The 72,089-nt window shown below is 41.6% G+C and overlaps 1 protein-coding gene across 1 annotated transcript; it reads right to left on the bottom strand.

The window, feature by feature from the left end:
* Positions 1 to 12,253: 12,253 nt before the first annotated feature.
* Lrig3 (leucine rich repeats and immunoglobulin like domains 3) lies at positions 12,254 to 61,614 on the bottom strand. The gene is made up of 19 exons (XM_008846153.2): positions 61,131 to 61,614; positions 55,535 to 55,606; positions 55,256 to 55,330; positions 32,319 to 32,450; positions 31,210 to 31,353; positions 30,068 to 30,211; positions 29,613 to 29,756; positions 28,820 to 28,963; positions 27,832 to 27,912; positions 26,912 to 26,983; positions 24,658 to 24,729; positions 24,010 to 24,173; positions 20,386 to 20,706; positions 18,937 to 19,218; positions 17,092 to 17,544; positions 16,250 to 16,408; positions 14,499 to 14,642; positions 14,142 to 14,402; positions 12,254 to 12,911 (listed from the first exon to the last, which is right to left on the bottom strand). The coding sequence occupies exons 1-19, from the start codon at positions 61,346 to 61,348 to the stop codon at positions 12,667 to 12,669; spliced, it is 3,327 nt and encodes a 1,108-aa protein (XP_008844375.1). The 5' UTR covers positions 61,349 to 61,614; the 3' UTR covers positions 12,254 to 12,666.
* Positions 61,615 to 72,089: the final 10,475 nt, after the last annotated feature.

The following is a 72,089-nucleotide window of genomic DNA, read 5'->3' as shown; positions in this document are numbered from 1 at the left end:
AGGTTACTGAGTAATTCATGTTAGGTAACTAGGGTTGGAGCAGGCACCAGAGTCTAGCTACATCTGAAACCTAAATCTGGGGTCTCAGAAGTAATCTGGTAATGGTACCTCTCATTCAGTTGCAGACATTTATTCCATTTATACAACATTCTTGGTGATTGATTCCACAGGTAAGTGGAATGCATTAATGAGGCCTGATGTGCTTTATCCTAGGAAGTCCTCTGCCTTATTCTCTTCCCCTTAACATACTTCTTTCAGTGGCAAATGCCCCAGACACTTCCAAAAGTGTAGCTTCCCTAATATATTAGGTCAGTTTAATTGACATATTTCTTTCTAATTTTCTTCTCAGAAAATTGATATTTTCTGATTTTTAAAGAAAATTCTGTTTATTTTTACCTTATGTGTCTGCACCTGCAGGGCAGAATATGACTTTAGACACCACACTCAAGTGGGCCCCTAGGACAGACTAGACACCATGCTAAATGTTTTGTTAGCATAACTCCTCTGCTTAGACAGTGCCAAATATCTAACAACTCCTCTATCAGTTTAGTCTCTGTTGGTCATTGATCTGCTGAGAAATTAGAAGATAGCAGAAGAGGAGTCTTATAAGCTCTTATGAGCACAGGGACCCACCCTTGATGTATAGTCTATTTTCTCTCCTGATAGCAGCATGCAGCTTTCATTCATGTTCATTATGAAGGCTGTCCATGGGCATATTAGACTCTGGCTTTGTGTTTGAGTCAAGGTCTACAAAGGAACACAACCAATAAAATGTATAAAATTATAAGAAAGGATTTATTAGATTGGCTTTCATAATTGGAGGCTAGATGATCCAACGATGGCTGTCTGCATCCTTAAGAGACAAGGAATCCAGTAGTTGCTGAGTTCAAGAGGCTGGAATCCTCACAGCAAGGTGGCCAGTGATCCAGCTCCAGACTACAGCTGAAGGCCTGGAAACTTTCTGGAAGCTCTCATGGAGAGTCATGGGTTTAAGTCCACACTGAAAGGCTGAGGAGGCTGGAGTCTGCTGTCCATGGGCAGTGGCAGTGGAAGAGGTTTGCTCACTCAGAGGAGCTGGAGCTTGCACCCGCTGGCTAGCCTCCCCGTTTCACTGGGCTCCATCCAGGCTCTAGCTTATCAGACACTGCTGCCGGCATTGAGGCCAGGTCTTTCCCCCGCAGTTATTGTTCCACATGCCAATAGCCTCTGGAAATGCCTCACAGAGAGACCTGGAAATGGGCCTCCCTAATTTCCTAGGAATCTCTCAGACCAATGAAGTTGACAAGATGGACAGCAGTACTCCGCAATCCTCCGCCTCTATTTTTGTCTGTTCTTTTTTGTCTCAGTCTCTGCCTCTCTGTCTCTGCCTCTCTATGTCTGTCTCTGTCTCTGTCTCTGTTTCTCTCTGTCTCTGTCTCTGTCTCTCTCTCTCTCTCTCTTTCTCTCTCATCTGCGTGCACACACCAGCAGTTCAAGCAGTTATCAACCCTCCACTTTTATGTTTCATTTTACAAAATAAAGAAGCGAAACCCTCTTGCCCTCCTTTTCCTCCTCTGCTGCCGTCCTTGCTTTTCTTTTCATATGATAGAATGAATGCCTTGAGAAGATTGGTTTTACATCTCTGCGTCTGGCTTCTTTCCTTTCCTTTCTCTCTTGAACCCATTCCAATCACGTTTTACCCACGATGCTATCAAATTTATTATCACAGTCATTTAGGATCGCCACATGGCATAAATTCTCAGGCCTCAGTTTTCTTGCCCTCTTAGCAGACTGGACATGATCAGCTTTTCCCTTCTCTGACTTGGCTCCCAGGGATACTGCCTGCATTTTCCTGCCTCCCTATCTACCAGCTCCTTTACAATCAGCTTAGATGGACTCCTCATTTCCCAGACTGCTTTTTGTTTCAGAGCCCCAGAGCTCAACCTTGGACTTCTTTTCTATACTCTGTTTATTCCCTAAGTGAACAAGCTGGTCCAAAGTCTTTAAATATTATCTCTATTCTGATGATTCCTGAGTTCATAAATTCATTCCAGATTCATATATTTGACTGCCAACTTGAAATGTCCAATTTAAATATCACTCAGAATTCATGCATCTGTTTAAAACTGAATTGACATTCTCTACAATAAACCTGATCCTCCCACATTATTCCCCATCTGAGATTAGACATCCGAGAGCAATTCCTTCTTTGTTAGACAGCTCCTTGCTTCCAACTATGTCTTCTTTAGTCTGTTATCAACATAGCCATATGTACAAGGAACTGTGTTCATGCCCCACCACTACCCACACAAACAAACAAACAAATAAATAGACCTATTAACATGTTTTTGATTTAATTAAACTCTCCATGGTCTTTGCCTGTCCCATAAAGAAAAGATCAGAGCCCTTGACTTATGGCCCCATCACTTGATTCCTATGTTTTTCCGAATGCTTTCTGCCTTGGCTACCCTCTGTCAGCTAGAGAGTCCCACAACACATGTACACTTGCTGTTTGTCCTGAGTGTGGAGTTTCATCCCCAGACATGAACACATAGATAAAACAAGTGAATTTTCTCTGTTCAGCATATATAAATTTTTAATCCCTATCCCAATATTGTTAAATCCATTTCCACGCTTCATTTTTAATTTTAACATATGCCATTTTGTAACAAACTATGTAGCATTATTTGAATTATTAGCTTCGCTTACTATAAGTTGAATGATGGCAGTGACTTCTATTTATTTTATCACTGAATTTCTGTACGTGGTACTTGACATGTAAAAAGTGTCCAAATACACGTTGCTAAAAGATTAGACAGCTTAATACATTAAAGAATCATTTTTCTTGGAGAGATGACTCAGTGGTTAAGAGCACTGACTGTTCTAGCAGAGGACCAGGGTTAGAATCCCAGCACCAACATGGTTGCTAACAATCATCCATAACTGTAGTTGCAGGGGATCTGACTCCCTCGTCTGACTTCTGCAGGCGTTGCACTACCCCACACAGGGGTACTTAGACACATGCAGGCTATGCGCTCATACACATAGAAAATAAAAATAATAAAATATTTAAAAACAGTAAAAATAATTTTTCTTTTACCCCGTTGAACAGCCTTCACAGGCTCTCTGCTGGTTCCCCTTCATCTCTGCGCCTCTGCCTTTTCTTCTCTCAGCTACTCTGAGAGACACTCTGCAAATATACCATCTCTCCAGACTCACACTCAGTGTTCACCTACAGATTTCCAACTTTTCATGAACTTGGTATTATTTTCTGTCTACTAAAATTCCAGCTTATTATTCTAATAAATGCCTCAAATTGTACAAAATAAACTGCATAATTTTCCTTTCTCAAACTTACTACCTTCTGTACCTTGGTTAGTGACTGTATGACTATCCATCTAATCACAAAAGCTACAGCCTTGGCCTTCCTTCAGGCTGTAGTCACTCCCAGCTTCCAAGTAGGAGATCCTTCCCTGGTCAGCATGGCACTCTGAGTTCTTGCTTTTACCTGAGCCCAGCAGAGATAAACATGCATATATGTATGTTTGAGTGACTACTATAAAACATAGTGACATGCAAAAATGAGATGGACAAGGGTCAGAGAGAGGTCTCTGGAGGTAAAAGCGCCTGCTGCCAAGTCTGACTACTTGAGTTTGATCTGGGGGACTCACGTGATGGAAAGAGAGAACAGACTCCTTCAGGTTAACTTTTTACTTTCATTCATCCACTATGGCAAATACACATGTACACAGAATAAATAAATAAGAATGAACAAATTTTTTAATTACAAAAAATGAGATGGACATATCGATGGATCAGATCTTCAGCAATCAAAAACAACACACACAGTATGTGTGTGTACCCCCCCCCCCACATGCACGCATATATACACACTAAGCAGCAGTAATAGAGGCTAAAGTTTGGGTTATATGAAGCTCTAAGTAATGCAATTGGCACAGAGATCTAGAAGTTTCCATAGACATTGTAGGGAGTGGAGCCAGACTCCCTTCATGAAACTGAACATCTGGGCAGGGCTCTCCACCTGTGGAAAGTCGGGAAAAAGTACTGACTACTGACCAAGTCTAAGACATTTGCCATCCTGTACACTCCTGGTGTTTCAACGAGGCAGGTAGAAATTGAACCAAGCTGGCTGCCAGTTCTGTCATTAATGTGACATGTGCTCAAACCATCTTCAGGTGCTAATATAAAAACTGATTCTAAACCAAAGATCCAGTGGTACCATAATACAATCATTAAATCACTTTAAACAAAGTGAGCTAAAGGGAGGAAAAGGGAAACTTGCACACAAAAAAATCCCAACACATGTAAGGAAGACTAATGGTAAGAGAGACAGTCAAGGAGGTCAACAAATGGGACACTGAAATTGGTCTGATATAATCAATTCAGACATTTTTTATTGTGGCAAAAGGGAAACAATTTTTAATAGCTCAGGATTGTTAAGTATATATCCATACTGTAGGGGAACAGATCTCCAGAATGTTCTCATCTTGCAAGTTTGACTCTGTCCCCATTACACATCAGCTCCCATCCCATCCCCCACCAGTGCCTGGCTGCCACTGTTGCGCTCTGTTCCTATGACTTTTACTCTTTTAGACACCTCACACAAATGGAATCATTCTCCAAAGACAGCAGAGACTGAAAATAAGAAGAATGCAAAGATACAGCAAACAAATAACTAACTTGGTATAGGACACACTGACGTTAGACAATGTAAGCAAATTAAACCCTGACCTGCTGCTACTTCTAAAGGCGAAGGTCTTGATTACAGTTTGCATTTGAAATACCCTCCAAAGGCGCATATGTTTGAACACCTGGTACACAGCTGGTGGCCGGCTTTATACTAGGAGGTTGTAGGGCCTGGCTGGCAGAGGTGGGGCACTGGGGGTGGGCTTTTAAGAGTCGTGCCTGTATTTTGTCAGTGACAAGAAAAGTAACTAATATTGTTTTACATTATGGAAGAAGTATCAATGAAAGGGACAAAAGAGAAAAAAAATCATCTAGGGGCCAGAGAGATGGCTCAGCGGTTAAGAGCACTGGCTGCCCTTGCAGAAGACCTGGGTTCAGTTCCAAACACAGCACCCACATGGCAGCTAACAACCATCAGTAACTCCAGTTCCAGGGAATCCGACCCCTTCTTCTGGCCTCTGTGGGCATTGCATGACACAGGTGCAGTTACATACATGTAGGCAATACACTCATACACATGAAATAAAAATAATGAACATTTTTTAAAACCCTGAAATTCAGCTTTAAATAAATCAGTTATTGTGTGTGGTGGCATACCTTTTCATCCCAGTACTTGGGAAACTGAGGTAGGAGGATTATAAGCCGAGGCTAGCCCAGGTTAATAAAGACTGTAGAGGTTAATAAAGATATATGAATTTACATACAAGTCCAGGAAACCAAAGACTGTAAATATGTTACCAAGGTTTAAAGTTGAGAATTGATGATTGTGATAAAGCAGTTGTAACTGAATTTGAGCATATGTTCTTGGGTTAAAAAGAAACTATGCTTTCAAAAAGTTTGAATGAGAAAATTAGGAGCAGTAATGCAGAGGTGAGGCGGAGGAATGATAGATACTGTTGCAGAACATTCTGATACCTGTATTTATAGACTGAGGCTATTGGGGATCAGATAAGAGGCAGCAATCGCTCTTCCTTGTGACATCTGAGTCCCCCCACACACTGTACATCCTTTCATGGGGAAGCCACTCATTTTTCCTACATTACAAAAAGAATCCTTTGACACACCTGTTTACCTCTGATACACTGCAGGAATCAACTCTCCGGGTTATGCTAGACCATATCATCTAGAGACTGTTTAAAAAATCCAGGACTTTGACCTCTATGTTGTTTGGTTTCCGTTGCTGTACTGAAATACAGAGGCTGGGCCCTCATAAAGAAAAACAGTTTCTCTCACAGCTTTGATAAGTTCAAGGACTTGATGTTGGCCCTGGTGAAGGCCACGTGGCAGATGGAACATGATGGTGGTAGGAGAAAGTGCGGAAAAGATCACAAGGTAAGACAGAGAGCCAGAGTGTGGGGACAGCTAACTCGGCTCTGTCAAACAACGCTGTAGAAACTAACAGGTCCCATGGGAATGAGTTAATTCCTTCTGAGGATGTTGTCCCCTGTGACTCAGTGACCTTGTAGAAAAGGGCCTCACCTGTTATAGGTCCACCACCACCTCTTACCACATTCCAGACCAAGTTTCCAACACATGGACTTTCGGAGACCATATCACATTCAAATTATAATTTTTTTTTTGTAGAAACTGTCTTACTGGCATACAGGTTAACTATTTAGTGTTTGTCTGTCACACATCACAGCTGGCTTTGTGCTTTTTCTCATGCTAGCCCACAGAGATGGAGGAAAACCTACTGTGTTTGTGTTTGTGGTAAGACCACAGGCTGGGTCTAGGAAAGGCATATGAGGTAAGAGATAAGAAATAATTCAGGCAATAGTGCTTTTTTTCTAACTAGGAATTTGAGGACATTTGTACTTAAAGAATAAACATTACATGGCTGGCAAGACAGTTAAAGCACTTGCCACTGAGCCTGACAACTTGAGTTCAATCCTTAGGACTCACACAGTAGAAAGAAAGAATCAGCTTTCTCAAGTTGTCCTCTGAACTCCACTTGCATGCTGTGGTACATATATGAGCATGCAGGCACCCTCCCCACACATAACTGTATAAAAAATAAACATTATAGCTCTATATAAGACAGCTCCTAGGTACTCAATACATAGTTGCTGAGCCAAATGTGAGATAACACTATGCACACAGACATTGTGTGTTGGGGTTGTGTTTTAGTTACTTTTCTGTTGCTGTGATAGAAACACTGACCAAAGCAACTTTTAGAAGGCAGAGTTTATTTAAGATTAGGGTTCCAAAAGGACAACAGTCCATCATGGTGGGGAGACATGGAGGCAGAGGTTGCTAGAGGAGGAGCAGAAGCTAAGCTCTCACATCATCAAGCAGGCACAGGAAGCAAGAGAGCTACTCCAGCAAGGCTTATGAGCTCTCTAAGCCCACCCCCAGTGACGTGCTTTGTCCAGGATAACCACACCTTCTAAAGCCTCCCAAAACAGCATCACCAACTGGGGACAAAATGTTCAAGTACTTGGAGCCTATGGAGGCTCCACAGGTTGGTAAGGAAGACTAAGGTTGAAGGTTGGGAGTAGGTGGCAATAGGACAAGCGGATGGTGAAAGGGTAGCCTTGGGATCAGCTAGTTATGCTGAAAGTGGGGTGTAAAGTTAGCCACTTGAGGCTTTTAACAGGGAGTTCATCCATTCAGATGTATTCTAGAGAACCATTTCTAGTAATAGTGAAGACAGAGAATGGAGTTAAATGAGTGATGAGGCCAGTGAAGACACTGCTGCAAGATACAGATAAGAGTCTGAACTTCAGCTTCCATGGGAGATGATAGGGGAGGCATGGAAGACCTTAAGAAAACTTAGGTACAAGACCAAGGGGAATGGAGATGACTGATGATTAGATAAGCCAGAGCTGGGATTGTTCTGAAGTACAGGTGGAGAGCACAGAAAATCAGTTCAGCCACTGTGCTGATAGAAGCTGCTGTTGTATCTCCAGGCAGTTCAGTGAGAAAGCAAACATTCTGCATAGAAAAGCAGTGCCAGCCGCAGAGGCTGACTGAACTATCATACTCAACACACAGCCTTGTCAATCATCTAATTACAACGCTGCTTCCTGTCTGCTGATAATTAGCACAAGCGTTCTTTTACCCATTTTCACATTACCTGAGCAAAATACACTAGATATATAAAAGTTTTGACAACTGAGTGTGCTATCAAATTTCAACTCTGAATTGTCGATAGGTCAAAAGGACTATATGTAGAAGTTTCTAAAAGAACCAACCACTCAGTAATGGTCCTGGGAGTGTGGCTCAGTGGGGAAGCACTCATCACGCTCAATTTAGCACCTCAAAAAACCAAACAAAAACTCTACAAAAAACACAAAAAACAATAGCAAAGTAAGTAAATAATCAACTTCATTAAAGTAATAAATAATAGTAATCTTATAATGGTATTGGGTGCTGTGTTCAAGTCAGATTCAAGAAGAGTTAAGCTGGCTAAATAAAACTAGGTCCAGTGAACATGTATGAAAAGAAGAAAATAATTGTAGAAGAAATCCAAGGATTAAACTGTAGCAGTTGCGGGTTGCTTTTATTCTTAAAAACCTTTAATTAAATGATGTAATTTCAATGCAAAGCAACATATTCCTTGCCTTCATCGATATCTAATGTATGGGACAATATGGAATTTGGGATAAAAAATTCATAACCTTAGGTAGGGCAGGGGTATCTTCTTACTTTTCCAAATCTATGCTGGAACTGTCTGGTTTGAGCTTGCATAGGACCTGTGCATGCTATCACCATTGCTGTGAGTTCACATAAGGAACTGACTAGCTTGTCTGGAAATCTATTTCCTTGTGGTCATCAATTACCTCTGGTTCTAATAATCTTTCCCTCTGCTCCCCTTCTGAAACTCTACCTGAGGAAATACTGGCTATTAATAGATGGCTTCTGGGAGGGGGAAAACCAATCTTTCAAGGATATGACTCTTAGTAGACACCAGTGGATGGACCCACAGTAAAGGGCATTTGGGGACACAAATCAGACTTCATAGGCCTTCATATACATATATCTCTAACAGGCTACATTAAATTGAATGGGGGTAGTAAGGGGAGGTGTAGATGGGGGAGGGGATCTAAATATAATCAAAATATATTGTATGAAAATCACAATAAAATTTTCATGTCCTTGAAACTAAATGCAGTAGAAATGGAACCAATCGAAATGTTGCCACAGTAAGGACGGACTTGAGAAACTGTGTAAAAATCAAACATCTTTTTAAATTTTTATTGAATTTTTTTGTATTTCATACAGAACATCTTAACTTTATACCCCCTTTCCTATCCATACCCACCCATATCCACCCCCCACTGGATTTCATGCATTTTGTCATGTTAAGGCATATTGAGTCAAGTTAGTGTCCCCAGACGTCCCTTGGTGCAAGTTTGTCCACTAGGGTCTAGTCAGCCTATCTAGAATCGCCCCCTTAAAGAATCTCAGCTTCTCCTCACCCAGCAGTGATCAGCTGCCCAATAGTTCTTTGGCTAAGGTTAGGGCCTGATGCCGAGTTCCACAATTCTTTGCTGGGTTTTGGTTTGCTTGAGTTTGCATGGGTCTTCTGCATGCTGTTATCATTGCTGTAGGTTCATATGAGCAAGGTCTTTTTTCCTTTCTCCTTTTTTTTTTTTTTTTGAGACAGGAGTCCCTGTAGCCCCAACTTGCCTGGAAATAGCTTTGCAGACCATGCCTGCTGCCTTGATCTCTCAGAAATCTGCCTGCATCTGCCTTCTGAGTGCTAGGACTAAAGGCATGCACAATCACACCTGGCTAAAATCAAGTATCTTTATCAAAACATACTGTACATAAAGGACAAGTGGCTCCAAATATTGGGATCTTTTCACAAATGCATGCTCACAACCCCTCTAGTCTATTGAAAGAACATACCAACTAAAATACCTCTGGACAATTTTGGGTCAATTGAAACCTTTCAAGCCTCCTGCCACTCTTATACTACATTCACATCAGTTTAAGAAATGCTTCATGAAAAAGAGGAGTTCTGGTTACAAGGTGTTTCTGGAATATTGAAATTATGTAACTTGTGCGGAAATGTCCCATCTTTGAAGACTAATGGTTTTCTTGGCAGGGCACTGTGTTACTCAATGTGTTAATAGAATACTGTCTTAAAAAACAGAAGCTCAGGCCTAGAGAGATGGCTCTGCAGTTAAGAACACTGGTTGTTCTTACAGAAGACCAGGGTTCAAATCCCAGCACCTACACGGCAGCTAACAACTGTCTGTAACTCCAGTTCCAGGGGATCCAACAGCATTGCATGACACCGGTGCACTTACCTACATGCAGGCAATACACTCATACACATAATATAAAAATAATAAAATATTTTTTTAAAAAATACTAAGCTCCAACTTACTCTATTATAAGCCCAATCGTAGCAGATTCCAAGAAGGAGGACAAGGTGGACAGTCTGCAAAGACACTCAGTTCTTATTCTTCCTGAGCAGTGCCAGTGTGGCACAGCTACTGTAATATTGACCACAAACTGCCTTTATCACTTCATCACAAGTGTACAAAGACCAAAGCACTTCCCTGTTTTCTGTGAATATTCAAAAAATACTGACTGGCTGTGTTCTGAGTAGCAGTTTATGACTTCCTTTTGTAGGTAGGCTATAAAAACCATGTATGTTCTGAAGATAATTTCTTATGAAACGTTACAATTAAGGGATAGTCCAAGATCTTACACAGATTAAGATTACACATAATAAATAGGTTTAGTGTTGATAGTGGAATTAAGAAAACAATTACAAAAGTTGTATGAACATCGATCAACATACATTGTATATGAAGTGATCTTCTACCAGCAGACAGGAAAGTTAGGCTGAAAAGTTTTAACACGCTACCTTATAAGTAAAGCAAGTGAATATTAGGTTGGAAATGTAGCTCAGTAGTAGAGCGCTTGCCTAAGACCCTGGGTTCCATCCCTAGCGCTACAAAAACAAAATGAATAAACCAGATGATTTAATATTTATCTACCTTTTGCCTTTTCCCTTATTTGGGACTAACTTAATGCTATTCATAGTTAATTCGACAAGTGCCAGTATCATGTACATTCTCCTGCCGGTGTCAGGAAATTCCAGTTCATCTTTTTCTAGACAGCTAAGATTTACATCTGATTCACACTTTCACCACCCAAGCAGGTTTAGTAAAAGAGTAAAATCATCTTGATGAATCTAACTTTTCAATTTTAGGTGTTGACTTTTGCGCTTAGGTGTGAAAAAAAATTAAATCCTTTAAAAGAAGTTGATAATCACTGGAAAGAAACCCAGATCCGTGTTTGCAACACCTCTGCAGTAATATAAATTCACAAGAAGACTGAAAATATGGATGTACGATAAAGACAAAGCATGTGAAATCGCTTCTCTGTGCTTAGTCACTGGTGGTCCGGGGAAGGATCAATTTCCTGTCTTATTTAACTTCCTGTTTTACTTAAGACTCTAGTGGCTAAATGAAAAGGGGAAAGCTCCCTGGAACCTGGGTTCAAACTCTTGGTTCACAAGAAGGAGCAGCACCCATGGAGCGGGGAAGCCTTGCCCCCAACATGTCCTCGGGGATGATTCACTCCTCCAAGAGCTGCTTTCAGTTTACTTTGAAGAACTGAAAATGTCTGAAATTGTCTGAAATTTGCACCTTAATATGTTGCGCTAATCCCTTTCGTGCCAATTTATCTTGGGCAAAGAAATTTTCATTAAACCACTCATACAAACAAGGTTTCCTAAGGGGGGGGAAATTCAGTTTTATCACTTGAGTTTTCAGACTTAGTAAGTTTATTCCCTTCAAGTTCTTTGAGCAATGTCACCCATTTTGAAAATCATTTGCTCATATTTCTGTGCATATGGGCTTGAAATCTAATGTTCTTACCTAGTACTGTTTAAAACAAATGTCTTAAATGATTGTGGGTGTTTGAGTAATAGGTTCAATACTTTAAATTTCAACCAAGTAGAGCTGAGATGACAAAAAAGTTATGAAACTATTTTCACTAATGTTATAGGAAACCTTAGAAACAGTATTTACACTCAAACCGTGGCCCCCTCCCCCGCAAAAAAAATCAGTAAGAACGGGAGAGAGTACAATGGTATAACATCATAACCTGGAACAGCGGGTGAAAATTCCCCACTGCTATGGCCCTTTCTGCTGCAGACAGTAAACCACCCCCTTGTTATAACAGGAGGGATACTGAATGTTGTGGAGGGCTGTTGGACTCAACAGAAGGCATTAGCCCACTTAGGACAGAAGCATAATTAAAGAAGCCTGGGTTGAGGATTTATTTGAGCAATGGTTGTTGTGCTGTACCATACCAGACTATTACAACAAGTCTCTATTCATTTGTAAAGTTGGAAATACTAAGCCTCAGGCCATTGCAGCCCCTTCTCATGTTGAGTATTTTCACATATACCAATGTAATCAGAGTTGATATCACAGTAATCCCAGGAGGCAGGCTGAATGGTCACTTTTGCCAGCATTTTAATAAGCTCAATATAACTAATTCTGATTCATTTGGGATGTGATAATATTAATTAATTTAGTCTAAAAGGCATTGAAAACAGTAAAAAATATAGCTATTGTTGTATAAATGGGGCTTGGCATCAAAATGACACATTTTATTAAATGTAATGTGCAAAATAAAATGAAGTGACCTCTATTCAAAAAAGTACAAGACGGGAATTATTTAAAAGGCTTTAGTATTCATTTTCAATAAAAAGAAATCTGGCATTATAAAAATACATAAAATAGTCATGGCTTTATACCATTAATTTACATAAGATACTTCTTGTATAAAACAGATATAAAATACTTCTTTAAAAGGTATTTTTATATGAACATTACTCCCAGTATAAAATTTTTATAACTTTTTGTAAGTTTTGGTTCATCTGTATAAATAAGGCATGTTTTCCTTTTTGAAATTTGTAAGTCCATTTAAAAACATAGGATTGTCTCTTTTAAATAGAAGTCCACTTGAGGTAGTGTGTTAAAAAGTCTTTCTTTGGTTCCATTCAGTCTATGTGTCCAAGTCATAAGACTGAAGGTTTGGAGTCCTGGAGTTTATTAAGCTCTGTTTATAGGTACACATGAGATTTTCTTCCCGAAAATCTGTCCTTTCTTTCTCATCTTCCCCTGACTCAGAGTCCAACTCAGGAGAGGAAGGGTCTTTTGTGTGAAAGGGCCTTGGCTGACAATCTGGAGGTTGTGCAAAGCTTGAAAAGGCATCTAGGTGAGGTGTCCTTAGAGGCTTTCCAAACGTACCTGGAATAAAGAAAACGCTTGAGTACGTGGGTCCTTCTGCTAGTGTGCAAATTAATTCTTCAGAAGAACCAGAATCTTTCCATAAGCATAAATGAGCTATTATTCCCCAGGTCCCCACACTAGTGTATGTGTGTCCATGCTGTGCACAAACATTTACAAGATTCAGCAGAAAACATCTGCACACCCTCTTATTGATGTCCACTGGATGAATGTGCTCATTTTTATCACTTCTGACCATATAAAGTGCTGCACCAAGAAGTTGTTGAAGTACCAACTTCAATCCCCCACCCTCAAACTCTTGAGTTATGATCTGAGAGCCCAGGAATCTCCATGAAGGGTGATTGGATAATATGTAAATAATCGTGCCTGGATATGGCAAGCTTCTTTCAAAAGGTCCCTGTCTTTTGCCCTTTTTCCAACTGTAGCAAAATACCATACAATTAACTCAAATTCTTGCTGTAGTTCAACAAAACATACTTTCATTTTTTTCCAGGAAGGCATATACATAAGCATACTGTGACAAAAGGTAAAAATTTTTTAAAAGCTAAGTAAAGCCGGTTTGAAGTTCTATGTGACCAACAAAACCAAACACGAAAACAAAAACATGCTATGGCGAGTTGTGGTTCGCTCTCACAGATTGCTCCGCTCAGTAAGGAGAGCACCTCTGTTCCTTTCTCCCATCGTTCACATGCACTAGACCAAAACATCCACAATCTAATCTTGGTGCCAGCCAGTATCTAACTCCGAAAACTTGGGCCTACTTCGCTGACGGGAGTCCGGCATGTCTGACTATGCAGCAAAGGCTAGGCTAGGTAGGATGCTGCATTCTCCATTTCTACCGTGGGTTCAGTTAGAAGCCACCAGACATGCGAAACCACAACCACGCAGAGCATACAACTCCACCCCTTAAGGCTGCCGGAGCCCAAAACCACTTTTTCCACATGGCTGACAAGCTCAGCTCCTAAGTCATTCCCCAAATGTTGTCTCCAAGATGCCACACACGGTGTAACCCAGAAAGCTCCCGGGGCTTAGTTACAGATTAAATACATAATCAAGCACAATTCCCAGCCCTGAATGTATTTTAGAAAAATTTACAACTTAGGGGGAAACAACAGGAACACTAAGGATGAAATAATTTTCCCCCAGTGTGACATTCAGAACTCTCGCAGCTCTCCCACAACATGGAGTATGGTCTGAGAAGCAAGGTACCTCCCAGCTTGACAAACTTACCCAGGAAAGAATTATTTGAAGTAACTGCTGCTGGCTCTGGACTTGCACTAAAATCCAAGGAGGACTTGTCCAGACACAGAGTCTCGACATTTTGAGAGCACATGGAGTTAATGAACTTCCGCACATATGGTGGCCACGGGATGTTACTGAGGTTCTGCTCACAGGGCTCCTCTGAAGGATGAGCACACGGGAAGCACTCCTTCTTTATGTAGCTGGGCTCATAATGGTCCATTAAAGCTACCCTTGGGTCAGGACTGCAACCTTTTCAAGTTGGGACCCACATCAGAAGGAGATATGGTTAGCACATTTAGAAGTCTCTCTAGGAAACAGAATTGGATTCAGGCAAGAAAAATATACCTGGAAGATACGCTTCAAAAGGATCTGGGCCATACACATTGCCCTTCACGTACAGGGGGCCTGGGGATCCCACAAATGGGCAGAGGAATGGATCCGGGGCAGATTCCATGTCAGCTTCGCTGCTGTTGTCAATGTGGCAGGCACCTTTTAAACACAGATCACAGATTGGTTGTATCAGCTGTCAATTTCCCGCCAATTCTGCACTTTCCCTATGTAGAGAAGAAAGCTTGGCCAGGACGTGTTATTAAAGAAAAAGTGCACATATTCATAAGTTTTTTTCCAATTTCTCAAGGCCCATGCAGCTGGGTTTGTGGTAGTTCATTACAGATATCCTTGGGTCAGGACTGTGGCCTTTTCAAGTTGAGATCCACAAATGCAGGGCTGCCCATTAGAGACCTGATTAACCATTCAGCTGGGCATGCCAACCTTGCCACTGGCCCCGTTCACTTTCTAAGGAAAACTGATCTATGTGTACAGCCAGGCTTGGAAGTCTCTATTCCTTTCCTATAAAATGTCACAGATGGCCAGAAACAAGGATTGACATTTGACTGGTGTTCTTTTAGAGTTCTACCTCAAAGCTGAGTTCAGTCAAAAAAAAAAAAAAAATCATGCCACAGTACTTCAATTAAACAGCATGGAATGATACAGCAAGGATTGTCAATAGGGTCTTGGTTAAATCGAGTTGCCATGGTGAGCTATGCTTCTGGGAGGCAGAGGGTGGGTGCACCATGGTCTGAGACAAGCAGATTGTGACTAGGCAATGCTGGGCGCCTCTGGGAGTGGAGACATCTTTAAGCTCAGCCTGTGAGCATCTAAGCTCCCGTTCTATCCCTTTAGGGTTTCACGTGCATCTTAACCTCACCATACTTGACTGGGGTCAGGTCTCTGCTCTTTGCCAATTCATGCTCAGCTCTTCTCTTTATATATCCGTTCTCACTGCCTGGCCAATCCTTTTCTGTAATTATTTGCCTTACCAGTGACTAAAATCTGAAACTAAAGACAAGTCCTCTTCTCTCCCAGCTACAAAGCCAGGTGTAGAGAAAATTCATAACAACCATTTGCGGCAAGAACCCTAAAATGTTTGAAAATAGCTCTACCAGCTTTATACATGCAGAGTCCTTGGCATGTGCCAAGCACTGTGTATGGAGATTTCCTTTTTAATTTCAAACCATCTGTCTGAGAACTGCTACATCTACCTCTGTTCAGAGACTGGGTCTGGACTGAGCTGCTCCTACATCATGCCCCCTCCATTGTTAGCCTCAGATTGATACATAAGGCATCTATAGCAGGGGCAACACTAGCTTTCCTTAGAGGTTTTTAAACCACCTGGCCTCCGAGACTATGCAAGGAATTCTAACAGAGGACATTCAGGGCCAAAGGACATTTATAATGTAAAGGAAATAGTGTATTCCTTGGAGAAACTAAATGTGACTTGACCTGCCTGTTTTATTTTATTTTTTTTTAACCATCAAAAGCAAAGATGTTTTCAAGCATTTAAGAGAAAGACATAAAGCCAGGTGTGGTGGCACACACCTTTAATCTCAGCACTAGGGAGGCAGAGGCTGGAGGATCTCTGTGAGATGGAGGCCAGCCTGGTCTCCATAGCGAGTTTCAGGCCAGCTGTAGCTTTGTTAGAGATCTTGGGTCAAGTCTTCATTATCAGTTTATCAGTTTCTCCTGAACATTACTGTCACACCTGAGCCTTCCCCTGTGACTTCAAAACAGTAATCTATGGCATCTTAAACACTTACCAGCACCATCATGTTGTGGTAGGAAAAAGCTGCCTCCTGAAGAAGTAAGGAACTGGTGATGGCTTCCACTCTCTGAGGAGACGTACCCATCCTGTCTGTCAGCTAATGTTCCCTGAGATGACAAATAACTAGGAATATCGGCTGGTAAATTGGTCTCATCTGCAACCAAACAATAGTACTGCATCAACAGTTTGACCCACAGCTTCCAGGATGAATAGCATAGAGAACTGTTCTGGGGTACATAAACAGTAACACGGGAAGAGCTCATCTGGCCAAACCCAGAAAGGACACGAGAGCTTCGCAGCTCTGGGACATGAGTTCATTTTCTATGTTATCATTTACTGAAGGCACTCCGGCCCCAAATTCAAACTCCACTGTTCAAAATGTTAGGGCTTAAAAACATGAACGGTACCTAAGCCCTTGAAGTAGCCTCAATTTCATCAACGTCAGAATTTTCACATTTCAGTCCTCATAACTAAATTCTTACCTGTGTGTGCACGTATGAAACAGCACACTACACACAACTGCTGGAGTGAGCCAACTCAAAGGCTGCTTCTGGTTCCCCATCCCCATCCCCATCCTGGAAGAGAGCTGGACTACTTCACTCTATGATTTGGGCTTTATCTTGCAGCCATCCTCATATTCTGATTAATCTTAATGCATCGGTTTTATTTCAGGATAGGGCATTATTCTCAGCTAACCACATTCCTGCAGCTTGCAGCAAATGAGTCAACCCTCCCCGTAAGAGGGCTCAGACTGTGAGACACATTTTAGAAGAAACAACTACAGAACCACAAATATACATGACTACGGCATTCCGGGCCAAGCGTGTGTTTACACACCTGTGTTGGTAATGCTGCAATCTTCATTCCTCCGCCTCGTGTGGTATATGATGACCACCCACACAAGCGACGTGCCCACCACACAGCAAACCACGGCTATGATCACGACACCCACGGTGGCCCATCCGTCATCGTCCAAGGATGGGGCGGTCATGTGAGGGGAGTCGCAGGTAGGAGAAGGGATCACACTAAGGCGCACATTGCCTCGTTCGGTGCCAAGGGTATTGGACATTTCACACGTGTACTTCCCAGCATCGCTGACATCTGAGTCTACAATAATCAGTAGCTGGTTGCCTGCTGCAAAAAAGTGCCTCTCGGTCACCACCAAAGGGCTGTCATCTTTGGTCCAGTTGAGCTTGGGGGGTGGGCTCCCGCCAGCGATGCACTGCAGGACAGCCGTTTCTCCCTTGGTGACAGTTCGGTCTAACAGAGGTCGTAAAAACGATGGTGTCTCTGAAAGGACAAGTTTTAAATTTCCTAAATGAAATCTGGTTTCCCTGTAGCGGATAGGACTTGAATGTATTTAATTTGTACACTTCTACAGTTTACTGAATGTGTTTCCTACCAGTGATGGATAAAATGCACCCTTTTTTATCTCGGTCTCCTTCATTAGTGCCAATATTAGGAGATTGGTAGTGGGAAGATAAAACATTTAAAAATTAAAAAATGGATACAAATTATCTCAAGCACGAGAGTGTACTGATGGGTAGAAAAAGTCAAAATGTTTGTATCTTTTAAAGTTTTATTTTCATTGTTTTAAATTGTGGGTGTGTGTGTGGCAGGGTGTGTGTGTGTGTGTGGAATATGCATGTTGAGTACAGGTGCCCGTGGAGGCCAGGGGCATCGGATCCCCCTAGGACTTGAGTTACAGGTGGCCGGTGGCCGTGAGCTGCGCGTCTTGAGTGCTGGGAACTGAACTCTGGTCCTTTGGAAGCAGTGCTTGGTCCCAGCTCTTATCTGATGAGCCATCTCCCCAGCTCCATGCTTAATTTTTAAAATTAAGGTTCTGTGGCTAACAACCATCTGTAACTCCAGTTCCAGGAGATCTGATGATGACCTCTTCTGACCTCTGCAGGCAGTGCAAGCATGAGTGGACTTATATGCATGCAGGTAAACAACTCATAAACAGAAAACAAATACATAATTATTAAAAATTAAGTTTCTTATGCCAGATGCCTAGGTCTATATTAAAATCCTGAAAACCATCTTTTATTAACTGGCATTTGGGGTTATGTTAACTCTCTCAAAGATTGGATGGATGTTGGAAGTATTCCAAATCTGGCAAGTACGTGTTTAGTTAACAAGTGAGGACTCAGACTTCACAGTGACATGCCGGACTAACCAGAGAGAACAGGCTTTCCTCATCTGTTCATACACACATTTTCTTACATATTCTTTTAAAAAATTATTTATTTTTACTATGTGAATGTTCTCTCTACATGTATGCCAGTGTATCTGTGTCATGTGGCCAGAAGAGGAAGTTGGATCCCCTGGAACTGGAGTTACAGGCAGTTATTAGCCACAGTGTAGGTGCTAGGGTCCCAACAAGCTGTGCCACCTCTCCAGCCTTTCTTAACATATTCTTTTCAATGTTAAGACTATCAGAACTAGAGAATTACTCCTATACGAAGGGACAGCATCAGAGCTTGTACTTGGTTGGAGTCTTGGGGGCCGATTCAATATGCAACCCTGATTTTAGAGCTGCCAGGAAGCCATTTGTTCATTTTAGAAAAGGGCGGTGCTTTGCGGATCTTCATTTCTCTCCCTAACAGCTTCTAGCACAGAGGGTCTCTAGGTGAGCCAGGGCCTACACGAGGGGCTCAGAATCTTAAGAAACTGTCTCACCTAGCACAGTCAGCGTCGCATTGGCAGAAACACTCCCTGCGCTGTTCTGGGCTGTGCAGCTGTACACACCGATGTCCTCTATCTTCACGTCCACGATGAAGAAGACATCGTCCTCGGGCATCACATGCATGCGTCTCTCCCGGGCAGCAGGGAAGTCTGTGCCCCCATCCTTTTGCCAGGCTATCTGTGGGGCTGGGTGGCCCACAGCAGCGCACTCCAGGCGGGCCATGGCCCCAGCACGGATGGTGAGGTCCATGGGGGTCTTGGTGAACGAGGGAAGCACTGAAATCACAGAATGCAGGATGATTACACAGTGTTTCAAAGGCCCACCTGCACCTCCCCTAAGTCCATAAGCATCCCAGCAAAGGGCAGGCAGGCTTATATCTAATGTTGAGACAAGGAAACTAAATGAGGTAGAAAGATGAAGCAGCTTGCTCAGGCTTACACAGGTGCAGGTGTGACAGAGTCAGGATGACACAGGTCACAGGATCCTCAGCTTGAAGATGATCTTGCTATTTTCTGGCCACTTTTTAGTTTCCTCAATAACTAAGTGTGAGATCCTGGGCAAATCAGTAAATCTCTAGCCATTCTTTTTCCAGTCTTTCCCGCAGTCTCTAACATTCTGTGACTTTAGCTGTGCTCACAGTAAATATTCTATCCTGCACTCTAAACTGTTCTATGTGCCAGGCCTCAGCAATCCCTTGCTGAATAAATTTGTTAATGGATCATATTCAAAAATCTTCTACCAGGCAGACAGTAAAGTTAAAATGATAAAGATAAGCACTCATAATACAATTTCAGAATTGTAAAATTGTATCCCTGCCACACAAATGCTGATCTGATCCTATTGTTTATTAACAATGGCTACTGTAACTGCATTGAGTGAGCACTACCCAAACTCCAAGGCACTCTGCCAAGTCTTTTACATATGTTATTTTATTTAAGGATTATAACATTTCTGTGTGGTGGCACCATGCTCTCTAATTGGAAGGCAGAGGAAAGAAGTTGTCACTTGCTGAGAGTTACACAGATATAAATCAGGAGTGGCAGGATTCATACCCAGAACTCAATTAAAGGCAGTGTGCTTTAACAGTATACTTTAGGGTATCTCATATTACAGTAGCAGTTTGTCAGTTCCCATAGAGCACAGAAGATATCTGGTTTATCTTGACTCTGGTTCATCCCATCATATTACCATACCAGGTGAGGTGAATCTCACACAATAATTACTGCCTTAGATACCAATAATCACAAATGGTGATTATGTGTAGTGACAGGTGGGTGAGGAAGTGAGCTAGATGGGAAACTATGCAAAGAAAAGAAGGGGTTTGGAGAGAGAGAGAAAAAGAGACAGGCAGGGAGACAGAGACAGAGACAGGGAGAGACAGATGGACCATCAGTGCTGTTTCTAAAGGCTCTTTAAATGCAGGAGGAAAGTGGATCACATACTGTTGACTGTGAGCTTGGCTTTGATGGAGTAGGATGAACCAAAATGGTTGGAGATGACGCACTGGTATTTCCCTTCGCTGGAAAATTCCACATTGCGCAGCCACAGGATGGTGGTGTATTCCATCACTTCGCCTCCCTGGGCTCGGAGGTGTGCATAGTTCTCCATTTCAGCATCCTGCAGAAGTTCATTGTCTTTTTTCCAAGCAAAAGTCATTGGGGAATCACTGCTGCTGGCAGCTGAGCAGATAAAACTCAAGTTGGAGCCTTTTATTGCTGATTGTGTTTCTGGCTGAACCGTGATCTGGGGTTTGGGAAAATCATCTGTTCAAAATGGAGAGAAGGAAACAGAATGATGTGAAAACCTGAGTCCAATGCTGCTCAAATGCCAACTCCAAGAAACACAAGCTGACGGCAGCTCAGGGCTGACCCTTTGCCTGAGTTTTACAGGCACGGTGGCCTTCCCAGGGCTGAATGGCACCCTGGGAAAATGTTTGTATGAAACGCACTCAAGTTAGACAGAGGCAGCGGCTTGTTTATCCATCCTATTACCTGAGAGTAGACTGCTACCTTGAAATGATCAGGAAAGTTTATGCCACATGTCCGGTGTTTTGTATCAGCATAGGAGGAGAACAGTTAAGAAGTCACAAGGGGAATCGGACAATATTCAAAACAGGGATGCAGTGCACAGCACTGGCTGACAGCAATTAAGTGATTATTTCAAGGGACAGTGGAGAGAATCTGCCAATGTTCCCAGTCAAGGAAACGATAAATGTTTGAGGTGATGGGTCTGTGAGGTAGCCCCATCTGATCATGGCATGTCTTCACGTACAGAAGGTAACACTGCACGCTGTACACATGTAAAATTACCATGTGTCAATCAAACATAAAAAAGCAGCTAAGAAACTTCCAGGCTCCTGGGCCAATTTGAATATTATTCTTAGGAACTGCAATTTTTGGCCTAAGTTTTCCACCAAAAAGAAAGCATAAAACTCTTTAAATACCAAGGGCAAATAATCACAATATCATCAAAGCCAGCAATGAGAGGTCTGGAGAGATGGCTCAGTGGTTAAGAGGACTTGCAGCCCTTACAGAGGACCTGGGGTCAGTTCTTAGCACACAGACCAGACAGTTCACAAAGGCCTGTAACTCTAGTTCCTGGGGTTCTGACACTTTCTTCCAGCCTCCTAAGATCATCTGCATGTGTGTGCTGTTCAAACAGACAAGCACACATGCACATATACAATAATAATAATAGCAACAAAAATGAAAAGAGAAATTAATATCTCCCAGATCAGAACCAATATTTAGAGCTGACGACCCACACCCCACTGCGAAAAAAAAAAATCACAAAATGGAAAAGCATGTGCAAGCCAGTAAGACGCTGGTTAGGCCAGAGTGGAACAGCCCATCAATCACTCTGCTGTGCTACCCTGTCAGAGCTACATTATAATTAGAGCTCAGCAACTCTTTCATTCTAAGCCGTTATTTTTAGTTCCCTGTTACTTTTTGGAAGAGTTACCTTTTTTGAACTTCAGTTTCTCAGAGATGGTCTAAATAAACCCTGAAGGAAACTATCAGATCCCCCAACATAAGCCAATGGATAATGGCTCATGTGTCAAATGAACCTTTCAGGTATATGAACAGGAGGCACTGGGCTGCTCTCACTGCTCTAGACCTTCCAGCTTTCAACTCATGCCTTATCGACTGTCAAAACAGACAGCTTCTTCTGTGATTATTTGAAAGCGTGACCACATAAATCAGTGTTCTGATTCACAGTGAAGAAGAAGGAAAAAACCATGGATGATATATATGGATTTGTCTCATGGCACTAGGGAGTTCATATACTGGGACTAAAAGAGTGTGAAACAAAGACCATGGGAAAGGAGCAGCTCAGGCCCTTACAGATGAATGCCAAAAGCTTATTTGGATCCAAAAACTACATCAGAGGTTTTATTTCCAGAAACTGCTGGCACTGTTAAATGCTACAACCTAAAAAAAAAAAAAAGATTGTAGGCAAAACATGTTGAGTAAATTTTTAAATCCCAGCCTAAATAGGTCTGCACTATCTTCTCACACACAAGCATAAGCAAATTTTGATTTCATGTTTTCTACACACATTTACTTTTATGCAGGTTTTCCTGACAGTTAACAGTAAACACAAGTCTAGTGTATAAGAAAGAAAACTCAGTAAGAGATGGAAACTTTAATGTTTAAATAAGGTCTGCTTCTAACTAGCTAAGAGAATTCTGGGTAAGCAGGTTTCAAATGGTGAGATTCTTGGGAGTGAAAACAATGAATCTTTAAAGTATTTATAATAAGTTCAAACTTGACACTACTTATGTTTTACGCACCAAGTTAATTTCTCAATAGCCCATAAATCCTTAGCTACTTTATACTCTTTCCTATAAGCCTATCAACAAACCTCAGTTAAGAGCAAAAACCAAGTTGCACAAGATCTGCACAAGAATGGGCAATCAACATTCCATCATGGATAGGGCAGGGGCTCCTGAGGCCCCACCCCTCCCTAAGGAGCTAGAGGCAGTTAATGGTGGCTAAGGAGGGAGAGTCATGATCCTCAGTCATGTAGCCACAATGCATTGCCCTCACTCAGGCCACCCCCACCCACACTCAGGCAGGTAACCCTGATTAAATGAAGTGAACCACAAAGAAATGACAAACAAAAAGCCATTGAGCAGGAGTCAGATGGGAAGAAGAAAGAGTTTCAGTGGGAGGAGAAGAAGGATGAGAAAGACAAATGGGGAAACTATGATGAAAATTTTTAATATATACATATGTATATGTGTATAAATTTGTGAAAGAATACAAAAGAATACTGATTTAAAAAAAAAAAAAAAGAGCAAGAAGCAGTTAAGAAACTTCCAGGTCCACCTCATCGGTGACTGAGACCTATGATTCTACTTACTTAGGAAACTGAGGCAGGAGGATCATAAATTTAGGGCATGGCTGGGCTACAGAGTGAGTTCAAGGCTACCTGAGAAATTTAGTGAAATTCTGTCTCAAAATTTAAAAAGGAAATTAAAAAAATGTGTGTGAGTATGTGTGCGGGGGGCGATACAGTTTAGTGGCAGAGCTCTTGCCTAGCACATGCAAGGCCCTACGTTTGATCTCCAGTAATATGCACACAAAGAAACCCCCAAGCTCAAGGTCTATCTTTGAATGCTGCTAACTAGGAACTACAATTTTCTCCATATTCTCTAAAAATAATTAGCAGGAAACATCAACTGTAATATCACCAAGGCAGCTATTAATAGTCCATTTACAGAGCCAGTATCAAACATCAGTAAGAGCTTCCACAGCCTGCGTGCAGACTAAGATTTTGGGCATCGAAGTGAAGGGCAAGGTCTACCCTTCAGTCCCCTCAAGATCCCATTTCACCCTTTCCACCAAGCTGTCCTGATGCCAAAACAAATGCGAAGACATTTTAGTAAACTCTACCATCTGTAAAATTAGAATAATCAGCAAACTATAGATCTGTTTTCGTCTACCTCAGCAGAAATATAAAGCTTTATTAAGAGAACATAAATTTATTCAAAACCATTATTTGGACAAATGAGTGGAAAAAAGGAAGAATGAATAAAAATCAAGGACAGTACTTTTACTCACCACACACAAAGCCATCTGGGCTGACAGCAAAAATGCTTCTTCCTTTAAGCAGCTGAGGATGGGCACAACTGGCATTTACGTAGCTCTGAAAGTTGTTCTCTGCCACCCACTGTGGGAGCCATTTTAGTTGGCAGTCACACAAAAGGCTTGATGTGTTTAAATGCCTGAGGAGAAGAATTATATTCAATTTGTTTTCTATGAAATGCAGACTTCTACAAGTAAACCAAACTTAAGTAAATATTAACCAAGTGAGGAATTTGGAAATCAAATACATATATCCCATGCTATGAATATTCTGTAGTCTATCTTAAAATGCATGAACTGAACTGATAATCACTTTTTGCCTTTGTTGTTCTTATTGTCCTGCTGAGGCAGAAGGGCTGATCTATCAAAATTCCTAACTAATGAAAAATGGCTACTATGTTTAGACACCATACTGTATGTGGCCCCACAAAATTAAGTTGCAAATTCAAAACAGAGACAAAGAAACCCCTCACTGCAACCAAAGGAACCAGCTTGCCTTTTTTCCATGGTATAAAAATTAAGTGATGTTAAGAATCTAATGGGGACACATTTTGTAGGCACCTCATATGGCAGTTTCCCTTCTAGGCTGCATTTGAAACTCTGGGAAAGAAAAGTAAAGCTTACAGTTGTTGAAGTTTCTTCATTTGGGAGAATGCATTGCCTTGGAGAGACATGATTGCGTTGTCACTCAGGTCACTGAAAAACAGCAATTCAAACACATCAGACCAAACCCATTGCCATGGTGTATCTTCCAAGATTGGGCAATACTCCCTTATTATTATTCAAATTCACTATTGATTACCTTAAGCACATAACTTGATTTTTCATTAATTATGTACTTTAGGAAATGAAGCACACTTTCTAAGACATGTTTTGTGTGAAATGATTCACATATGCATTAACGCAGTCATTTCTAAAACACCCCACAGGAAGGTGGCGTTACCATGTAGCTTGGCATGAAGAGGAAGATGAAAGATGAACCAATTATTTTCCACTCCAACCTAATTCTGTCTCTCTCTCTCTCTCTCTCTCTCTCTCTCTCTCTCTCACACACACACACACACACACACACCCCTCACTAATACAAAGGCAGAAAGATATTCAGACAAGATGTACTTGCTAAAACAAACATTCCAGACAGGACATTTGTAAAATGAAAGAATATTCTGGGCTGATTTTATTTTTCACCAGTAAATCAAAGCAATTTGAATTAAACTACCAGCCAGGATGGCTACTTTTTTTTCCCAGAGTTCACAGCATACAGAGGGGGATTTTGAGTGAGACAAGTGACAACAGAAAACAAAGACTGAAGGTGCCAGACTTGGATGGGACGCAGTCTGGGAGAGTCAGGGAAGGTTAAAGAAAACTGAAGCAGAGGTTAATACTCTGCTGATCCACTAATTCCACTTTCCCAGAAACGGAATGGGCCAGCTGACAAACCCTTTGGCTAGTTTGCCTTTGAAAATAATCTGTTCCAATAAGTACAGCAATCCTGGCCCGACCTTGCAAAACACAGTTTTGCAGACTCATTCTCTTACAATTTCCACTGCGGCATTGTTGGGGGGTTGGCAAGCCAGAGTTCTCTTAGAACAACTGGTACAGTCTGAAGATGCCACAAGGCAGTTTACAGATAACACATCCATATCTCTTCACTTTCAATACACAGTCCCAGTGAGAGTATAAACCAAATCTATATCTTAAATTATACTTTGTCCACCCAAGTTAACAGACAGGAAAACTTCTCACTACCAGCTCTCCTCAACAGAGCAAGCACTTTATATTACACAAAATTTGCCCAAGTATGAAATGTATACCCACAGTTGGCTAGGTCAGCTGTTACAATACTTTCAGGTAGCTGAAAACTCTCCCCCCCTAAATCTCATTTCAGAAATGTATGCCAAAGATTCCCAAGAAGGAGCACAGACAGGGTAGGCAAGCACTAAAGGGACATACAGTCCTTATGAAGGCAGAGGCGGTCTTCACACACAACTTACATTCCTGCCAGTCCCCAACTGATGCGTCAGGAACAAAGGATGGTAACAGTAACGGCAGGTTGTACATGTGACATCAAACAACATCAACTACAGTCTCAGGACAGTGTTAGCCACCCTCCATCTCTATCACCATCTCTTAAGGACTGTGGGAAACTGTCCTTTTGATCTTTAAAATCCAAGACACCTTAACTGTTGAAAGGAATCAATGACTCTTCAGGCTCTCTACTTAAAAAAATGGTAATGTCGGGGCTGGAGATATGGTTCAGCAGTTAAGAGCACTGGCTGCTCTTTCAGAGGACCTGGATTTGATTCCCAGCACCCACATAGCCGCTAACAAATGTCAGTAACTCCAGTTCTAGGGGTTCCAACACCCTCTTCTGAACTCCTTGGGCATTGCAAGACATTGGGAGCACTTACACACATGCAGGCGATACACTCATACACATAAAATAAAAACAATAAATAAAGTATTTCTTAAAAACGGTAATGGCCATTGAATAGTATTCTTATAAGAATTGAATGAACACACACACACACACACACACACAAACATATCCTGGCACAATGACCAATGTGGAGTAAATATACAGTATGTGGCAGATTGTTTTAAACTCAACATATTACCTCCTAGAAAAAGAAATGAAACTGAATAATGGAGTAGAGTAGTGTTCTTAAATCCAGACGGAAACGTTGGTAAACTTCTCCAGGTAGGTGGGTAAATAAATAGGTAGCTAGACTGACAGATGTATAAATAGATGTACAGATGTGTTTTATGGCACTGGAAGAATATCAACAAAATTATATTCTAATTTGCTTCATTTTTCATGAATGTACAGATAACCATCTTAGACCTCCCTTAGGGGAACTAAGTTCCAGTTACTCACAGATGTTCCAGTGCATCCAAGCCAGCGAAGGCCTTTTTGGTAATAGATCGAATCCGGTTTCCCTGAAGTATTCTAGAGTGAAAAAAATCACAGCGGCAGTTAATTTTAAAAAGCCATTTTAGGAGTGGAACTCATAAAAAGAACTCTTCTCATTTGTGAACAATTCTATTTTTTCAATTAAACAATGTAACTCGAAAAGCTGCAGTCTTGCTATTTCAGTAACAGCTTAACACGAGAGGCAAAGCATTGCACAGAAAACTCAGCCAATATAGGGACTAGGTCCCTCTGCAGTCACACTGGAACACTGCTCTTCAGCCCTTTTAGTGAAGGTTTTGTCCTTCACCTCCTTCTCTGTGGATCCCTTCATCACCAACTGAAAACACAACGTGGCTATCTGCAAGACCATTTGACAGCTACACAGAAGGTGTCTCATCCTGTACTTCTGTTGTAGCACTACTAATGGACAATGGACCCCTTTGTTTGGGAACTCCTATGATCAAAGAGCAATGTTGGTAGCTTTGGCAGCTTCTAATGCTGGAATACGTACGCACACGTTCTTCCACACTGTGATGATTCCTAATGTATAACACTCAAAGCAATTTTTAAGTTCTTATCTAGATAGGTAAAACAGTTATACAAACTGAAGAGTTGCATTTTCTTCCCTTTATCCAAGGAAGAAAAGCTAATTAACACACATAGACACACACACAGACACACAGACACAGACACACACAGACACACACACACACACACACACACATACGTACAACAGCCCTCACTTGGGGGAATGAGCAGGGGAAATAACCAGATGACACACCTACTTCTAATTTCTTAATGATGACAGCTTATGGATCTGACTTCAATTAAGACAAAAATTTTAAGTCAAAGAAGAGTGAAATTATGAGGTGAATTATACTCACAGCCGTCTCAGCTTGTCAAGGCCAGAGAAAGCGCCATTCATGTCTTCGATGGTCCATGAAATTTCATTGTTCTTCAGATCCCTAATTAAAAATAAACATTCTCTTTAGAGACAAGCTTCAGAAATTGGATCACCACCCAGGTGTCCTGCCATTGGTGACAAAATCCTCCTAATCCCCATCATCTCCACCCATTTCAAAATAATAAACTCAGCTCTCCAATGTGCCTCTCACACCCTGAGCTCTGCCCTCATAAAATTTTAAAATTTGGTCCCAAATCAACACAGTCATCCTGGCCCTGTTAAATCTTCTATCAAGATGACTAAACTCTGAAGACTTGAACAACTTCTTGAAAACTGTATTAAGCTTTCAAACCAAGGTTCCCACCACACAAGCAGAAGTGTGCCGAAGCAGAGGACGCATCTTTCCACTCTGTCACACTTCCGAAAGGGACAGAACACTGTTTCTGACGGCAGTGCAAAAAAACCCAGGCTGTTGTACAACATTAAATTAACACTAGAGCGATTCTGCAAAAGGTTGATTCAGTCAACTCTTTTCTCTCTATTAGGATAGAAATCAGGTGATGGAAAACCAGCATGAGAAAAAGGCATCTGCCCTCACAGCCCTTCCTACAGTCTTATAGCCTTGTTGGCTCTGGGTTATTTTTAATCTGTATTTTAGGAAAAAAAAACAAAACAATTAGTGGATGTAAAACTGTTTCTCCCTTTAGCAGCTCTGAATTTCCTAGAGATCCCGAGAAGGGAAAACTGCAATCACCCAGAGAGTCTCATCAGTGGCCTGTCTAATCCCTTTAAGAAACACACATGTATGAAATGAATCTATTTTAATCAAACTGTTCTGGGAAAGATTAAGACCCTACTTTTGAGGCTGTACACATTTCCTTGACAACAACGGAAATCTGCTGGGAGAAAAGTGGGCACATTTGGGAACCAATTAGGTTCATGTACCAAGAGCAAAATGTGTAACTTACAAAGTCTTTAAACTGGAAAGGCCCCGGAAGGCACAATCAGCAATGTAGCTGACTTTGTTGTTCCCAATGTGCAAGGTATTTAGTAAGCTTAGGCCAAGGAAGCTGGAGTCATCTAATCTCGACAAGTGGTTGAAAGTTAGATCTCTGTAAGGAAAAGACATATTAAAAAATAGCTTTTATCATTCTATTCAACACAATGTTTTCCAAAAGATAGGTAAAAATGTAACTACAATCACTCTTTTTTTTTTTTACATTTTATTTATTATTTTTATGTATACGCATGTTGCCTGCATGTAGGTAAGTGCACCCGTGTTGTGCAATGCCTGTGTCATGCGATGCCTGCGGAGGACAGAAGAGGCTGTCAGATCCCCTGGAACTGGAGTTACGGACAGTTGTTAGCTGCCAGGTGGGTGCTGGGATTTGAACCCAGGTCTTCTGCAAGAACAGCCAGTGTTCTTAACCACTGAGCCATCTCTCCAGCCCCACAATCGTTCTATGTTTCTATTTTACCATTCTGTTTTAATACTGTCCAGGTAAACACTATTTTAATCTCAGTAATTAAAAAACAAAACAAAACATGAAACCATGACTACTTTTGCCCATGTGCCACAGACCTGAAAAGAGTAGAGTTGGCCTCAGTATATCACAACAGAAATACAATGACAACGTCGCATGTGAAAATAGCTGTCACCTTGGAAACTCTGTTATGAACATTTCACAGATCAGTGGTAAGGAACTCAGGCTCTGGCACGATCCCTGCTCTTGAACCTGAGGAGAACAAAAGGCAACTTACAGCTCACTGAGCTTCTGGCAGAACTCCCAGGCATCAGGACTGATCCTGTTGATGGCATTCTGGCTGAGATGAAGCTCCTGCAGCATCAGCAGCCCGTACAGCCAGCCCTTGGTAATCTCGGTCAGGTTGTTATGGTCCAGTTGCCTGTATTCACAGTAAGAACCAAAGGGAGGACCCAGAGTTCATTAGCCTCTTCGAAGAGGACATATAACTACAACCTATTACATATCCCTATTATTCCTAAGGTAATTAGCTTTGGGTACATAAAGCCAGCAGCAAGAGATTTATATACTTATAAATTCTCTGATTGTCTGAAACAAAACTGGGTAATAAATGATAACTTCAGTTATGCATTTTGAGGTTTTAACACAGGCTTTCCCATCAGAGCTACTGAGTGTTTACTAAATGCTTCAGGTTCATTTATCTGAGCGGGCACCACAATAACCCACACTTACAAGATTTCCATGTTGCTTAGCCCCCAGAAAGCTCCATCCATAAGCTTTGTTACGCCATTTCTTTGCATTTTCAGAGACTTGAGAGCACCAAGGCCTTGGAATGTCAGTCCATCTACATTTTTAATCTTGTTTCGGTTCAGTTCACTGCATTGGATATTACAATTTAAGTTAGTTCACAGGACAATTAAGTTCTGGAGGTAGTGATAAAACATATCATATGCCACAATATCTTTAACCCAGTCAGTGCTAAACTATACAGAATGCTTCCAATTTCTAAACCTTTCTGTTAAAAAAAAAATTCAATTTTTTACAGGGAGTGAATGTCTAAAATATGTGATATACATTTGGAATAATAAAGAAACTACATTACATTTTAATTTTTAAACTGCTGTCCACTCAGTGTAATAGTAAACAAATTGATATTCATTTTTAGATGATGCAGAATGAGAGTGTTGAACATTCCAGTAAATCAGGAGATCCACTCTGGAGCAGCAACGGCATCCTGCCCCACATACTTGCAAAGACGGTTACCATCTCTCCCAATTCTTTTTCCATCCGATGGTTTCCTGTAGGCAACAGTTCTCCACTTTGGCTGAACACTGGATTCATGTGAGGAGCTTTTAAAGTTCCTGAAGCCTGGATCCTAACCCCAAGGGGTTTTAATGCACTCAGTCTAGGGTGTGGCCTGGTACTGGGTTTTTTTTAAAAGCTCCCCAACTATCTGTAATGTGCAGCCAAGGCTGAAAAACACCACTGCAGAAGCCTGCTCACAGATCATTCTACCATTATTAACAAGACAGTTCTTCACAGCCACTTAAGCTATCAGAGCCTCATGGAGTTGTCGGTATTATTCTCATAAACTACAGCTCCAGGGCCACAAAAGCACCTTTGTACGGGGGCTGCTCAGTGTCATACCGCTTGTTCTTTCAGGAACCCTCTAACATGTCCTGTCAGACAGCAGCTAGCTGAGGTGACTGGAAGTCTCCTTCCAATTCACAGTTTCTACAACTGCAGCTATGAAAAGGAAGGCAGTAGTCACATGCTTCTGTCTAAGCTCTTTCTGCTACACTGTGGGCATCAGAACAGACACCAAGGTTTGGAGGAGGTGAGGACACAGTATCTAAAAGGCCACTTTGACTTACAGGTGTTGCAGCTGAGGCAGTTTAAACATCTTGGGGGGGATGACTGAGATTCGGTTCCTGTTCAACTTCAGCACCACAAGTGTGTTTGCCAAATTGTCAAAATACCCTGGTTCCATGGATGTAACTCGGTTGCTGTTGATATACCTGTTAAAAGTTTGAAGATGAACAGCTCATTCACGTTTCTTTGGGAAGTTGAGATGCGTGTCATCTCTACTACAGACTCTCCAGAGAATCTGACCATCAATGAACACTTAAAATAATTACTGTTTAGGTATCCATGGACAAATGTTGATTAGGTTCATACATATGAGACTGGGTACAGTTTAACAGTAGGGCACTTACTTGGCATGGGTGAAGCCCTGAGTTCCAGTCCCAGTACCAGAAAAATAATAAATAAAAATAAAAAGAATCACACATTATGGTTTGGATGTGAAATGCCCTACATAAGGCTTACATACTTGTTTTCTAATAGGTAGTACTCTTTTGGAAAGTCGCAGACTCTTTGGAAGGTGGGGGTCTAGCTAGAGGAAGTGAGTCACAGGGGGAGGTCCCTTAAGCTTTTATGCTCTGGCCCTACTTCCTGTCCACAATATGACCAGCCAACTCTCATTCCTTACACCACGCCTTCCCTGTCATGATGGATTGTCCCCTCAACATACAACTCAAAAAAAGTCCTTCTTCCCTTAAATTTCTTCTGGTAGGTAGGTATTCAGTGACAGCATCAAGGGAAGTAACTGTGCACATGCATTGCCAGGAAAGACAGATGGAGATATTTGAAGGTTACAAAAATTTATTATGAATATATATTCGCTTTGTGAAAAATTCATTATTAATAAACAGCAATGCTCTAGTTTAGATCATTTTAAAAAAAGAAGCGGTTTGTACCTCATATGGTTTCTTTTGGAGAAAGAGTATCTGATTGTGACCCAAAACTGTAAGACCAGAAAACACAGCATAGCTACTTAGGCTAATAATGAATTTTAAGTCAATAAGAAAGTTATATTTTGATCCAACAGCAATAAAATAGAATTTTCTCTACTTTAAAGTTTTTTTTTCCATTATAATAATAGTTTCATTGCAGGTGAAAGCCTTTGGCAATTTATACTTACAGATACTTGAGTTGTAAGGGTGGAAACGCAGTTTTAAGTTCTGAAATATTGTTGCTACTCAGGTCCAATGTTTCAAGGGACTGAAACCGCTTCAGGTGTTCAGGGAATATCTCAGTGATCCTGTTTCCAGCCCTACAATTAAGAGACACCCACATAGCGGGTTTAATAGTACAGCAAACTAAAAGGAGAAAAATGGTTCTTATTTATATCTTGTTCTTCAGAAATATGAAAAACAAATTGATCTAAACAGTACTGTTAGAAGTCAAACATCAGCTTCACAGCTACTGTAGTCACTGAGTTAGAAAAGATGAAAAACATTCGTATATCAGCTTGAGGTACTACTGAATATATCTGTCTAGCTGGTATACATTTAATGACAATGAGTTTGTTTTTTCTTCTAGGTTGATTTTTTCTGACTACTTCCTTGTTTTGTTAAATGGCAAATGAAGTGCTTAGCACCAAGTGGTTATATCAGGCCCTATAGATCTAATTCCTTCTTCTTTTAAAAAAATTATTGTACTTACTATTATAAATGCATGGGGGGATGTCCACATACCATGGCACATGTTTGGAGGTCAGAAGATAACTTTGCCCAATTAGTTTTCTACTTGAACTTTATGAGTTCACATGGGTTCTGTGGTTTGAACTCAGGTCTCCAGGTTTAGACAGCAAGCACCTTTGCTTACAATGCCATCTTACCAGCCCCACTCTTTGATTCATAATTTAATTCTTCTCTTAGCAAGCACCCTCACTCCACAGGTGCCCATGTCATCTCAGTACTCATCAGTCTGGAGCTGTGTAGAGCCTGGCTGAACAGATCACTTTCTCTTTCAGCAAAGTTTAGAGAATTGACAGAGGTTTCAATCCCAGTGGAAGTATCACAGGGCTTTCCATGTTACAAAGGTACCCCAGAAGAGCACACCAGTCTAAATAATCCCAGACCCAGATTAAAACATGCTAGACATCAAGAATCTCAACAATAGACCAGAACAGACCACAATGGCAGCCACTAGCATTTGAAATGTAAAGAAATGTTCATGGACCAGCATTCATGATCACACACACATACAACCTGCAATGCACATATGTATACATATAGTCACTAGTAAATATTACCAGGTATGGAAGCATACACTTATAATCCTAGTACTCTAGAGGCTAAAGTTTAAGTATTGCCAAGTTCTGGGTGAGCCTGGGCTATATAGTAAGACCATGACTCAAAACAAAACAAAAAAAGTTAGAATTCAGTTTCTTCATTACAGTGTCCACTTTTGCAGAGCTGGATAGCATCAAATGGGACAGAACACGTGGGACATTTCTACCTCTATTCTACTGGCGCTACTGCACTTCATATGGAAGCGGGGGGAGTCAAAGCTCTTAAATGGACATTGGTACCATATCTTCCAAGAGGAATTTGTTAGAAAACAGAAATCAACTAGACACACAGGCCATCTCAACTGCCATACCGGATAAGGTGGCATGGACTTTCTAGATCATCATTTAGAAGAGAAAGATAACATGTTCAAGTAGAAAAGCTAGAACAATCACAGGAAGATTTTCTCTTTACAAGCCCAAAATAGCAAGAGAATCTGAGCTCTGCATCTTATAAAAGCCTCATGGCAATACGTGTACAGTTTGCATTCAATCTTCCCAAAAAATTTAGAAAATCTATTTCATATGTGTATTTCTCTCAGTTAGAAAATATAGTTCATAAGAGTAAAGTCTCTTACCAAAAGCTGGATTTTACAGTGCTTTGAATTTATTAAGCTTTCTTGCATTGTTAATAACTCAGAGCCTCTCTCCAGTTTAGAGGTTATGTGCATCTGTCAAATACCTTCACATAATCCTACACCATATCTCAACAGATCACGCACACCAGTGGCCTCTGCCATATTGCAAATTTCTTTAAAGAAGTTTGTGTTAACTTAGCTTGGTAGGCCTAAATATATGTGACAGAGTACCTGAAAACTAGTGGGGGAGCTATAAGAGGGGTGCAGATAGGGGAGGGCGCTCTAAATATAATTAAAATACAGTGTATGAAACATAAAAATTCAATAATAAAGAAGATTGCGTTTATCCTGCTTTGAAGCAATGTGTTCATCTCACTGTGTTGGAATGTGTATGGAATTTGTGGTAAGCACAGATTAGGTGCCAAACCCTACCCTAAACACTTTACATAGATTATGCCATTCAGTCATAAAAGTTTCTCTCATATAGATAGAATAGATCATCTAAAGTTAGGACACCAGAGCTTTGCACATCTCCAGTGCAACCACTTCTGAACCATCCCACAGAGGAAGTCGGGATTGGACCCAAAACAATCCCGGAAGGCTTATTTTATAGGATATAGGGTATCAAAGCTCTTTTCATAATTAAATTCTTACTATATATGTTCTTTCAGAAAGGTCTACTAGTTTTTACCTTGAATGTATGCATAACTCCTCAAACTGATGTGGAAATCCAACTGGCTCACTGAGCCATCATCATGGATGCAGACAGGATTCCCTTTCAATCTGTGCATTTACCCTTTTTTGGGCAGGCCGGCCCCCAGGGGTTTGTGTGTGTTTGGCACCCACTACAATTAAGATGATGATTTCCTGGCCCTGCAAATGTCAGATGCTGCTTTCTCCACAAGAAACAACCAGGGGGGAACTCCACAGGTACAAACTCTTAACAACAGACTAACATTCTCAAAACAGAGTCAAAACCCACAGCATATTCCTTTTAAGGATTGTGGACATTGTCTTTTTTAATTTTTAAAGTTCAAATGTACAAGAAACTCCATTTTTAAAAGCAATACTATGAAAGGTTAAAAGGTACCAAGCAGACAATGCATGCCTTTAAAACTCATAGTAAAGTTAAAAAAAAAAAAAAAAAAAAAAGATTAGCAGTCCTATGTATGAGTCACAAATTACCAAGCCCCTCAAATTCCCATAAACTCTAACAGACTTTGTTTAGAGTCAAGTCAGCCATGACCTTTGATTGTGACCATTTCCCACATCTGGACTCACCAGTGTACAAATGCCTTGATCTAGCTGTGAGGTAATGTAAGTGAGTCAATTAGTCAGTTTCTAGGCCCCGGAGATGGAATCTGTCCAAGAAACAAGCCATGGGCCTTAGGGTCAGGGTGTGGGAGCTAAACAAAACCACACTTTGAGGGACAGACATTTTCTTTTAAATACATAACCCGGTGTCTGTATTACAAGGGTGTTCTCCTCCAACAGTGGAACAGCACCAAAATGCCCAGATCCTACCCTGTCCCCTCACCTTTGCATCTGCTTTGGGCCCAGGCTGTCTGGAGCTATTCTATCCACCTTTACATAGTAATTCACAACAACAAAACACAAATAGCAGCTGTAGTCATTTTTTAATAATAAATGCAACAAATTCATTTTTCAGAGTAGGGATGGGAGGTCCACAGGTGTCTCTCATGCAGGTCAAATGAGGCTATGAGTTAGATAACAAATCATAGACACTTGGGTTTATATATTCGTTTGTTTATAAGGTAATTATGAACAAGGTATTTAAACTGCCAATTACTTGAGTGACGAATAAAATTTTCCTTGCAGTAAAAGTATGGTCCAGCCAAAGCCAGCAATTTCCTGAACTGCACACCTCCTAAATTGCAGTTTGAAAGTGCTCCATTCTAGATGTGCACAGTGTAGCCTTTGTCAGCTTGGCCTACCAGCACAAAAATCCCTTACAACTGCCAGGATAATAGCCCCTGTATCACAAAAATTGAAATCTGTCCTAATGGAATTGAATCAAATCCAAATGCCAGTTTCTTATTACGTCTTTGACTAACTGGCAGATTACCACCTGATAGGCACCATTTTAAAACAAAAACAAACAACAACAAAAAACTTGCTTTATATCATGAAAGAGAGTTTGAGAGCGAGAGCGAGAGCAAGAGAGAGAGCGAGAGAGAGAGTAAGAGAGAGAGAGAGAGAGAGGTAACTACACGAAGGAAAAAAAAAAAACTTTTATTACCTGAAACTCTCAAAATAAATATATTTCAGTGATTGGGTCACAAATAGCCATTTTAGCACACAAGGATTCAGTTCAGGTCTAGCTTTGGATTTCCTCCAAATAATGGATAAATGCCAAAAATTGATCAACACATTCAAAAGCATCGCAGCTGATTAATATTTTGGGTGAAAAAATGTGCAATGCTTAAATACAAAAACATCTCTCATCCACTCTAACGGCACAGACAAATCCCACCTTTCCATTGTCTGCAAAGGACATCATGGCACCACAAGCCCTGGGAGGTGTGCCAGCCCCATGCAAACCCATCTTAGACTAGGAATATTTGGTCTTCTCTGTTTGTTGATGGTACAGAGAGTTCCGTGGTCAAATCACTGCTGCGGCGAAGTATAATTAGTCCCTTCAGGACAAACAGACCTGCTGGGCATGGTTAGTTAGGAACACAGACAGTTGGTTCCTTCCAGCTTTCAAAGTGGCCACAGGAAAAACAGGAGTCCCAGGTATTTCAATCTTGGCTTCTGAAGTCCAAAAATAAATGGCTTCATTTTGAGGCCAATGTCATCTTTTGTCTGACTTTGCCAAATACCTTAAAATGCAGAGGCAAACATGGCTTCCCATTTTCCTCTGATGGTATTTAAGAGTGCTAGAGGGAAACCTAACCATGAAGAATATAGAGATGCCCTTGACACCCCAAGCTATAAGTCTAGAGGGGAGAACAGTGGGCGAATGAGAGAACTCAGAAGTAGAGTCAGTGCTGTGAGAAGGAAGGGACAGCAGAGGAGTACCAAGGTCAGGCACCTCCAGTGTGGTGGGAAGAGCATAGATAGGTAACAGCTTCGCTAAGCCCAGAGGGATGCTGTTAGCCTCGCAAATGGGAGAAGAGACTAGGGTTGCTCTAAGCAGCAGAAGAAGCATGCACCAGGGGCTAAAACAAGAAAGAATGAAGCAAGGCTTCTCCTTGAGGAAATGAGAGAACACCTGGATGGCTGTGGGGTAGCGGGTTCCTGGGTAGAGAAGATGAAGAGGGATGTAGCCAAGAGGAGATCTCGTAGGTCAAGGGAGGCCCTTGAAACCATGTTAGGCTATGGCTTTTTATCTCAGGATCATCTCTGGGAAGAGGCCAGAGGCTTTCAAATAATAGAGTGATACCATTACATGCATCTTATACAATGGCTGCTCTGGCAGGAGTGGGTAGAAAGACCTGATGAATGACAGGCAAGAACAGGTGCAGCACACCATGTGAGAGACTCCTAAATCAATGTGGGGGATCCAGGATCAAATACTGGTACCATGCCTAGACTCACCGCTCTTCTTCTGGCTTCCAGAGTCTACCCAAGCCTTTGTCCCCCACTGTATAGACTCCTAGGTCTCCAGCTCACTCTGTAACTCTGGTCTTGGGGCCAAGTTCAGCTCTACAGGAGTTTCCATTCACTGTTACGTTTATGTTTTGTGTCTGGACCTTCTAAGGTATGGGGTTCCCTCTGGTTCTGCTAGTATAAGGTGCTGCTGCGAAGAAGAGACCGTACCAGCACATCAGATGTATCTGTGGCCTCCAAATATGGTCCAGCCTCACATACTGGGATTATGCTCCTTTGTTCTGACACTCAGAACATCTGTTCTGAATGTAAACTTGGGTGAAATTAGTAACTGTAAAATAGAGCTGATAAGGTTAGGGACTGGACCACTTGACATGACATGACTGCTTCTAGTTTTTATTCACTGTGATCTCCAGAAAGTGTGTCTCAAAAGCACTCATGTGCTGTTAAGTGAATTTAAATCGTGACAATTTATTTCCAGGGTCAGAAAAGGGAAGATCAGAGTAGCATATCCTTCTAGTGAGGAACTGGAAGATCAGGTTTTTTTCTTACTAGAATTCCTGAACCAATCAAGCTCTTGCTTCTTGATGAATAAGAAACATCTGTCAGTAGTTTCAACTGTCTCCTACCTATTGCACAAGATAAAAGGCAGCTCGAGGCCTTGCAGTTGAGATGTGTGAGAACATGCAGTCCTGGTATTTAGTGATACTATGTGCAGGAGGCATTCTCCCTTCACAGAGGATATGAAACTGTTTTTCAGACATTTGCAGTGCTCTCTCTTCCTAGAATATATCACTCTACTCACACCCCTCCAGTTCTGTTACTGTCACTAACAATGCTCTCTCTTCCTGAAATGTATCACTCTATTCATACCCCTCCAGTTCTATTCCGTCACTCACTAACAATTGCTGGATCTGTGGTCATTCCACACAATCAGCACAGCAAGCACATGAAATGTTTGGTCAACTCTGGCCTGGCCTCAAGGAAATACTGATTTGTATATAAACTTACAAGCAACCAGCTTAGCATCATTTATACTGAAATTGCAAGTTGTTAATGAAAGCACTACACTCTGCAAACATATTAAAGGACATTTATTTTCAACAACTGCCCCCTTTCCTCCTCCTGGCATAAAAAAAGTGTTTCCTTGAGCCTTCCTGAAAACTACTTTGGCTAGAATAACTACCACCCCATAATATTAGGCTTCTTTTAACAGAAAGACTTGGCAGGTGAAGAATCTCTTCTATCCAGATAAAAATAAACAGCCTTTGCTCATCTCTTTGCAAAAAAGATAATTAGGAAGTTTCATTAAGAGAACACACATGTTTAGACTGGCCCACTAGGGCTGTGGCATCAAAGAAAGCCAACTACGGAAACTTCCGAAGGAGGCAGAGTCTTGGTTAAGAACTAATGATACTAACAAGCAAAGGCGCTATGGTATACGAAGCCGAGCCTCAGTTCTTTTCGGCTAAAAGTCAGGTCAACATGGTATAATTATCTTTTGGATCATAAACAGGATAAAGATGGCTATAACACATTATTTTAACACAGAGGTCCAACAATAATCAGGGCTCTTTATATGTGTGCCAGTTATAACACATGTTAAACATGAAAAAAGAAACGCATGTCAAAAGCCCATTCATGCCCATTTGACAGAACCCTTCTTTGATCCCCAAGTCTAAGTCCAATTTAGTCCTCTGTGTAAACAGAAATTGAAAAAAATCTCTCTAAGAGGATGATAAAGTGCAAAGCTACTGAAAACTTATTTTAGGTTGAAATAATTTCTGTGAAATAAAGTTAACTCTGCTTTAACAATAAAATCTTAAAAATTTCTGGGGCTAGGGAGGGCTCAGTGGGTAAAGGGGCTTGCTGCCAAGCCTGACAATCTGAGTTTGATCTTCAGGACTCACATGGTGGAAGGTGAGAACCAACGCCTATGGGTTGTCCTCTGACCTCCACATGTCCTCTGTCCATGTGGTAGGTGCATGTACATATACACACACACAAATAAATAAATGTAATTTTAAAAAATCCTTTAAAATTCTCCCTACCTCTTCTAGGAAGAAGTATTTTCACACATCAGAGCTCTGCTCTGGTTAACCTGTGAGTCTGAGGCTTCCTACTGGTCTGTGATTTACTTGTAACCTCTAATTAATTCATCTTTGTTCTCCTAGAACTCAGGATTAAATGAATGGGTCCAAGACCTAGAAGTGAACAATCTTGACTAGTCCAGGATTAGCTTTAGACTGGTTCACAGAGATGCATAGGAATGACTGTCCAAGAAGCCTGTGGGCACCAGAAACCAGGACACCCCCCTAGCACTACCCACCGGGGCAGGAAAGCAAACACAGAGGTGGCTCCCTACAGGAATGAATCTGCTCAAAGATGCAACAATTCAAACTTCAGTGCTCAGAAAGGATCTGACTCTATCCCTGGTTTCCATGTCTTCATCTGTATCGCTTAGTGAACCTGAATTTTCTCACCTGTAACTGAAGGGAAATGGAATAGAATGAATTCTTTGCAGCTGTAAGAGGCTGGGATTTCAGATTTGGATGACGAACACTACCTATAACCAGAATTGCTACAGTGGCATCTGGGAAGAACTGGCATCCCCTGGCACTGAGCCTTGTTCCAGGAGACTCCTTTTATAATTTGTCCCTGCAATGGCATCAAAATGCCCATATGCCCCATCCTTATCTTTCTTGGTTTACGCTCTCATTTTCCTGGGCCACCTCTTCCATTAGCTTCCCCATATCTGGAAACGTCTTTGCAGTACTGGTAGTTCGGGTGTTCACCATGCTCAGCCAAGGAGTGTTTCTCTCTTGAGACTGGGAAGGCTGGCTGCTCCTCTAGCTCAGTGCTTAAGGTCATAGTTTTAGGAGCCAGGGGGTATTCCCATCCTGCATCTTCAGTTCAATATCATCCAGGCTTCAGCCAACATAGGAACTGGAGGAGGGCATTCTTGAGGCACTGGTTGTAGAGTCCTTTGCTACTAGATTTTCTGTCCAGTGTATGTATGTTTGCGTGTGTGAATCTTCATTTGTACCAAGTAAGTTCTCAGGATGTGCTGCTGCAGGGACACTGGTCAGGCCGCTGTCAGAGAGACCTGCATTTGGTTTTTTTTCCTTCCTCTTCTCAAAGATTCTTTTTTCTCCCATCATCAGAAGTTTCACAGTAATGCACTTTGCTAGAGCTCTTTTTTTCTCTTTTCCACTGTGCTGGCATTCAGTCCCTTTCACTATGGAAATGCATTGCTTCTCAGTTTTAAATTGTCTTTTTCTTTTGCATATTTGGTAATGTCCCTTCAACTTCCATCCCTGTCTCCCGGTGGAATTCGACTCAGAGGAAACAGCTTCCTGGCCCTTTTTCTCAGTTTCCTCCCCTGGTTTCCATCTCATTGTCCTTTGGATTTTTTTTGAGATTTTTCAGTTTTCTTCCAGGTGTTTTATTACTTTGTTAAAAGTAACTATTACTGAATTTTTAACTTCAAATTTCAACTTCCTCAGTGTTCCCCTCTGATATTTTTTTGTGGGATTAGCATCTTCTTTTTGCTGCCAAAAGCTTAGATTTGCTTCTCCTTCCCTTGTTTCTGTACTTTTTTCTATTTATTTCAGACTCTGATTTTAGAAACCCAGAGATAGTTATTCATATTTTTAAATAAAAACTTTTAAAATCACTTAAAAAACCTTACTGAAGCCAGGCATAGCAACACACACACACACACACACACACACACACACACACACACACACATATGTAATCCTAGCATTCAGGAGGCTGAGGTAGAAGGAGTTCACGTTTAAAAGCCACTCTGTACTACATGACTAGATCCTATCTCAGAAAACAACCAAAAATGGATGGGGATATAGCTAAATTGGTATTGCTTGTCTAGCATGCAGGAAGCCCAGGATCTGTTCCTTAATACGACAAAAACAAGGCATGGCGCTGCATGCCTATAATCCGAGTTCTCAGGAGATTAGAAGTTCAAAGTGTCCTCAGCCATATAGCCAGTTTGAGGATAAGCAAGGCTTGATGAGACCCTGTGTCATAAAAAGAGGGGAAAAAGAACTTACTTGGGAGTATAGGTATGGGAGTTGTTGAATGGTGGGAAGAGGACCTATTTCGTGCTGGGTGGTTCCTGTGATCCTGTTCCTCTTACATCCTCAGTCTCTAGGCTAGAGGTATAATTATCTCAGGTGACAAAACCTATCACCCTAAAGGCTAACAGGGAAATAAGTTGGGAGGAGGGGATGTCAACTTCAGCATTCAGGTTTGACTCAGTTTCCCTGACTTCAGAAGAAGTATCCTTCATTTCACAAATTCTAGAGACTTTCTGTTCAAGCTGTCCCGGATATAAACTTCCAATCTTGTGTGTCAGGGTCAGGGCAGTCTGACCTTTGAGTCTGGAGTGGGAATGTGGAGGTCAGGTAGGTTACTTCTTAGAAAAGAGTTTTAAATAATTCTTTCTTTTCAGTCTTATGAGGCACCCCAGCCTGAATTCCTGAAATATCCTGAGGATCAGCAGAGTGTGCTACACACACACACACACACACACACACACACACACACAGAGGAGCTTTCACTTTGGGGGACCAACTCCACTATTTCCCTCTTTTAAGTCAATTATGATTTATCTGCTTGCAAATTTTTATGGCACCTTTCATTTGGACTATATTTTCCCTTTGTTCCCTATTCTCTCTGTTTCTGTTGGTTTATACTTTGAGTGGTTTTCTTTTCTTTGTCTTACTCCTTTCATTTTAAAGTGGCTAGCAGGGAGCAGAGTTGAATGAATGCACTCAGTGTGCCATGTTTAACAGGAAGCCTTCAGTAGTAATTCAATCAATCAATAACACCATTTTTTTTTCTTAAAAATAACCAAAAGAGAACTGTTAACTTGCTTCTTACATTTGAATATGTTATTTTACCAACCTGTACAAGGAACAGTCACTCATGACAGTATAAACCAGGGAACACTTGGTTGTTATTCTGAACCCCAAATTAATAGCCATTCATCATACAGGGGACTGAGTCTATATGTACATGAATTAACTTCATTTTATTTTCTGATAACAGTTCAGAGTAATGGAGAAGAAATATGACACAAGCATGTTAGCTCCACTTGTCCTTGTGAACAGACACAGAAAACAAGGTGGTGGTGATCATGTGAGCAGGTTTATTTATGTACACACTAGAGTTGAGCTTTTTTTTTAACATTTTATTTTTATTTTTATTTTATGTGTATGTGTGTACTGCCTGCATGTAGGTAAGTGCACTGTGTCGTGTAATGCCTGCTGAGGACAGAAGAGGCCATCAGATCCCCTGGGACTGGAGTTACGGACAGCTGTTAGCTGCCATGTGGGTGCTGGGATTCGAACCTGGGTCTTCTGCAAGAACAATCAGTGTTCTTAAGTGCTGAGCCATCTCTCCAGCCCTACTGGAGTTGAGCTTTAGGGATTCCTATAATCACAGAGGTGCTACTGCTCAGGACTGCAACTCATGCAAGAAATAGGCATGGGAACTTAGGCCTAGAGGACAAAGGAGCTGAGTGTGGCAGTGTATACCTGTAGTCTCAGCACTTGAGAAAGAGATACGGGGGAACGAGAGAGTACCAGGCCAGTCTGGGCTACACAGTGATACCCTCCCCAACAAACAAAAAACAAACAAACAAACAAACAAACAAACAAACAAAAAGAAAACGACAAATGGACAGAAAGCTTCATAAAACCTTATAATTTCAAACACGTAAGTAATCTAATTCCCAAAATAAAAGTTTCCTCCCCACCACAGAAAGGTAAGTTCCAGTAACTGGAATCATGGAGTTAGTCACTATGGAAAGGTGCTCAACAGAATGAGCTCTTGCCCCACAAGGGTTTCAGGGAAGGGAGGTCTGATGACATCTCTTTCAGGAATTATTGTTTTGTCATAGAGAAAAATGTCTCTTCCAAATGTAAGCTATTAGGATTGTGTGTAGACATTCAAAACTAACAATAAATAAAATGGATTGTAATAGTTTTATAATTTATCAAAGCATTTCTAATTTTTTTCACATTTTCTTTGATAATTCCATGAGCTTAGGGAATAAGAAAAAGACAGATCCCCTTCAGTGAACTGACTACTGGCCCAAGTCTGTAAGCATCCATTCATCTTTGAAAAATACTGTTGTTGATCCTAGGTCAATGCCTTGTGTGTAACTATAGAGCAAAGAGTGCAGGCTGGGGAGATGGCTCAGTGGTTAAAAGCACTGACTGCTCTTGCAAAGGACCTGAGTTTGATTCCCAGCACCCACATGATGGCTAACAACCATCCTAACTCCAGATCCAGGGGATCCAGCGCCCTCTTCTGACCTCTTCAGGAAATGCAAGAAATACACTCTTACACAAATAAATAAATAAATAAATAAATAAATAAATAGAGCAAACGGCGACCAAATTCAAAAGCATCACATTTTAGTTGTGTGCCTTCATTTGGACAATTTCATAATGTATTTGTTTTTCTATAAACTTTTAAATTTTTCATGCTGAGTAAAACTGAGAGTCCACAAAGAAATGCTTCATTTGTCCTATGCTGTAAGATGCCGGCATCGTGATGATTACCCTCCTATTTCATTCTTCTTACTGTACAGACCTCCCTATCTTCTGGCTAAAGCTATACAACAAGGGAGAGAGACAGCTAGCAGGTGGTATTAAGTGCTAGAAAGGAGGTGTTTACAGTTATAACTGCCTTCCCTTTCATGTTTTGAATTTAGTGCTTAAGTAACTTCCATCCAAAGACAGATGAGATGCTATTGGTTAGAACACTGACTCATTGTTTTGGTCTCCATCAAACTAGCGTCCTGAATCTCTGGCCTACGGAAGCCATCAGACAAACTTAAATAAGGAAGGTAAGAAGTAAAAGTAACTCAACCAGAATAGAGACACATGTTGAATCTTGCCACCCCAGTCATGAAAAGATAACTGGCTGTAACTTTGTTTTGTCTGTCTTGGCAAAACAAGCCTCACTTGGCATACAGATGCGTCCTGGTCTAAGCTATCCCCAACCCTTCAAAGCAGCACTGGAAACAGCCCCTATGAAGCAGGGAGGGAATAAGAAAGGAGGCAGAGTCAGGGTGTCCACTGACAGCACAGACATTTCTGTGAAAACAATAATGGAGGCCAAACCAAGGGAGTGGAAGCCAATTTTATGGGCTTCAAGCAAGATCACTGGGGGAAAAATGTTACCCAGTGGTCACCTTGTCAAGTCAAAAACTGGTTACTTTGGGGAAACAAATTATAAGTGAAAACAAATTGTTGAATATAGAGAAACAGAAAAATTAACTACATGTGGAGCAAGTCATTCATTCATTCATTCATCCCCTCACAAACATGGACCTAGTACCTCCTATGTATAGACACTGTGATGCACTGCCAAGATCATACTAGAATGAAAATAGAACTGATCTCAGATTTTGTGAAGTTTCGTTTTGATGAGAGAAAAAGACAATAAAGAATCCCAAATATACACCTGGAAAAAATGTGTTTTTTACGAAGAGAAGATAAAATTATATGACAAACCTAAAATAGGGTTCAGAAAGAATGGAGGGCAGAGTGAACATTCCATGGCGGAGGGGAAGCCTATGCAAAGAAAGCTTGAGCAGGAACAATATGGCCCATCCCTGGACCTAAGGAAGGACCCCAGAGAAGATTCATCAGGAAGAAAGGATGCTGAGCACCAGACATTTACACAGAGGTTTTGCTCTTGACCTATGAGTAATGGACAACCTCTAAGAGCTCTCAAGAGCGATGACACCATGACAAGTTTATATTTTAAACTCAGTCATTCTAAGTGGAGAATACAAAATCTAGTAAGTTTAAATTCAGGCGAGTTTAATGATTAAACATGAAGGTAAACTCACAACGTGTCACAAATATAGCTCTGTGTATAATAAATTCTTTTATGTGGAAGTCATAGATAAACACTTTAAAAATCCAATAAAAGGATACAACTCAAGGCACTAAGATGTTTCTGTTTGTTTTGTAAGACCTGCGCTCCACAAACACAATAGCATCTGGTTTACACACATGGGTGAAGGCTGCAGGTCTCTCCCATGAGATTCTTTGCATGCAGGAAGACATGAGCCCATTCATCCATCAACAAGGCTGCTTGTACTTTGGAATGAATTTTGCAGTTAAGGTGCTCAAATTCCATTGGTTCCTCAAAAACCCGATGTGGTAAGCACCAGGTATGGGTTGTGCCCACTCAACCAAAACAAAGCTCTTTCATTCCCCTAAGGAGCTTATGTTTAATTTTGGTGAAAGTTGATCCTCAACTTTGCTAATATGTCAAACTGGTGCCCTCTTTTAAAATATTGACTGTTAATGGTTTGGGTTAATACAACTATTTGGGCTTTACCACCTAGTTATAAAATTTTTCAGGTATATCATTACTTGAAGATTTTATACTGGTTGCCTTCCCATGTGCAACTTTATCTCTGAACTACAAACCTATTAAAATAGCCAATACTGTCTTTAAAGCTATAAATTAAATTTGATGAATTATTTAAATAAACCCAGTGTCATTCAACCAAGAAACAGTTTCTTAAGTGTCCCTAAACTGATGTGGTAGTCTGACTTTTGGAATGCAAAGAGAAATACATTCCTATAGGGTTGATTCCCACCTAATATGAGTTGTGTTCACTATATGTAACAGAAAATAGATTCCCCTTGACTTAGAACGGCATCCTAGCAAATACATCATATGTTGAAATATAAGTTAAAAATACATTTAATAACACATCTTACCCACTGAGTACCACAGAGTAAGCTAACCTACCTGAAAAATGTTCCAAACAGCCTACAGATAAGCAAAATCATCAAGCACAAAGCGTATTTCACTATTAGGAGCTATCACATGTTACTTACTAAACTGTACTGAGAGTGGAAGCTGAATTATTGTAGGGGTCTGCACCATCATCAAGCTGAAATACTGCTTATCCTGAGTGGGTCACCATAAGTTAGGGACTGCAATCTCATTTCTCATGGCCTGTTCCGCTCCACCCAACACATCACTCAGAAGCCAGGGTCAGGATGACTACCATTGATGGCCAGAGTCCTTGTGTGTTCCTAATATACCAGATAATATACCACAGGGTTCTGAATACAGAACTACCTTAGGCATCTATGGATGACAAGTGCTTTAAAACTGTGCATTCTAAAGGCTACATTATGGCATTTGGTTTTGAAAATGAAGTTTGGTTTTAAGAGACTCTAGATAGGCTGACTAGACCTCAGTGGATGGACTTGCACAGGAGAACATCTGGGGACAGTGAATTGATACATTGGGCCTTAATATGGATGACAGAGTATACAGGTTCCCATCGGGGAGGGGGGAGCCCTGTGGGAGCATGCTGGTGGAGCTGGGGGTAGAAAACATGGTTAAGATTCTTTGAGATATTCTGCATAAAATACACAAAAAAATATCAATAAAAATAAATTTAAGAAAAAGAAATTTGGTGACTATCTAAAAGGAAAAAAGGGAGAAAGCAGATTCTATGCTGTGTCCATTCATTCCCCTTAAAAAAAAAATAAAAAAATAAAAAAATAAAAACCCTCAACAACTCCTCTCACAATATAAACCAGTCAGGCATGGCGGAACTTTTGGAAGCTGGCTTCATTTATTTCCCAGACTTCCCTGGCACTCATGCTTCGTCAGGCAGCGGCCTCTGCACCTCCCAGCCTGGGATACCTACACCACCACCCTGGGCATCACCTCACTTGGATGGTGTTCACCATCTGTCCTTAGAGCCTCTGCAAAGCACCAGCCAGACCCTGTTTTTCTTTGTTCCCTAGTACTTATAACTGCATGACAGGTGTTGTTACTGGGCTCAAATTCATCACATAAGCACATATTTAGGCTATAAATATTGAGTCATTTCTATCATAATGTGCTTACTTCTTTATTGGCTTGTTTGACCATTTGAAGAAAGCAAAAATTTTATGGCTAATGCACTCTAAATACAAAGTGCCTTCTCTCTCCCATATCTATTGCTGCCAAGATAGTTTCTAAATCCCACCTTCCTCCTGTGACCCTCCTGTTCAAGAATCCACTCTGGCCCACTGCCCTAGGCCTGTGCTCCTTGGCCAAGCCCACCTCCTTGCAACTGCAGCAGCTGTGGCTGCTAGTGCTCCTCAGAGCTCTTTCAAGTATGGAATGCCATTTGATCCTCTGCCGGAACCAGAGGAGATGGATGGGCAGACATCTCTGACTGTTTGTACAGATAAACAAAGAAGATTTAATTAAGTCTGCCTAAGGTCAGACAGGCTATTACTGTGAGCCAGACACAAACCTATGTGGCCATTCCTGCTCAGGGCTCTCCTACTGCTCGAGAGCCCTGTTTCTCTTAGCCTCAGATTCTTCATGAGTGCTTTCTATGTGCCTGGGACTGCCCTGGGCTGAGGAAGAAACTATGAGCCCTAAAAGCCCCGAGTCATACCCTGGAATGAGACGTGACAAATGCCACTGGAGACCACACACACTACAACTGTGAGAGTTTGTGAACCTCGTCAGTTAACTGGACTGGACTGAGAAACACCTAGGAGGTGAACAGCGCACAGGTCTGGTTGTGTCTAGGAAGATGTTTGCAGAGAGGGTTACCTAAGGGGGGAAGACAGCCATGAATAAGGGTAGTACTGCCCCATAGGCTGGGGGTCCACAAAAGAGGAAAAGGAGAAGGCTCACAGGCCCTGTCTCTGCTTCCTGGCCACCAAAACATCCCCTGCTATGTTTCACCAGGCTCTTCCTACCATGATGGATTGAAACTTCCACAACTGTGAGCCAAAGGCCATCTTTTCTCCCTTCCTTTGCAGGTATTGTTACAAGACATGGAAGTCTCGTTTTGACCACACAATTACCACCTTTCTCGAAACTCTACAAAAGCTGTGGTTGCAATACTCCTTGCCATCAAATGTTTTCTGCAGTGTCTAGATAGCTCAAGACCCACGAGAGGAGGGCGTGAGTCTCCTAGCTTCCTGTAATTCCAATTCAGCCCAGATATCAGAGGAATAAGACACGATGGAACCACGACACCCATGTTAAGTAGGACATCAGCAATGAGGAAAGTCATCTGTCATCAACAGTCCTTAAACAGAGCCAAGGACTTGGGATAGATGCTCCTTCTCCCTTGCCACATGAATCCAACATGGCTGGTTCCTTTCAGAGTGGAGCAGCTCAATTTTGTGGGGCTATATATGTGTTGTCTTTACTATTGCCTTTCACTTTTAATTTTTGGTTTAAAAATTGATCAAGTGAAAGGCACAGGCACATGACAAACCTACATTTCTGAATACCAAAGTCACCTGGACTTACAAAGGCAAAAGAGCTTTAAAGGGGGTTGAAAATTCCCACTTCTTATGTACTCTGGGCAGGCTCTCACTGGAGAGTCATGTGCTGAATTCTGAACTACTTAAATTACTTCTCTCATTATTTTTGTCTTTTAATTAGTATTATTGCTATTGGTATAATCTATTATTATTATTACTATACCAAGCATGCACAGTTGAACACTTTCCACTGTAAATTTTTAGCCACAGGTTCAGACTATGTATATACAGGATCTGTCTAAAATATGCTAAGTGTGTATGGCTTTCCATAAATATTCCCTAATTCATATATTAATTAAGCACTAACTATACACTATGTTCCTGCATTAGTATAGCCAGAAACACATGGAGAAAAGAATAAACAGGATTATATGATGGCTGGGTAACAGTTGGATATACAAGGTAAGATGTACCTGAATAGGGCAGGGCAGGCTTACAGGAAATGAGCCCCAACCTCAGGCCCTTACTCAGATCTCACTTTACTAGTGAAACTCTCTCTGCATCCCACTGTAATGTTTTGTTTGGTTTTGTATGGCTTTTTACTTTTTAGTTATTTGTATTTTGTATGTGTGTGTGCGTGTGTGTGTGTGTGTGTGCATGTATGCAAGTGTGTGTATGCAAGTGTGCATATGCATATAGATGTACATGTACCACAGCACACAAGTGGAGGTCACAGGACACCTTGTGGGAGTTCTCTCTTTTTACCACATGAGTCCTGGGAATTCACCTCAAGTGGTCAGGCTTGACAGCAAGTACCTTTACCCACTGAACCATCTCACTGACTCTCCCTTTTTAAAGTGTTCAACCTTCTTTGGCCACACCCACTTCTCAGACTTCCTCTTTATTTTTCTCTCCAGGATTCACCCCTCCCCCCATGATATTCTTTCATTCTGCCTTCTTCCTTCCACAAGAGGTGAAGATCCCTGATGTTCTGTTCTCACCTGAGAACTATAACCCAATACACAGTAGAACTTGGTCCATATTTGCCTTTCCTGACCACCTCAAAGGACAGCTGCCAGGTGCTTTAACCACAAGTTTATTGTGATCCAAAGTCACTTTTCCTTTAAAGTTGACTTACTGATCTGCTTTTCTCTTTCTTCTCATTAGAATGGAAGTTTCATGGTAAGAGGGAGTCTCTCTGCTCTTTCACTCTTTCACTTGAAGCATAGCCTGGCACATAAGGTGTATTCAATGCATGCTGAGTGAATGGATCACTCACTACCCTCTCCACCACCATCACCACCATGGCTCCCATTCCCTGAGCACTCGATGTGTCCCAGATGGCTTTAAATGCATTCTCTCCCCAAATCCTAATGATTCCAGGAGACAGGCACTGCTATTAGTCTTGCTTTAAGCATGGGGGAACACACACAGAGCACACACTGATTCATGGGGGCAAACCTCACTGAGGATGGAGCCAGGAACTAATCCCAGGTTACCTGATTTGAGCTTTACTTTTTTTTTTTTCTTTTGTTGTGCGGAGGATGTGGGGCCTTGCACATGGTAGGCATAGGCAAGCACTCTACTGCTGAGCTGTGTCCCCAGCCTTGAGCTTGGTTTTTTAATCATCGTTCTACTGACCTGACCCCACTGTAGAAGAGGGTACCACCACACTTCCATTCTGCTACAGGGTCTAGCTGTCTCTCCCCCTCATTACCCATATACTACCACTAAGTTGCTCTACACTAAAAAGCCAAACCAACATTTTCAAATACTGGATTAGATCATCACACTGTTATAAATCTTCAAACAAAAGAAAACAAAACCAAAACCCTCTTCACTGGATCTTTCCACTTTCTATTGGATTCCACATTTCAAAGTGCTACCAGAAAAGATATTCAGAGCTCATAAGAATTTCACTGGGGGAGGGCAGTTGAGGTGATAGCTCAGTAAAATGCTTGGTGTACAAGCATAGGGACCTGAGTTTGGATTCCCAGGGCCCACATTAAAAGCCAGGCATAGCAGCACATGCTTATGAGTCCAGGGCTTAGGAGGAGCCTCAAGGCTTCCTGGTCAGTCAATCCAGTCAAATTGGTGAGCTCCAGGTTCACTGAGCAATTCCATCTCAAAGGGGAAGGTAGAGAGCGACTGAAAAAGACACTCAACACTGACCTCTGGCTTCCACATTGCACACATGTACACCTCCACACAAGAACATGGAAAGGATGACAATGTCATTTCTAGATAAAGAACATGATGGGCTTGGGACAGGCACTCTACTTTTAAGAGATAAAGGAAAAAAAAATCCTATTTGATTGTGAACTGAGCCTACTAATTAGAGCTGATCAAAACGCAGAGGACAGCTGGGTTACAATGGATTCTCCTAAACCCACTCAAACCCACCAACAGAACAACAGAGATGCTCAAGGAATGAGGTCAGGGAATTTCATTTTTAACAAGAACCCCAGAGGCAACTCCACCAGCCAACGGCCTAACATTTTTTACCTCCAGCACACTCGGCATCAAGAGTCAGACCCCACCGGCTCTTTCAGCAACCATGTAACCGTAAGTCGATTGTCCCTAACTCATGTTGCTATCTTTTACTCATGTTATAGGTTTCAAAAGCGCTTGATATCTAAAGTCATGCCACAGCACAGAACAGAAACCGGCACATGGAGAGAAGCAGCTTGCTTACGCTAGCTAGGTCAACAGTTTTCCTCACTGCAAGGATTATTCCATTTCTTAAAACAAGAAAGAAAAAAGAAAACCTATCCTATTATAGCTATGAAATGATGAGAGGGAAAAAAAATAATAAAGACACAACCCAAGATATACACACAACCCAAGCCCTGTCCCTAGCAAACCAATACCAGTGAGTTCTGAGCTAATTCTGTTTGGGACTTTAGGGAAAACATCTACTCAGGTCTTTTGCATTCTAAAAGACCCCTTAGCATGTTAGAGAGAAGCTTTGCTAATGGGATGCTTGTACTGGTCAGCTTTAGTGTCAGCTTGACACACCTTGGTTGAAGGTGCCTCAACTGGGGAATTGCCTTCATTGGACTGGCCTGTGGCCATGTCCATGGGGCACCTTCTTGATTGTTGAGTGATATGAGAGGGCCCAGCCCACTGTAGGTGGTGCCACCCCTGGGCAAGTGGGCCTGTGTTGCAAAAGAAAGCAGGCTGAGCAGGGGCCAGGGGAGCAAGTCAGTAAGCAGTGTTCCTCCATGGCTTGTGCTCCAGCTCCTGACGCCAGGTTCCTGCCCTGAGTTCCTACCTTGGGCTCCCTGATGAACTGTGACCTGGGAGATGTAAGCTGAATAAACCCTTTCCTCCTCAAGTTGGTAGTGGTCAGAGTGTTTTGTCACAGCAATGGAGAAACAAACTAGGGCAATGTTCAATGACCCTCCACCCAGCATCCCAGGTCCTTAGCATTTTCCCAGGGCTTTGGCACAGTCTATCTGAATTTGTCTTTGGGACATGGGATATCATTTGACCCAACATTAGTTTCTGGCTTCTACAGCTAAAAGTACTGAACAATCTAATCAGGTGGTCATCTCTAAAGCCAGTCACTCCAACTGAGACGTGCCTGTGGCCCAGACCAACAACAGCAGGAAGCTGGAATATAATCTTATATCCTCAAGACCTATACCATATGTAGATGGTGTATCATACATACAATTTATACAAAGATTGTGAGATCCCTTTTCCTTTTCCTTCCTTTCCTTTTCTCTCTCTCTCTTTTTTTTTTTTTTTTTTTTTTTTTTTTTTTGAGACAAGGTCTTACTATGTGGCCCTGGCTAGTCTGTTATGTAGACCAGGCTGGACTCAAATTCACAGAGCTCCACCTGCTTCTGCCTCCTGAATGCTGAGATTAAAGGTGTATGCTACCATATCTGGCCAATGATTGATTGACTGATTGGTTATTTTTATTTATGTGTAGTTGTGTGTTCTGTGTGAATGAATGCCACATGTAACAGATGCCTTGGAACTTAAGTCACAGGTGTTGTGAGCTGTCTGGCACGGGTGTTGCGAACTCAATTCAGGCCCTCTGAAAGAGCAGCAAGTGCTTTTAGGAGCCATCTCTACAGCCCCTAATTTTTCCTTTCTATAACACAAAATTTCAAATTATTTAACTTGTGTAAATAACCCATAAATCGTTTGCTTTCAGAAATTCTAAAAAAAAAAAATGAAAGAAAAAAACACTGATAACACAGAGGTCAAGAAATTCTGGAAACTACTTTGAAAAACATGTGACTTAAATATAGCGTGAAGGCAAGTATCTAATCTGAGTCATGTCATGTGGTTTAATACATTTTTTGAAGTTTGAGAAATGTATTTAAGTATTAATATCTAGCTCAGATGTTTTCAGGGGTTTCTCCCCTGAAGAAGAAAATGTTCCATCTACACAAGATAATATAGAAAATATTAGTACTTTAGAAACAATAACTGCACGTTACAATATCCCAAAGAGTCAGCAGGGGAAAATAAAGACTTTGTAGAAGGAAACAACCAAGAGAGGCAAATTTTTAAAGACATTTCAGAGTCATAAAAAGAACTCTTCACTCCCATGTTGCATGAGTACGCTCATCACATAAATCAGTCCTCACAGACTCCTCGTAAGCTAAGTCATAAACGGGCCCATCATTATATGTGTCGAACAAAGCTATGATGGGTCAGGTATACAAACCGCTGAAAGGGAAAGGAACTGAGATTACTGAGGCTAATTTGACATGGGACACTCAGTCAGGCTAAGTAGCATGGAGAAGAGTCCAAATGTTGAAGGTTTGTAACTTTTCATGTGGCATTCTAGATTTCTAATTACAAGTGACTGCTTTAAAAGGTGTGATCATTGCTATTTATTTCCAAGACAATTTCAGAACTTCCTTATGAGTTCTTAAGCTTTCAACTCTACACCATACCAAACTACAGACTGCTGCCCCACCCTACTCCGAACACAAAACACTGCAGACTCTCAGCTACCACTATGCCAGGCTCTCCTGAGCATGCTGACAGAATGTGCCAAAACACAGGACAAAGCCAGTAGGGTAAAGTGGGATTTTTAAAAGGTCCTTTGGTCAAACAAGAACGGCTCCCGATGCAAGATACCAAAACCAGTATTCCATTCAGATTCCAATAAAAAAAGACAAAGAAAATGAGTATTAATACTGGTATGAAAACATTTCTTTAATTCAGTGTTTATTTGTTAAATACCAACTGCTTTTTCTTTCATTCCTTTCTGGTTCTGATCTGTGGAAAAACCACATCAGTATCAAATGTCACTTAGGTCTTATTCAAACAGAAGAAAGCAGACAGAGCGGCTGCAGGGTGACTTGGCTGACCTGGGACTTCAGTAAAAACAAACCACTATAAATCACCAGATGTAAGCAATTGGAGAGTGATCACTTTAATTAATTGAACAGCTTTCCTGAAATTTACTGTATAATTTCAACCCTCCCAACACCTTTACCAGAAGAAAGGCACAATGGTGGTTTTTATTAAGTTGTATAAGGAACATGTTTTTAACTTCAGTGATAAGTATATTTTTTAATTATTCAAGATCAAGATGGGAAACTGCTTACTTTTAGAATTAAATCTGGACTGTATTCAATGCTACCTTTAAATTCTGGAAAGTCAAGGTTATCCCCCAAATATCTCAATACATGAATATAAGCATGTTATCTGCACTAAAAACACAGGAAATTTAACACAATTTTTATTGAATTTGAAGAATTTGCAAAATAACATTCAATGGTATTTCTGACTTTAATTAAAGATTTAATTTTAACTACATTGAAATTTTCAGTTGGGGTTTCTAAACCCTGATGGCCATGCCAAGCACCATGCTTAAAAGTCAATATCCCAATGGCATATTACCAATTCCCATTAACATCAGAATGTAAGTCTGATAACTCTCCACTGGCCCTACAAAGGCATAATCCGTAGGTCCAATGCCAACCACTGAGCAATACCAGAACTACTGGGCCACAGACTACAGTCAAATACAGGAGCTGAAAGAAGCTTCTTTGAATCTCAGAGACAGGTTTCATAATGATAGCAGAGTGTAAAGTGTTTTAAGGATGCTCAAAGGGATACAATTCAGTGGAAGAGCTCTTGCCTAGCGGGCACGAAGCCCTGGGTTCCATCTCAAGCACTGAAGTAAACAAATAAATAAATACTTGACATTTAGGAATGGAAAGTAAGTTAAAGAGGCCATCTTTATTGAACACCTGGAGGAAGGGTTCAAATCCTACTTATACGATCCTTACACTAGTCTATACAGAACTTCTCCTACCCATGGCTACTATAAACATGCATGTGATTGTTGTCGATATTCACTTACAAGGAGAACAGTGTAATGTTTGCTGCAACTGGTCCCATATTTGGAATCGTCTCTAATTCATTATTGTTCAGTTTCCTACGAATGCCAAAAGGAAAAGAAAAGTACAAGCTCATTAGGTTATCTGCAATCCATAGACGTGAATACAGTATACATTATTAAAATACAACTCCCAAGCTCAAGGTTTCAATAACTTCTCATAATCCAAAGATTCCTCCATTGAAATGGTATGAGAGGTAATATATTTCATGCAAACGTCAAACAGAAAGACCTAGGACTCACACTTCTCGAAGGTTTTGAAGGTGGCTCAGGGAACTTGTCTGGATGAAAGATAATCTGTTGTGACTTAGGTCCCTGTAAGAAAACAAAAAAATAAAATTATAAGACATCTCCAATAATCACTAATAGTGCTTAATGATCCACAGGCTGAGTGTGCTATGAATTAGCTCTAGCAACAGCAGTGACAAGCAGAGAAATAACTGGCCCACTCTGTCTACAAATGGACAACCCAAATCCCAAACTCAAAACTACAAACTCTGAAGACAAACTTAATTTAAGAGGCTGGCAGATTCAAACCCTTGAAGCCCACAGCATTTTTAAGAGATATTTTTGGCACACGGTGAACAGATCTTTTGTGAACTGAAGTTTGCTTCACCCTCCCATCTCCCCACTCCCAACTTGATATGATGACATCATAGCCCATGATGCCCAAAAGTGGTTAATGGGGCAGATTGCTGAAACGAAGCTTCTGCAGAAATGTTTTTATTATCACAGAATGAAATACCAATGTCCTTTCTGCAGTCAAACAGAATACAGGTTGCTTTCCATGCATATTTGTTTCTCTGGATTAAGGCACTAGATTATTTCAACTATGGTGCGTGTATGCATGCACACGTGCATGTCTGTCTGTCTGTCTTTACATATGTACATGCTCAAAAGATTCTCCACAACCTGAATCCTCTGCATTCACAAATTCCCTGAATCACAGTATCTAGGAACTTACACGACTTAAACCACCTCAACCATTTAATGTTAGGCAGATTGTACAAGCACCTGTAAATATATTTCAGTCACTAAAACAAATGTGGTTTTTACTCAAAGGCTCAGTCTAACTTAGTAACAATTTCCACAGGCCATCAGTACCACTAAAAGCAACAGACTCGTTTTATATACAGTACTTTGGGTTAGGAAATCAACTGAGCACTGAGATTTGAAACAGGGAACAAAATCTGACAAGTGTATTTGGTTATATTCTCTGCATGCTTTAATACCCTGCCTATATGCTTCCAAACTGTGTAATGAAGATGAAATGGCTGAATAACCCACTGGAAACTAGGCTCAGCCACAGTATGACTTCAAAACTCCCCTCAGGGAGAGGTAAACTGACAGTTACTAAATTAATTCTTCAGTGTTTAAAATGAAGACTTTTAAATAACTCAAGTTTTGAAAAACCAAAGATAGTTTATCAAAAGCATGGAGCCTGTTTCCTGCATCAGAATGCCCTCCCACAAACAATTAAAAAATAGAAATCACACCTCCAGGGAAGCGGTGTTACTTAGCCCTTAGTCAACGATTAGAAATCAAAGATGCTTTCAGTTTTCCAGTTTTTGTTTTGAGAGTAAACTTGGATTCGTATGTTTCACCTTAAAAAAAAAAGGAACCTGCAAAGATTTGATTTGAAATATGTTTGCTTAAAGACCTACCAGACAGTAACAGACATGAGTAGATTTGTTCTGGTAGAGTTATAACATGAAAAAAAAAAATCTGGCGCAGTCTTTAAACTATAAAAATCCTGCAATTACAGCCACTGCTGTGCATGCTCACCACGTTGGCTACAGCCAGACACTTTCCCTCCGAGGCCAGCCCAGGTCCATCTGGAGTTCATCAAGGAAGCCGTGAGCCCAACAACTCACGTTAGCATTCAAACAAAACCTGTGTGCCTTTAGCACCCCAGACAGTCACAGATTGCCCACATGGTTTAAAATACAACCAAAGAAAGTCCTTCACCTGGGACTTTAGCCCAAGTCTCATAGCAAGTCATTTGGACCTACTTAACTCAAGAAAGCTGAACCTGCCTCCCCATTGTTTCCTGTATTTGAAAACACAGGGGAACCAATCTGGTATTTACATTTAATACAGTACATTTTCCTTTACATTGAAAAAAAAAAAAAAGGCTAAAAACCACTCTTTGCTATTATTGTAAGGGCTATTTCACAGGGAGAACCTGGGAGAAGAGATTTGAGAGCTTAACTTTTTTCCACCAATAATAGGATGAGATTCCCCAACAGAAGACCTTTAAACTGAGAAACTGCCTTCAGAGCCCAGTTCACATTGGGGGAGCACTAGTTTCTGATTTAGCAGCAAGAGCTGGCAGCCTTAAATATTTCAGTTATTGCAACATGCTTCCATCCTTAAGCACCGTGTACTATTAAAACCACATTATATGTGGGAGAAGAAAAAAAATCACCCCTTAAGTGACTTTTACTGCTAAATACTTAAAGCCATGAAACTTTTAATGTACCTAAATTTAGATCTTAATGTAATATACATTTCAGAAATCATTACCCTAAAGTTAGAGGATGACACATTTTCCTAAATTTTCCATATATTGTTTTAATGACTAGGCCACTAAAGAATGATTCCAGACATACAACGCCAGTGTTTTTCTTAAACCCAGGACATAAACTATTCAATAAGAAGGGCAGATTCTTCATTTTGCAGAACTCCATGAATGAACATTTTCTCCATGGAACCTTTTATAAAGACTTGCTGTAGTGAGGTTAGTAAATGGGAAAGATGGTGAGGTAGAAGATTGTGAACTATTTACCCAGAAAGCAACTGGGCAAAGACTTGAAAACTCCAGGTCCTTGTGTGTGGTAGAGTTGAGTCGTTCTGCATTTTATCAAGCCAATGACCATATGTGAAAATCATTAATTTGACAACGTTTGGTTCCAGATATCATTTTCTTCCTTTTAAACATTTGGAAAATCTGACTTCTAACTTAAATTTGAAAATACAAATACAGCATTGCTTCTTATCAACCCCACTGGGGCCTGCAGGGCTGCTAATTCAGCAGAAATCTGGAAAGCCGAAAAACAAAAAGCCAGGCTGTAGCTGTTTTAAGACACTGATCCAAAGCGACTCATAAATCAGCCTGCTATGCTCAAGTTTTAGTCTGGAAAATATAGAAAAACAGCTGTGAAAACCATAAGGACTGTAAGCCCTTCCCCACCCCCAATTCCAGTCTGTGCCAGATTTATAACAGGCAACACCAAAGAAGTCACACCAGCACAAACCACCTTTCCGACTTTTGCGTCAGCCCTCTTGAGAACTTAAATATGTCTACATGATAAGATAAATAATCGGAAATTCCAGTGAGAATTTAATAATACTTGAACTCAGGTTGGCAATCAAGCCATTTTCCCCTTTTGGTTAAATAGCATATTTTAACAAGCCCTCCTCTTCAGGTTCAAAAGTCTAGAGGCACAAAGTTTTAGAGCAAGGTTCCAAGCAGTTACTGTTTCAACAGGTTATTTCTGAAAGGAGAACCGAGTACAATATTATTATTGTTCAGCTCAAACTATACGGCTTTCCCCACAAGGCCCGTCTATGGCAATAAGTCACAACTGGAGAGAGTGCAAAAGATATACACATGCACTCACGCAGCAGCAGACTTCCTTGACTGGCAGATGCAACAAAGGAAACAAAAGGCAAACGTCACACTCTCTCTGAATAGTGCTTTCATAAACAAGTCCAAAGACAAACCTTTGCTATTTTAATTACCGTGGAAAGAGAAGCTGTGAGGAGCAAGATGCATTTTTCTACTTACTCCCTGATCTTTGAAACATTCTACTTAACAGCTTTTCTAATTATGTAAAATTTAACTAGCAGCTTCACACACCTCCTACTGCAAGATGCCAAATACCAGGGTAAAACTCAGTGGCACCCTGCTTTTTGTTCCTCTCAAGAGGTGAAGGAGAGACCTCTAGAGCTCTGGGCACAAACAAAAGAAACTGACAGTAAGAACTTAAGACCACATGGTTCAGTGACACCTACAAGGATGGTCAGAAGTCACAAAAGTACAAGAATGACAGGCTGTTCAATGAGTGATCACAGCAGGGCTTCTGACAACAGACTGCCGGCTTATTTATACAAGTGGAACTTATTTTCACATACATTTAAGGAATGTGGACTTGTACTGAGACAATTTACTGCTGGCGGAAATGTAATTAAAGACTGTGCTAACCAAATAAACTGTAATTTGTTTTTAGTGTGCCACCAAATTATCTGCAAAACAAAATCCTAATTAGGTCAGCTACTTTTAAGACAATGTTTAAGTAGGTATTGAATCCTGCTTAGAAGTTGAGTTCAACTCAACTTCTAATCAAGGTCCACACAGTTATTTCTTTGACAGACATCTAAGTTCACACAGTTATTTCTTTGAAAGACATCTAAGTCCATAAAAAATAAAACTGCACTCTGGGATCATGCAGTGGGCCACTCGTTGAGAAACTATTGACTACAGGTCGATTTAGGGAAGAAGGATCTCTAAGTGCATGGGGGAAGCACTGCCTTGACTTTCTCTCTGGTCCCTGCATTATTCCTAGGTGTTTGCCTCTAGGCATTCACATGCTCAGTTCCATATGTTGTCAATAGAGCCATTCACATTTCATGAATGCAGCGTGACCTCTACTAGAGGCAATTGAATAGAATTAGCCACAACTAATTGAAAGTCTTCCTGCTTTAGGTTAAAGTCCTTATCTCCTCCTTCATGTGTAATAAAAACTACTAAATGAGACATACCATGATCAGCGATTAACTATCAATCCAATTCTCTTCAATTCTATTTTCTTATTAAACCATGTTTTTAAAAGAGCATACAGTTTGATAGTCAACAAATTATAATTGACAAATAAAAGAGTTTAGATTAGCACACTGATATAAAAGCAGTTTCTTCAACTACCTGGTCAAACCCTTCAGCCACCATTGTTAAGACCTTCGATGGTCTGCCGTTGTTTAAGAACTGAGAATTTCCACTGCAATTCCACTAGGCCCAAATCGAAGAATCTTAAGTATGAAGTACAATTCGATTTCTTTTAAACGGGACTACTTAAAAATATACAACGTTTGCTTTTTTGCTCATGGCTTAAACATCCCTCCAATTTTAACAAAATTAGGGGTTAGGAGAGAATACAGTGAGTTGACATTTGGAAAGGGCCGCATTTCCAAGGATATTACATTTTCTTTCTTGTTCCTCCACAGAGCTGGCAGTGGTTTCAGGTTTTCAGACTCAAATCCAAAATCTGTATTTCGGCGAAAATCCAAACACTTGCATAACAGCACTCGGCGCTCTCCCTAAACCTTCCAGTCTAGGAGCTACAGAAACCAGATCAAGTCCTCGGTTCTGAAACGCCTACTTCCTCCCTTTCCTTATCTACTGATCTATTTTTCCACCCAACTTCTCACCGGACGGTGGACGTGTTACCAAGTGGCCCAGGAGGGAGGCTGACGGTCTGCTAATGTGAAATCTGGCACAGGAAGGAGAACAAAAGTATGCGTACCATCGCTAGAGCAGCGGCCCAACAGCAGGGAGGCTTGCGTGCCCTGACTGGCAGGCCGGGATCCGAACCCAGGGAGATGCTAGAGCCGGGCCAGTTTCTCACATGCACTCAGAAATAAACTTGCGGAGTCTGGGTGGCCCCTGCAAGTCGCCAGTGTCCCCTCCCCCGGCTCAGGAGCAGTCTAGTGGCCAGCGCCAAGCCCCCACCTGCGTGGTACCGGGGAGGGAGACTGAGTCCCCGCGGGGCTCCACCCACGGTCACTCCACGCGAGCACCCCCGGGGGTGCATCCCCTTCGCCCCGCGAGAAGGATACTCACAGCCGGGCGACCCAGGCCGGGAGCGACTGAGGAAGGTGCTCCAGCCGGCGGCGGCTGCAGTCCAGCAGGTCCCCGAAGCAGCGGCAGGGAACCGGGCACGGGCGCTGCTCCGCATCCTCCAGGCGGCCTCGGTGCTCCTCCCGGGCCGCGCGCCCCAGCCCCGCGCACAGCAGCAGTCCCAGCACCACCGCGGTCGCTCGGAGCCTCCGCGCGCCCATCGTCCTGCGTGCCGCGGCCCTAGGCTCCGCGGCCCTGTGCCCGCCCGGACTGGCCAACCCGCTTCCAGCCGAGCCTGGACGCGCGGATCGAGGCCGCCTGCTCCTCTCCGCGCCTGTGGGCTCTGCTTCTTTCACTCCCTAGGGCCAAGGCCTCGCATGCCCTGGAGCGGCAGGACAACCAGCGGGGAAGGACGGCCAGCGCGGCAGGGACAGCCCGAGCGGCACCCGCGAGCTCGATCGCCCGCAAAGAAACTTTTCCTGCGGCGGGGAGTGGCGGGGCGCGAAGTCCCAGCGCTGCCCAGTGGCGAGGCGGGGCGCGGAGGCGGACTCGCGCCCATTGGCCCGCCTGGCACCCCGCGGCCACGTGACAACAACAAGGCTCCAGCTCCGGGCGGGAGCACAAGAGAAAGTGGAGCTGAGATTGTAGGAAATTCCGAGTTACATTTTCCAGGCGGTCCAGCCAGAAGTCTCCGCTCCATCCTGGGAACCATAGACCAGATGGAGTGGAAGGGCCAAAGGGAGCGGGAGAACGGCTGAGTGAATAGAATACCAGTCTAGTTCTCAGCTTTGGATTTACTTGGGGGGAAACTTCGGGGAGTGAAGCCAAATTAGTTTTGTTATCGGGAAACATTTCAATGCCAAGTTAATAAAACACCATCCGCAGATGAAACAAAGGCTTTGATGAAAGCAGTTTTAATATTGATATCAGCGGGGGCGGGGGGTTTGACTTCCATAAATTGGAATTTTAAAAAATCAATATATAAACATTATGGGTTTGGATATGATATCTTGAGTTACAATGGAGCTGGGTGGCAGTGTTTTTTATTTATTTATTTTATTTTAATAAACCTGTGTGTTGGCCATCAGATTCCAGGCAATAGCTAAGAGTAATAAAATAATCAGAGTAATATTTACTAGAACCTTGAAAGAGAAGCAATATATGCACCCTTGTCTATCTACCTGGTCTTTGAGTGAAGACAGGTCTTGATTGACAAGGCTATCAGGCTTTAAAAGCACTTGTTTGTCTTTGGAGTATGTTGAGGGGGAGGATGTAGTCAAACTAGGCTTCCCTCTCGGTGAAGTCTGTCTCTACTCACTCCAGCAGACAACTGAAGTTGTCATTGGACCCTGAAAGTTATAGAGACTTCAGAGATGCTGCGCTAGCCCCTCCATCTGGGGGAAGGGCAGGTAATAGATCTTGAAGAGCTACCTAATTCATTGGAGGATGGGGTGAAACTAATTTTACAGTTCCATTTCCATAGGCTGTTGGCTGCATGCTGTCTACCCACACATGTCTGCGACTGGGGCTGCTTAACTAGTTCCTTGATGAGGAATGAGATAGCTAGTGGACTTGGGACTTTAACCCATGCCCATTGGTTTCCACTTCAGCAAATCATCCATGTGAGCACTGCCTTTCATGGAGAAAGAAGACTCTGAAGTTGACCTCCTTACTTAACCCTACTTAGATAAGGTATCAACTATGCTTCTTTCCAACTGCCTATAGCATCAACCCCATCATCTTTTAAAATGACATATTGCTTGGTGGTGCACACCTCTAATCCCAGCAATTACTCGGGAGGCATAGGCAGGCTGATCTCTGTGAGTTTGAGGCCAGCCTGGTCTACATAGCAAGTTCCAGGCTAGCTGGGGCTATAGGGAGACCCTGTTTCAAAAAGACCAAAAAAAAAAAAAAAACCCACAAAATAACAAAACAAACTTAAAATGATATACCAGAGGTATTTGGGGGCCTAGAGAGATGGCTCAGTGGTTAAAAGTACTGGCTGCTCTTGCAGAGGACCCATATTCTGTTTCCATCACCCACATGGCACTCACAACCACCTGTAACTTCCAGTCCAGGGAATCTGATGCCCTCTTCTGGCCTCCAGAGGCACTGTATGCACATAGTATGCATTCGGGCAAACACATACACATAAAAATACATGAATCTTTCTTAAATATATTTGTAATTATGGGACCTCAATTCTAAATTATGAGTTTGGTTATGACCTACAGTCAGGGTATGGATTTTTCAGTTTAGTATAACCCTTCTAATTCACAGAAGGAAAATCAAAGTTTAGTGCTTTGAAGTTTTTGACAAGGAAGAAAAGTATCATTGCACACATTCCATTATATGTAAGCATGGTGCTGTGAATATTGTGACTTGCTCCAGAGATGTCACTCACTTGGCAGAGCTAATCAGACATGTTACCATCTCGGCAGTGTTAGCCTCACTTTTCCTGTCCTAAATCATTTAATCTTCTTCGGTAAATTGAATTTACACTTCTATACTGGTATTTACATCTCATCTGTATTTCCAGACTGGAACTTTCTCCTACTTCACTCTTACCACCACCTCCATATGTAGCCAATCCGCAAGTTGTGTTGAAGCCAGCCCCTGAATGTGCCTTGTCTCTGTCTCCTCAGAAGTCATGTAGATGCAGGCCTTGTCAGCTCCTGCTTGGATAAAGGCCATATCTGGCATTCCAGTCCTTGCCTCACAATGAAGTCAAGTGATCTCCCCAAAGCTCCAATCAGAGCCTGTGACTCCCCTACCTGATTCCTTTCACAGGTCCCATTGTCCAGGGAATAAAGTTCAAATGTTGAGAGTAAACTCTGGAGTCTTTTCTGTGTTTGGCCTCCACTCCCCTCTTCAACTTGCTATGTTTCCTCCTCTCCTTTCCAGTCTAGGAGCTTGATTCACTGCAGATTTGCTCTCTGCTCTTTTATGTGCTGCTCCCCTCACTGTCCAGATCTCTCTCTTTCCTCTGCTCGGTCGGTCTATTCACACTTCTGCTTAGGCATCCCCCCAAGCAGTCTTCCCAAAGCCCTTAATGTGTTCCCAGCACATTGGCTGGATCCAGTTTCTCAACAGGCAAGTTGGGAATACAATCAAAGCTCTTTCACTTGACTTTCCTTTATCAGCTCCCTGGGGTCTCTATCATCCACTGTGTTCTTAGTAAACCCTACTGACAATGGTGGCCTAGGACTCATCTGGAGGCCACTAGCCCCTCCCTAGCACACCCTTTTGCATGTGTGTTCCTTCCATTCCAGTGCTGACCCTCAGTAGGTCCAGATGAATTCTACAATTCAATGAAACACTGGGTTAACCACATAAATATGAGCATAGCAAGAAAAAAAGCTTCATTTCTGTGTTCATGAATTTGAAGTTTGGGAAATATCCTTTAAAGGTAATCACTAAAACAAGGTTATCAAATTAGGTGAGCAAGAAAATTGTGAAAATAGGGGGGAGGCTTTTAGTTTATTTCCTGCTGTCGTAACAGAACACCCAAGAAACCTATGACAATCAGAGATGTGTTTTGAGTACCATTCTGGAGTCTGGGAAGTTCAACATCAGAGGTCCCACATCTGGGGAGGGAGGGCCTTCTTGTACCTCATCATGTGGCAGAAGACACTGAATGAGAGGGAGAGGGGACAGAGAAGGGCAAGGGAAGAAGAACAGTGGAGAAGTTGAAAAGGCCAGATTGATCCTTTTGTCAGGGACCTGTTTGGGCCAGAATGGCATTAATCCATTCATGAGGCCCAAGCCTCCATGACCTCCTAAAGATCCCACCTTCAATATCATTGCCTTGGGGATTAAGTCTGCCACACATGAACGTAGAGGGAAATACTGAAGCCACAGCAGGGGGATTTCTGGATCTCTGGGAAATTCTTCCCACAGATTGCTAAGCAAGTCTTCTTAAGATCTTGTTCTACTTTGAAGTAATAGACCACAGAGGGTGCTTTATGGGTGTGGCTTAAACTTGTATAGAAAGTCATGTGACCATTGAGCCTAAAAGACATCGCATGGAAAAGATGTGCCATGGGTTAAATCTGTATGTGCCTCAACCCAGTATGCCCTAACTATGCAGTCAAAAGAAAGGGACTCTCCTACATGGAAATTGAAACCAGGGCAATGGTTTGACAGACTTCCCAAACCTTTCAGAGAGCAAAGGGAAGGGGGATGTACAAGTGGGTGTGTATCTGTCTAGGAAGATGGGGACCTAAATATGATTTTAGGTTCCTCACAGCCCTGTGTTGATTCTGTTGCAGTGTGTAAGAAATAAAACTGAAAGCAAAGTGCCAGGAAAGATAGCCTGCACTTTTAATCCATGTTTGCCACCATCATGTGTTGGAACCTTTTATCTCTAACATGCTGAGGTGGGAAGTAGAACCCGGAAGAGCAACATGGTGGCCCGGAAGCTCTGCCCTGCTTTTCTGACAGGGTCACAGTGGGCCTCCGTTTCCTATTCTGACTGTGGGCTTGCCGTGAAGGTTGGTCTCTTTCTCTCTCATGTGCTTTCTTGTTCCTTCCTGTCTTCTGCTATGAAATGATACAACTAAAAGGTTCTCGCCAGATGGGGGCCCCTTGACCTAGGGCTTCTGAGCCTCAATGATTATAGGAAACAGATCTCTGTTGTTTCTAAATTCCCCAGCCTCAGGCATCCTGTTATGGTGGCACAAGATGAACTAAGAAAATGAGCACAGACTTCTGTTAATTTCCCAAAGTTTACTAGCAAATAACAATCACCCCAGAAACAGGCTTAGTGAATTGCTGATCCTCTTATGCTGTTGTTTTTCCATACACACACACACGTGCATACCCATGGGTACAACACATGGGATAGTGTCTGCTTGACTTTTGGTGGCTAATGTCTCATCGATGAGAATTTAGTGTGAGGTAGACAAATTTATTTTGACTGGAGCTCATTTAACATCTCAATTAAAATGAGATAAAGTGGTGGATTTTTCTAATCCTTCTGAGGTTTACAGTGTCGCCAGGGAGGTGAAAATGAAAACGGAGTTTCCGCTGTAAATCACTTAAATCGCACCAGCTTCCCATTTATAACTTTGTTTCTGGTGAATGGCAAGTCCCAACCATTTTTCCAAACAGCTTCCTACTAGCCCATTGTGTGTGTGTGTGTGTGTGTGTGTGTGTGTGTGTGTGTGTGTGTGTGTGTGTGTAGCCCAGCCCCAGTGTTCTTTTAGGCTTTTTTTACTCCTGATTTTCTCTTTCACCGCTGGCAAGTGTGAGACTTTCTTATCTGGAGTGCTGGCAAGGCCAATAGCTCACAGATAAAAAGTAATAGAGGTGCTAAGCTGTCGTTTTAACATCCAAGGACAAGACTGGAGCTGAACTGCTCAGGACTTGCCTTATCACTACAGTGAATGACATGGTCTGTGTACTTGTGAATTGTGAAAAGGGGACCTTGATAAGGCAATAGAGGAAGAAAAGCACAAAAATCCCAGATAAGATGTGGAACTAAATCTCCCTATGTTCTTGTAACCCAACCAGATCTTTTTGGTTCATTAAGGCATTTTAGAAGATGGAGATCATTCTCTTTTCTTACACACAGGCACACACACACATGAAATGCAAAGCTGCACATAAAGAGCAGAATCTCACTTTAGAAAGGCCCTACTACAAATGAATCTTAACTCCTTAGAAAATATTTAGAAGGTTGAAGATAGCCGTCCATCTGTTTTACTTAACTGTGTGATCTTACTTGAATTAAAAGCAAACATTGTAATCTGAACATTGACTTAGTTATAAATTAAATAGATGCTATTTTATAGTTTATTTACATCTCAAATCACCTTCCAGGAATAAATGTGTGTTCTGAGGAAAACTCATATTGTGAGTAAAACTAGATATCCAGGAAATCAACTGCATGTTACCTGCGAGCTCCAGGGTACCTGAAGATGAGGCTGAGGAATGGGCTAGGGGCCCATTGGACCCATACCAGATTCTCCTCACTGCAGTGTCTTTTCCCAGCAAGGGTTCTACATTAGCTGTGATAAAACGTCATGACCAAGGCAACATAGAGAAGGAAAAGTTTATTTCAGCTTGCAGCTCTGGAGGGATGAGTTGAGTCCCTCATGGCCAGGGAGGGCTAGCAGAAGGCAGCCAGAGCTGAAAGCTGAGAGCTCTCATCTTCAGCTAGGCACAGGAAGCAGAGAAAGAGAAACTGAAGTGGGGCAGGGCTATGCACTCTCAAAGGCCAGGGTGTGCTTCCTCCAGCATGGTCACACCTCCTACACGTTCCTGAGCCTTCCCAAACAGCACCACCAACTAACCCAGTGCTGAAACACTTGAGCCTGTTGAGGGTCCTTTCATTCAAACCACCAAAAGTTGATCTCAGTGGGATCTGGTTTGTCCTTCCTTGGAGAATCTTAAGAGGTTTTTAATTCTTCTAGTCCCATCACTTGATCCTACCCCCTAGCAATAATCAATCCTAAAACTCTACTGGGAAACCTCAGACACTAAACTCCTAAACTAGACATCTTGCTGGGAATATAAAACATAAAGCTTGACAAGCTGCTGCCACAGAAGACCAGAAGATGAAGGGAAGAAACTTTCATTCCCTTGAAACTTCCACTTTCCTCATCTAGAAAATGGGTTAAGAGCGACACTGCTACCCAGTAGAACTTTATAGCAAAATGTCCCATAAAGAGTCCGGTCCTTATCTTTTAACTCCCAAATTGTCTATTTCTCTTCTTTGTGCAGACAGATGAGTCAATAAGGGCTGGAGAGATGGCTCAGCAGTTAAGAGCACTGACTGCTCTTGCAGAGGACCAGGGCTCGATTCCCAGCACCCAGATGGCAGCTAGGAACCATCCTTAGCTCCAGTTCCAGGGGAATCTGATGCCCTCTTCTGACCTCCTCAGCACTGCACGACACGGGTGCACTCACATACATACAGGCAATATACTCTTACACATAAAAAATAAAAACGATGAATAAAATATTTAAAAAGCCCAGATGAGTCTAGCCAATAATAGAAACATTTTGCTGTTGGGAGTATTTATCAATGAAGTTGCATGAACCTTCAATGGTTAAATAATATTTAAATTGAGAATGGAAAAGGAAACCTTTTGTAACCTTCATGTAAGCCCTTCAATCTACGTATTATGATAGCATACTGTATGCATTTTAGTACAAACTTTTTATGACATCTCAAGAAGTTATATGTAATTCAGTTTATGCCATGAGTTCAAAGAAAATCTTTAGGCATATTTACTAAAAGACCCCATGCCTCCTGGGAACTTCCCTGTGCAATGTTTGCTCCCACTTCTTAGATGAACAGTTGGTCTAAACACTATTCTAAGAATTAATTTGCGTCACTAAACCATGAGAGTGCTCATAAATGAGTTGTTTATTGCTTTTATTTACAATTTCATCCTCTTCCACAATTTACATTTACTCAGGCATATCAAATTATTAAGGTGACTTTGTGGTGAACACCCTTAGAATAATGTTCCCTGCATTAAAGCCTCAGCTTCTAGTCCTAAATAAGAGGACACACATGATGCCACATTATCACTGTGTATGAGTATTTTAAAAAAAAGAATAAAGAAACATTCTGATGGAAAGCAATTGGTTTTGAACTTTAAAAAAATTTATTGAGTATTTGTACATTTCATACAATAGTTCTTAATCAAATTTAGACTCCCCCCATCTATGCCCCCCAACCAGACCTCATATACTCCACCATACATGGTAAGTCCTATTCAGTAAAACATTTGTACCCACATAGCCTTTGGTGTAAATTCATCCCCTGGAATTTAGTCATCCTATGTAGAGAATGTCAGTAAAGCCTATTCTCTCTCACCTAGTAGTAATCAGTCTCCAGTATTTCCCAGACTAGGGCTGGCCCACCACCTACGTCCCTCCCTCCACTCTGGGCCCTTGTCTGATTGAGATGGCATGGGTCCTGTGCTCGATGCCACCATTGCCACGAGTTCACATGTGCAAGCTTCCAATGGCCTGAAGGCCTCTGCTTCCCTGTGCTCATGAACCAGCCCTGGCTCTTAGAACCTTTCCACCTCTTCTTCCACAACGGTCCCTGGGTGGGAATGGTTTAATATAGGAGTCCTATCCAGGGACACACACTCTGCAGTCTCCTGTTCTTTAAAACTTGGCCAGTTGTGGCCTTCTGTGTGCATTGCACTCTGTTGTATAAGGAAGCTTCATTAGTAAGAGTTGAGGGATGCACTAGTTTTCTCTCTACCCCCCCATTCTGCTCTGTTCCATAAGCCTTAGGTGTAGAGGTTCAACTGTAGATATGTCACCTAGGACTGGGTGTCTCTCAGACATACATTCTCTGTGTCTGACGAGTTGTGGGATTCTGTAGTAGCCTCAATCTGTCGCAAAAAGAAACTTTTTTGACGAACGGTGTATGGTATATTTGTCTGTAAATATAAGGAGCCATATTTAGCATAGAGTAAGAAATTTCATTTGTCTAGAAATATGACAGAGATAGGGTTTTCTCTAGGATCTATGACCCTCTAGCCATGTGTATTTGGCAGTGCTTACAGTGTTACCCATGAGTTCCCTCCCCTGAGAGGGCTTTAAGTTCAAGTAGATAACTATTGATTACTCCTCACATAAATGCCACTACTGCATCAGTAGAGGTAGTTTGCTGTGCCAATCATTACGGTTATTAGACTTTAGGGCTGGGTTGGACCATTGATTGATTTTCTCCCTTAGTAACTCGCATAATATCCTCTAGAACTATGAGGTAAAACTTCTTTAAGTAGAAGACTTCCAGGTCAGTTCCTGCTCTATTGCTCCAAGTCTTACATCTGAAGCATGTCCTGTCTTCAAGTTGTGGAGAAAGCCAAGAAATCTGGCTATAGACTGTTTTATTTTAGGAGTCTCTTGGACTACTCTGACCAAAGGGAGGACTCTCCTGTCTGGCACTGTGTTCCTTGCCATACAACCCCCAGGTATACATATACACTAATGTTCAAACACTGTTATGTGCATTTCTCAGGGGTTTCAAAGGCAACACATTTCCCTCCAGCTTCCCCAGCCCTGAAAGATCCATTCATCTCTACTCTCTCTTTCCCCCATCCCACCTCCCTCCTCCTTCCACAGTCCAAGCGCCCCCATTATCCTCCCCCTCCCCCCAATAACACCAGACTCCCACCATGCCCCTTCTCCTGAGTTCTTTCCTCCCCACCATGGCCCCCTGCATGTCTCTCCCTCCTCCCCTCCCAGTCCAACACTCCCACATTCCCCACCTCCCCCAGGTAACATATGTTCCCTACTATCCCCCTCTTTTGGGTTCTTTCTTTTCCTTTACCACTGCGTTTCCTTTCCATTTTCTTGGCTCCTAGTGTTATATCAGAATATATACTCACATGTGAGGGATTGATATTATGATCCACAAATGAGGGAGAACATACGTCGCTTGCTTTTCTGTGTTTGTGTTACTTCATTTAGTGTAACAGTGTCTAGTTCAATCCATTTACCTGCAAATTTCATAATTGCATCTTTTCTTACTGCTGAGTAGACCTCTGTTTTGTAAATGTAAATGTACATTTTCATTATCCATTCATCAGTTGAACGACACAGGTTGTTTCCATTTCTTAGCTATTGTGAAGAGAGAAGCAACAAACATATCTACAATGGAATAGTCAGTCCTTTGGGTGTATGCCAAGGAGTGTTATAACCAGATCATATGACAGGTTCATTTTTAGTTTTTTGAGACTGCTTTCCATATGGGTTGCACAAGTTTGCAATCCACCAGCAATGAATGAGTGTTCTCCTTTCCCTACATCCTGGCCAGCATTTGGTATTATTTGTTGCCTTGACCTTAGCCAGTGTGACTGGGGTAAGATGAAATCTTAAGGTGGTTTTAATTTGTGTTTCCATAATTACTAATGATGTTAAACACTTTTAAAGATGTTTTTTTTTGTAGCCATCTTTATTTCGTCTTTTGTGAACTCTCTGTTTAGATCTTCACATATTTGCCAGCTTTTGGAGACTTTCATTCTTTTGATCTTAATCTGACTGGGGTAAGATAGAATCAGATTGTTTTTTATCTGCATTTCTCTAATTACTAAGGATGTTGAGCGCTTTTTAAGGTGTTTTTAGGAATTTTTATTTATTTGTTTGAGAACTCTCTATTCATGTCTCTAGCCCATCTTTTTATTGGGTCATTTATTTTCTTGTTTTTTTTTTTGAGTTTTTATATTCTAGATAGTAATCCTCTATCGGATGTGTAGCTGTTAAAGATTTTCCTCCAATCAGTGGGTTTCTTTTTTCCTTCCTTGGTTGTTTCTTTTGCTGTACGGAATCTTTGTAGTTAAATGAGGTCCCACTTACTGATTGTTGCTCTTAATGCCTGAGCAGCCGATATCTGATTTAGAAAGTCCTTTACTACACCTATATCTTGGTGGGTACTGTTAATACTTTTCTCTAGAAGTTTCCGTTTCAGGTTTTATATTGAAGTCTTTGATCCATTTGGAGTTGACTTTTGTGCAAGATAAGTGTTCAATTTCATTCTTCTACAGGTGGAGATCCAGTACCATTTGTTGAAGATGCTGTCTTTCCTCCACTGTGTGATTTTGGCACCTTTGTCAAATACCAGGTGGCTAAAATTGCATGTACTCATGTTTGGGTCTTCTATTGTGTTCCATTGAGCTATGTGTCATGTCTGTTTTTGTGCTATATCATGCTGTTTTTATGACTATAGCTCTGTAATATAATCTGAGATCTGCTATCATGATCCCCCCCCAGCATTGTTCTTTTTGCCCAAGATTGCTTTGGCTATCTGGGGTCCTTTGTGGTTGCATATGAATACCAGGATTTTTTTTTCTAACTCTACAAAGAATGTTATGGGTATTTTGCTTGGTATTGCATTGACTCTATAGATTGCTTTTGGTAAGATGGTCATTTTCACAATATTAATTTTACCAATCCACGAGCACGGTAGGTCTTTCCATCTCCAAGTAT

This window comes from Nannospalax galili, unplaced genomic scaffold, assembly GCF_000622305.1.
Source record: "Nannospalax galili isolate Female #2095 unplaced genomic scaffold, S.galili_v1.0 scaffold202, whole genome shotgun sequence".
In the NCBI taxonomy this organism is placed as follows: Eukaryota; Metazoa; Chordata; class Mammalia; order Rodentia; family Spalacidae; genus Nannospalax; species Nannospalax galili.
This window is presented reverse-complemented; position numbering and strand designations above follow the sequence as displayed.

Excerpts from the sequence above, each read along its gene's own strand:
- Lrig3 (XM_008846153.2), bottom strand. The coding sequence starts at position 61,348 with ATGGGCGCGCGGAGGCTCCGAGCGACCGCGGTGGTGCTGGGACTGCTG. Across the intron at positions 27,913-28,819 it reads CTTTCCAGTTTAAAGACTTT|GGATCTGAAGAACAATGAAA; the intron begins GTAAGTTACACA and ends ATTTTTAATTAG. Across the intron at positions 12,912-14,141 it reads TTCAAATAATTCTTTCCTGG|GTACGTTTGGAAAGCCTCTA; the intron begins GTAAGTTTGTCA and ends TCTTTATTCCAG.